Source organism: Tachyglossus aculeatus, chromosome 22 (genome assembly GCF_015852505.1).
Source record: "Tachyglossus aculeatus isolate mTacAcu1 chromosome 22, mTacAcu1.pri, whole genome shotgun sequence".
Lineage (NCBI taxonomy): Eukaryota > Metazoa > Chordata > Mammalia > Monotremata > Tachyglossidae > Tachyglossus > Tachyglossus aculeatus.
In genome coordinates this window covers 31,213,694-31,274,641 of record NC_052087.1, presented here as the reverse complement: position 1 = coordinate 31,274,641, position 60,948 = coordinate 31,213,694, and the positions used below count along the sequence as shown (strand labels likewise).

The 60,948-nt window shown below is 41.8% G+C and overlaps 4 protein-coding genes across 4 annotated transcripts; all 4 read right to left on the bottom strand.

Annotated features, from left to right (window-relative positions):
• Positions 1-8,811: 8,811 nt before the first annotated feature.
• On the bottom strand, positions 8,812-9,741 carry LOC119943765 (olfactory receptor 4P4-like). Its single transcript, XM_038764926.1, has one exon. It carries the CDS (start codon positions 9,739-9,741, stop codon positions 8,812-8,814), a length of 930 nt encoding a protein of 309 aa, XP_038620854.1.
• Positions 9,742-18,010: 8,269 nt separating this feature from the next.
• LOC119944010 (olfactory receptor 4S2-like) lies at positions 18,011-18,937 on the bottom strand. The gene has a single exon (XM_038765238.1). The coding sequence runs from the start codon at positions 18,935-18,937 to the stop codon at positions 18,011-18,013; it is 927 nt and encodes a 308-aa protein (XP_038621166.1).
• A 19,635-nt stretch (positions 18,938-38,572) lies between these two features.
• Positions 38,573-39,499, bottom strand: LOC119943823 (olfactory receptor 4S2-like). The gene has a single exon (XM_038764998.1). It carries the CDS (start codon positions 39,497-39,499, stop codon positions 38,573-38,575), a length of 927 nt encoding a protein of 308 aa, XP_038620926.1.
• Positions 39,500-53,476: 13,977 nt separating this feature from the next.
• Positions 53,477-54,403, bottom strand: LOC119944009 (olfactory receptor 4S2-like). Its single transcript, XM_038765236.1, has one exon. It carries the CDS (start codon positions 54,401-54,403, stop codon positions 53,477-53,479), a length of 927 nt encoding a protein of 308 aa, XP_038621164.1.
• Positions 54,404-60,948: the final 6,545 nt, after the last annotated feature.

The following is a 60,948-nucleotide window of genomic DNA, read 5'->3' as shown; positions in this document are numbered from 1 at the left end:
ATCCCTAGCACTTAGTGCAGTAGTCTGCACTCTGTAAGCACTCAATAAATACCACTGATTGATTGGTACTAGAAGGGGGCCTGGAAATACAACCTGTGGTATGCTAGTGTGGACTAATGTGTGCAGAAAACATGCGCTAATGCTAATTCATTATGCTCTGCTAAAGTGTACAGAAAAAATCATCATCATAATAATAATAACGGCATTTATTAAGCATTTACTATGTGCAAAGCACTATTCTAAGCACTGGGGAGGATACAAGGTGATCAGGTTGTCCCACAGGGAGCTCAAAGTCTTCATCCCCATTTTCCAGATGAGGTAACTGAGGCCCAGAGAAGTGAAGTGACTTGCCCAAAGTCACACAGCTGACAATTGTTGGAGTCAGGATTTGAACCCATGACCTCTGACTCCAAAGCCTGTGTTCTTTCCACTGAGCCACACTGCTTCTCTAAAACATGAGATATGGAAGTCAATTTTATGCATTTATTTTCTTTCTGATTAGACTTTCCTACACCATACCTTTCTCATGGCATTTTTCATCTCGGTGTTTCTCAGTGTGTAGATGACGGGGTTGAACATGGGGGCAATGATGGTGTAAAAGAGCGCAAACAGTTTATCCTCACTAACGGAATTGGCTGCGGGAACATAAGTAAAGATGAGGGGCAAGAAAAACATGAGTACCACAGTGATGTGTGAACCACAGGTAGAGAGAGCTTTGTGCCGACCCTCTGTGGAGTGTTTTCTCAGGGAGATTAAAATGATGACATAAGAAACAATCAAGGCAAAAAAGGTGAGTAGGGACAGAACACCAGTGCTGGCAATGATTAAGATGCTGACAAAATAGGTCTCGGTACAGACGAGCTTCAGCAGGGGAAACACATCACAGAAATAGTGGTCAATCTGATTGGGGCCACAGAAAGGTAGTCGCACCATGATGAAAATCTGCATGATCGAATGCAGAAAAGCCCCTACAAAAGAGGCCAAGATCAATGTGCGGCAAGCCTGATGGTTCATGAGGAGCAGGTAGTGGAGAGGCTTGCAGATGGCGACGTAGCGATCGTAACCCATGGCCACCAGGATGAATATCTCGGCACCACCAAAGAAGTGAGCGCCAAAGAGCTGGACCATGCAGGAGTTGTAAGAGATGGTTTTTCTTTCCACCAATAAGTCCGCGATCATTTTAGGAGCAACTGTGGAGGTGAAGCAGAGGTCCATGACAGATAAGGAACTGAGGAAAACGTACATAGGCTGCTGACTGAGGTGGCTGTTTCTGATGGTGATGAGGATAAGAAGATTGCCCAGCAAGATGGCTAGGTAACAGAGTAAGAACAATACGAAACAAGTTACCTTCCCCTCTTGGTTTAGAAACAGACCCCTGAAGACAAACTCGGTGATGTTGTCTGAATTCTCCATCAGGTCGGCCAAGGTGATGAGTGTACAGCAGATGGATATTTACCTGAATCAACCAAATTGAGAAATATCAAGTATTAGTAATTTTGAAGCACTAGCTCAGAACACTAGCTCTGAAAAGAAATGGAGGGACTTCTGTACTATTAAGAATTCATGATGATTATGAAGGTAGTGAGGAAGGCACTAGGAAGTTTCCAGTGCTATAGTAAACATTAGCGTAGATACGAGGTAATTAAGTCAGACACAGCCCAGATTTGGGCAAGCCCCTTGGGTTCTCGGTGCCTCAATTTCTTCATTGGCACAATGTGGATAGAATACCTGTTCCCCCTTCCTCTTAGACTGTAAACCTCCAGGGGATATAGGCATTTTATCCCCATTGTAGAGATGAAAAAACTGAGGCACTGAGAAGTTAAGGAACTTGCCCAAGGTCCCACAGTAGGCAAATGGCAGAACTAGGACTAAAAGACAGAGTCCTGGGCTCTTTCTACTAATTAATACCTCATTCCTTAATATTTGCTGAGATCATTTCTCTAAGTGTAAACATTCTGGAAAGGTCATTGGAGCCCCCATAATTCATGAAGTTCAAACTCTCATTGCTTAGAACCTTCAAATTTACTGTAAACATTTCAAGATATCAACTGAAGTCTTTAACATTTCTCATCCCCACTATCATTAAGTATTTTCAGCATGCATTTTTTTTCACCAGTTTATTATATTGTGGAGGCAACTTAAACATTACTTGGTAGTTATACAGAGTTTCTTCTAGGATTTTCACATATGAGGAAATCTGAGGTGCTGGTTGGATGCCAGGACCAAAAAGAAAAGGAGTTACAGAGAGATGCATAAGCTGTCATAAAGACAGAAAAATACAGAGACAAAGGAGGCAAGACAGGAGAGAGCTGCGTGATAAACTTAAGTTCATTTCAAAAGAGTCCAATTAGTACGGCTCTTCAAGGAGAGCCTTACATTAATATAAAAAAAAAACCTTCTTTCACAAGTGAAGAGCTGTGGGTAGAACATTCCAAAATGATCTGGGAAACAGAGTGAAGTATGGACTGGAGGAAAGACAGAATGGAGGCTGGGAGATCAGTGAGGAGGCTGGTGCAGTAGTTATGTCAGGAGAAGACAAGTACCTAGACCAGTGTGGTGGCCATTTGGGTGAAGAGGAAGAAGCCGGATCTGGGAATGCTGTAATAGTAAAACCAAAGCATTTGGCAACTGCCTGAATATTGGGGTTGAAAGATAGCGAGGAGTTGAAGATATTGCTTATGTTGCATTATTCTCATATAGAGAATTCATCCAAAAACATAATTTCAGCTACTACCTGGTAGCTCCAATCTATTGCTGTAGGCCTGACCTCCCAGAACACACTAGCCAATCCCCCATCTCCTCCTGCTGCCACGTCATGTCCATTTGTCCAAGTCTAAAATCGAATTTCTCAGCTTCCCTTCTAGTCTTCTTCTCTTCCAAACCACCCATCTACAATGGGCAGGGATTATCCCTCTTTGTTGCTGAGTTGTACTTTCCAATCGCTTAATGCAGTGCTCTGCACACAGTAAGTGCTCAATAAATATGATTGAATGAACGAACAATCAATCAATCAATCAGAAGTATTTACAGAACACTTACTATGGGTGAAAAAACTGTACTAAACGTTTAGGAGAATACAATAGAGTTGGTGAACAGGATCCTTGACCTCAAAGACGTAACAGTACAGTCTGTGAAACAGACATTAAAATAAACTGAGACTGAGCCCAGACTGAGCCCCCTCCTTCCTCTCCCCTTCCGCCTCCCATCCCCCCCACCTTACCTCCTTCCCCTCCCCACAGCACCTATACATATGTATATATGTTTGTACATATTTATTACTCTATTTTACTTGTACACATTTATTCTATTTATTTTATTTTGTTAATATGTTTTGTTTTGTTGTCTGTCTCCCCCTTCTAGACTGTGATCCCACTGTTGGGTAGGGACCGTCTCTATATGTTGCCAACTTGTACTTCCCAAGTGCTTAGTACAGTGCTCTGTACACAGTAAGCGCTCAATAAATACGACTGAATGAACAAATCAATGAATAAACTATGGGTAGGGGATGCAACAGAATATGAGGATATGTGCAGGAAGTGTGGGGGTCGGGATTGGATAAGGATCAAAGTGCTTAAACCTCCACTAACAACATCAACCTCATCCCTGAATCTGAAAGTAACATCCTCGGTGCCTTCTTCAGTTTCAGTCCATACGCCACGTTGTTTCCCAGATTGTCTTCCTCTATACAGTAATCTCACTGTGGACAGGGAATGTGTCTAACAACTCTGTTACATTGCATACTTGCAAACACCTAGTACAGTGCTCTGTACACAGAATGTGGCTAATAAATACCATTGATTGATTCATTGACTGATCGATCTTCCTGAGCACTTATTTATATTTTTTATATTTTATAAGCTGAGCACTTATCCCCTCTCCTCAAAACCCTCCAATGTTTGCCCACTTGTCCTTGCATCAGACAATAAACTCCTACCATTGGTGTTCTCCATTTTACATATTACCCCTTGTAACTTGCTACACTACAGGTTTTTTGTTTCATTTTTGTATTTATGGTATTTGTTAAGTACTTAGCATATGCCATGCACTGTACTAAGCACTGGGGGAGATACAAGTTAATCGGGTTGGACACAGTCCATGCCCCACATAGGGCTCACAGTCTTAATCCCCATTTTACAGAAGAGGTAACTGAGACACAGGGAAGTGAAGTGACTTACCCAAGGTCACAAAGCAGATAAGTGGTGGACCTAGGATTAGAAGCCAGGTTCTCTCACTCCCAGGTCCGCACTCTATCCACAAAGCTACGCTGCTTATCAGTTCGTACTCTTCACTCATTTACAATCCTCGCCCTTCTCCAGTCTATCAATCAATCGCATTTATTGAAAACTCCTGTCTCTCAGCTCCCTGTCCCCACAGCTTGAAACTTCTTTCCTCCACAAATCCATCAGAACTCAACAATCTGCATGTTAATAGCCCACCTAAAATCCCACCTTCTCCAAAACATAACCTCATAGCCAACTCTAACACTTTTGTATTTATTTGTAAACCATCCTCAGCATGATATAAATCTTCTAACCCATCTTCAGCATTTAATGTGATATTCAAATATTTTGCTTCGATTCCCCAGTTTGTAAATATCATTATGCCTGTTTCCATTATAGGGGTGGCAGTTCCTATGGACAAGGAATGTGTCTTCTGCTCCTGTCATACTTAAAATGCATAGCACTGTACATAGTTCTCAGCAGGATCTCAATAAAAACCATTACTATTACAACTACTACTGCCACTACTACTAATTCTAAATGAGACACAGATATTTCAGAAAACTTACAGTTTTTAAATCTGCCAACTCCAAGTCGTTTACTTGGTTTCCCCAACTCTGTCCTGAAGGCAGGTTAAATCTTCTATTTCAGCATGAAAAACAGCACCAGAAAAAATGTCTGGACATTACAGCCATATTCACCACAGACAAACATTCACATTGTTTGATCTGAACAATTGTCCCTTTAATTCAGGCAGTCATTCAATAAGTATTTATTGGGCACTTACTGTGTGCACAGCACTGTACTAATCTCTTGGGATAGTACAACAATTGGCTCTCGGGTTTGATTCCCAGGCATTCCTGCTTGAGAGGTAGATTGTAGAGGAGAACAAAGATTTGAGCCTTTTGAGCTAATGTTTGTCATGCATTTATCTCTTCACTTCCAAAGCTGCAATGACTACTCCGAACAGCGGGCGGTATGCCTCAGAACCCACAGACTTTGGAGTTTCTGAGAAAGCCTGTGCTAAATGGATAGAGAGGAATATTTAAGTATTCCTTTAAGGGATCTTGGGAGTTATGCCCGAGGGTATTTCACACCTGTTTCTTCAGAAACGTGGATAAAGCATTGTACCATGTATCAACTAGATGCTGTATGGAACTAATCTTTGATTAACTGCAGATCTGAACTCAGCTTTTCAGCCTTCCTTACTCATGCTTCCCGTCTACTTCACATGCACAGTAGTGGTAATAGTATTTAAGTTCTTACCATATACTGAACTACTGTACAGCACTGCACTAAGCACTGGGAGAGGTGGGAATTAGACAGGGGTTCCTGTCCCTTTTGGGGTTCATTAAGCATCAATTGTATACATCATGCTGTTTCATTAAAATTTCATAGACATTCCCAACATTAATATAACAATAATAATAATTAACTGTGAGATGTGCTTAAACACTTAGTATGTGCCAAACACTGTGGTAAGCACTTGTGTAGAATCAAGGTAATCATTCTCCTGAAGTATTTTCAGCTTTAATACTAATCTCAGTAAGGATAATTTGGAATGCAATATGATATATTGGTGATTATTAATTTTGAAATTACAAGTAATTTTTAAGGTAAAAGTCTCCTAGAAAGAATCTTTCTAGTCAATATTCCCATTTCAAAGCTGAGAAAATGGAATTACAGAGAAGTTGAATGTCTTACTCAAGGTGTTCAATTTTTAATTAGAATGCAGGTTTCTGGCCCCAAAAGCCATGTTGTCACTATGGTCAGTACGTGTTCTCCAAAAAAAATGGTTTACTAATCTTGAACCTCACTTCATTGGGTTCCCCCTCATTTTTGTATTCAATCACTGGTACTTTGTGAGTGCTCCCTCTGTGAAGAATACTGTCCTAAGCGTTTGGAAGAATACAATAGAAAAGCAGCGTGGCTTAATAGAAAGAGCAGGGGCTTCAGAGACAGAGATCATGGGTTCTAATCCTGCCTCCTCTGCTTGTCAACTGTGTGACTTTGGGAAAATCACTTCACCTCTCTGTGTCTCAGTTACCTCATCTGTAAAATGAGGTATAAGACTGTGAGCCACACATGGGACAACCTGATTACCTTGAATCTACTCTAGTGCTTAGAACAGTGCTTGGCATATAGTAAGCACTTAACAAATGCCATTACTATTATCATTATTATTATTGGGCATGATCCCTGCCCTCAGCTTGCTGACATTCTAGTGGAGGAGACTAAAATAAATCATGGTAGGGGGAAGCAATGTAGTGTGTTGGGATTTTTTTTACTGTTCAAACTTGTCATGATATGTGTGGAGCACCAGGCCTCACCAGTGGTGATTCAATGACACTATTTCAAGCTAACTTTCATGGGGTTGGGCGTGATTAAAAAAAATCTAAAACATCAGCCCTTTACTGATGTTGCTGCTTGCTTGGTCTATAATTACTTTAAACTGAGCAAGCCATATCTGACTACTACATATCAAAATAATTGACTGACAGTTTCTCAGCTGTATCCCTCTGCACAACACTGCACCAAGTGCCTGGGAGAATACAAAAGAACTAGAGTACATGATGAATTATGGGTAGGACAAATCTCCTATAGTAATCCATCACCAAAACCTGCCGGTCTCACCTCCATAACATCGACAAGATCCGCCCTTTACTCTCCATCCAAACCACTTCCTTGTTGGTTCAATCTCCCATCCTATCCCGACTGGATTACTGCATCAGCCTCTTTTCTGATCTCTCATCCTCCTGTCTCTCCCCGCTTCAGGTTATACTTCACTCTGCTGCCCAGATTATCTTTCTACAGAAACGCTCTGAGCATGTCACTGCCCTCCTCAAAAATCTCCAGTGGTTTCCAATGAACCTTCACATTTAGCAAAAATTCCTCACTGTTGGCTTCAAAGCTCTCCATCACCTTGCCCCCTCCTACCTCACCTCCCTTCTCTTCTTCTTCAGCCCAGTCTGTACACTCCGCTCCTCTGCCACTAACCTCATCACTGGGCCTCATTCATGCCTGTCTCAACGTCGACCCCTGGTCCATGTCCTACCCCTGGCCTGGAGTGTCCTCCCTCCACACATCTGCCAATCTAGGTCTCTTCCTCCCTTCAAAGCCCTACTGAGACCTCACGTCTTCCAGGAATCCTTCCCAGACGGAGCCCCCCTTTTACCTCTACTCCTCCTCCCCTCCCCATCACCTTCACTCCCTCCCTCTGCCCTACCCTCTTACCCTCCGCAAAGCACGTGTGTATATTTGTACATATTCATTACTCTATTTTATTAATGTTGTGTATATAGGTATAATTCTATTTATCTATTCTGATGGTATTGACACTTGTCTATTTGTTTAGTTTTGTTTTATGTCTCCCCCTTCTAGACTGTGAGCCCATTGTTGGGTATGGACTGTCTCTATCTGTTGCCAAATTATACTTTCCATGTGCTCGGTACAGTGCTCTGCATACAGTAAGCGCTCAATAAATACGAATGAATGAATGGATGAATGAATTCTGTCAGAATCCTGGGAACCCAGGAATTTCCTGAACTTGTTTGAGGACAAAGTTTATCTATTCTACTTTGCTTCAGAAATAGACACAAGAAGTCTGGACACTTTAATTCATATTCTGAAGCACTCAGCAATAATATCAAATATTGTCAGCAGTTAGAATCAGAAGGAGCAAGTAAGAAGAAGGAAAGACAAAAAAAAGGAAGGCTGCTGATAAGGGACTGGAAAAATAAGGTGAGCTGTGTTTCCTGTTGCTTTAGCTTTCTCCCAACCTTCCAGTCTAATGAATTGGAAACCTCAGAAAGCTTAAAGGACTAAGCTTGCCCCCCCCGAGAGTCCTGCAGACCACTGGGACCAACTGAGGACTAGTTTTCTTGGCATGACCCTGGGTTACCGTTCTGGCAACTCCAGAAATGATTCAGGCTCAAGACAAGAGAGTAGGTGCCCTAGGGGAACCATTGTTTATCTGAGTGGCTATTAACTGGGATGGGAAGATCTCCTTTTGGTACAGTGCCATATTAGTTTAGGGAACCTTGCAATGGCCCTCTCAGGGACAATAGAGCAGCAGTTAAAGCCATTATAATTCCTTCGGAAACAAAAACGTGACCTGCAGATTGTAGAAAGTTGGCAGGGTTGGTTTTTTTTAGTGCTTATCTGTGCCAGGGACTGCATTAAGCACTGGCATATAAACAAGCTAATCTGGTTGGGCACCGTCTTTGTCCCTCATGGGGCTCACAATCTGAATCCCCATTTTACAGAAGAGGTAACTGAGGCCCAGAGAAGTTAAGTGACTTGCCCAAGGTCCCACAGCAGACAAGCGGTGGATTCAGAATTAGAATCCAGGTCCTCCTAATTTAAAAGCTGGTGCTTTAGCCATTAGGCCATGTTGCTTTGGTGTGAACAAAGAGATTAGGGATGCTGAAGGACATTCTAGCCTGTGAGCCCGTTGTAGGCAGGGACTGTCTCTCTTGGTTGCTGAATTGTACTTCCCAAGCCTTTAGTACAGTGCTCAGCAAAGCGCTCAATAAATAGGATTGAATGAATTAACGGGAACGTGTGATGGAAATCAGAAGCAAGAAAACGTTTATTTCCCCCCAGAAATCACCCTCCTGCACCACACCTTCCTGATGGCACTTTTCATCTCTGTATTTCTCAGCGTGTAAATGAGAGGGTTGAACATGGGGACAATTATGGTGTAAAACACAGCAAGTACTTTATCCGCCATGAAGGTGGTGGCTGGACGTACATAGATGAAGATGCAGGGACCAAAGAATAAGACCACCACAGTGATATGGGAACCGCAGGTGGACAGGGCTTTGCGCTGACTGTGAGGGGAGCATGTTCTTAGGGAAACTAATATGACTAGGTACGAAATAAGCAACACCACAAAGGTGAGCGTGGCGATCATTCCTGTGTTGGCCACCATCAAGAGGCCTACCATGTAGGTGTCAGTGCAGGCAAGTTTCAGCAGGGGGTTCACATCACAAAAATAGTGATCAATCTGATTGGGCCCACAGAAGGGCAACTGGAGGGTGAGGAGTAACTGAGCCATCGAATGCACGAATGCCACGACACAGGCGAGAAGCAGCATGCAGTTACACGCCCGCCGGTTCATGATAACTGTATAGTGCAGTGGCTTGCAGATGGCCACAAAACGATCATAAGCCATCCACACCAGAACGAAGATCTCAACACCGCCAAAGAAGTGAGAAGCAAAAAGCTGGGTCATACAGGTGGGGAAGGAAATGGTTCTCCTCTGCACCATCAAATCAGCAATGAGTTTAGGGGAGATGGTAGAGGTGTAGCAGAGATCCACAAGGGACAGGTAACTGAGGAAGAAATACATTGGCTGATTGATTAGGTGGCTGAAACGGATGGTGAGGAGAATGAGTAGATTTCCCATCATGACGCCAATGTAAAGGAGCAGAAACAGCCCAAAACAGATAACCTGCACTGTAGGATTTGGGGAGAGTCCCAAGAGAATAAATTCTGAAATATTGTTCTGGTTTCCCATGAAGTCAGCAAAGGCTCTTCCTGGAAATTGTGATTTTGCCTGTAATGATAAAATATTGAAACGTAATCAATAAGACCAAACATTCATATCTTCACTGTACCTCTCTGGAGTTCTCTCCCATGAGTCAAACCTGATCATACTTTTGACTCTTGAAGTCTGCCCTTTTATTTGTGATTTTTTAATCAGTCTCAAAGACATTGATAGGCATGGTTTTCTTCAGTCAGGCAAGCAACTTAGGAAGGAGTTTGAAGTAGAAATAAAGGAGCAGAACTTCCAAATTAAGCAGGATTGCTTTACCTGTTCACTGAAGACACTGATAAGAAGAAATAACTGATGTCTCTGGGCTCAGGACCCCAGGTTCAAGACCCATACGACTAGTGCTTAATACAATGCCTAGCACTCAGTAAGTGCTCAATAAATGCCATTGAATGAAACAGAAGACTCCAGACAGATATTCAGCCACAGATGGGGAAATGGACTGCTCCAAAATTACATTTTGCCAGGCTACCTAGACTAAATGAAACAGGTTCCTTAAATTCTTCCCTAAATTCTAAGCCAAATGCCCAGTTATTTTGTCAAAAAGAGGAGTTCACAAAATGAAAATCAAGGGGAACAGTTAAACATTCAGGGCTCACTACCTTTTCTTACAGTGTGAACACTAGGCAGATTGAAAAATAATTGTCTTTGGGAAAGTATTTTGTACCCAGTTACCAAATGTGTATTAATGAAACTCAGCCCCCTTTGACAAGGTATTAGACTCTTTGCATACATAGCAATAGGTGGAGTTTCAGGACTGCATTAACGGAGCCTGTAGAATCTAGACTGTAAGCCCTGTATGAAGAGCTTGCGAGAGTACAATACAACAGAAAACATGGAAGGCCTGTACTCGATTTGATTCTCATGGGTTTGGGGTGGAATTTAAAAGTGCTTTAATCAAGATGTCAAAGGGAACAATACCATTTTATAAGACTTATAAGCGTTTAGTACAGTGCTCTGCACACAGTAAGCACTCAGTAAATACGATTGATGATAACACTGTGGCGAGATGCCCCCCAAGTCACCTGGGGTTGCCGGCCAGAGGGCGGCTCCGAGTTCTATAGATTGGGCGACGACAAGCCAATGAGCCGACATTGAGCCAGAGCGATCAGTTCTGCCTCTTTACTGGGTGTACTCACAAAGCGGTAGCGCAGCAAGCAAGTGAAGGAGGGGGCCGAGTCCTAATCAGCAAGACAAGGTCTGCAGGGGTCGGTCTAGTAGCCTACAACTAATAATAGCAGTTATATACGAAGCCCCCTCATACCGGTTAGCCCTCACTGGGTTCCCAGGACGTCTATCTGAAAGGCACAGTTCCCATTCTGCACCTTGTAGTGTAGCACTTCTGTGTCCTTGTTGTGGGTTGCTCAGGCAGTGGGAGAGGGTGAATTCACAGATAGGGCACTCTACCCACAAATACCATTTTATTTATTCATTCAATCATATTTATTAAATACTTACTGGGTGCAGAGCACTGTACTGACTGCCTACTACATGCAGAATATTGTACTAAGCACTTGATAAAGTACAATAGAGTTTATCCACATGACCCTGCCCTGAAGGGGTTTATAATCTAATAAATAATTATGGTACATGTTAAGTGCTTACTCTGTGCCAAGCACTTTTCTAAGCGCTGGGGTACATACATGTTAATCAGGTTGGACACAGCCCCTGTCCCACATTGGGATCATACTCTTAATCCCCAAATTTTACAGATGAGGTAAAGGAGGCACAGATAAATTCAGTGACTTGCCCAAGGTCACACAGCAGACATGTGGCAGAGCTGGGATTAAAACCCAGGTCCTTCTGACTCTCAAGCCTATGCTCTATCCTCTCTGCCACACTGCTTCTTAATCTAGAAGGGTTATACAGATATTAAAATAATTTACAAATAAAGTACAGACAGTAGGAAGAAGGAAAGGAGATTTGTGTATGAGTTCATTGTTAATTAAATGGGGTATGTAACCTATGTATATAAGTGGAGAAGCAGTGTGGCCTTGTAGAAAGAACAGTGGCCTGGGAGTCAGAGGACTTGGGTTCTAATCCCTCCTTGGCCACTTTTCTGCTGTCTGGCCTTGGTCAAGTCATTTTACTTCTCTGTGCCTCAATTCCCACTTCTCAGTTTCCCCTCCTAGCCCCCATGTTGGATCTGATGATCTTCGATCTACCCCAGCATTTAGTCTAGAGCTTGCCTCATAGAAAGTGATTAACAAACACCACAATTATTATTTTATTACTATTATTATTATATGCTTCAGGCAGTTGTGAAAACACCAATGTTTAGGCAATGCAGAATTTTAAATTATTTATTCATATTTAGTATCCGTCTCCGCCTTTATACTGCAAACTTATTATGGCCAAGTAATGTGTCTGTTAATTCTGTTGTGCTGTTCTCTCCCAAGTACTCAGTACAGTGCTCTGCACATAGTAAGTGTTCAATAAATAAATGATTGATTGATTGATTGCAGGAGTGTTGACATGGCAGTAGAGGAGGCTATAATCTGGAGATAGAAATAAATTCACAAAGCCTCTTGTAAGAAGTATGACTTCAAAAGTGCTTTGGGGGTGGGGAGAGCTGCATTCTGTTGAATTTGAAGGAGGAGAGAGTTCCAGGCAAGAGGAAGAGCATGGTCAACATGTCAGAGATGGGATGATAATGAGACACAATGAGTAGTTCAATTTGAGAGGAATGAAGAGTGTGAGCTGGAGTGCAGAGGGAGAAGAGAGTAGGTCAGTTGGTAGGAGACTGCTGACAAAATGCCTTAAAACCAGTGGTCAGGAGTTTCTCCTTGATGCAGGGAGTAATGGGCAACCTTTGGAGGTTTTGAGGAGCGCGATGTGTGCAGTACAACATTGAGAAAAACAATCCGAGTAACAGAGTGAAAAGTGAACTCGAAAGGGGAGACATTGGAGGGTGATCAGCAAGGAGACTGATGCATCAATGTAGGGGATTATGACAAATTCCGGGACTAACATGGAGATCATTATGATGGAAAGAATGGGCTGGATCTTGGAAATATTGTAGATGGAAAAATACAGTAGGATTTGATGACAGACTGACTATCAAGGATGAAAGGGAGGGAGGAGTCAAAGGTGGAATAGTGATCTTCCGTAATTATTTAGTAGAGTAGTAAACTCATAGAATGGTAACAGACAACCACAATTTTAAATGTACATATTTCTGTATATTTTGCGAGATCTAGGAATTAGAGGAATGTTGCAATGATTTCAGAACCACAGAAACATAGACCAAAAAAGATAAAAGAAGCTAAATAATAATTAATTTGAAAAGTAGGATCCAGATCAAGTGACCTACATAGAAAAGCGAATGAAGCGTATGTTTGGGGCTGGAATTACAGCTAGAAGACAAAGACTTCTCTATATGATAAAAATCCAAAATGAAAGTGTTGCTAAAGGAAAAAGATGTCTTAAAACTTCCTTTCAGAAACACTGAACATGTAAAATCCAAGCAAGTTATGGAACTGTTTTGTGAATAAAATGGCATATGGCAGCTTTGACCAAAATAATAGGATGAAAATAAAGGAAAATATAGGTGAAACAGAGAAATTTCCTTACCAAGCTGAAAATCCGTCATGAAGAGGGGTGAGGATGTCATCTCATGACTTATTTCCAAGGAGGTCAAATAATGAAACTGGAGCAATATGATGGGAAGAAATCCTGGCCTACTCATGAGAAAAAAACACTGTGAAGAGCCAGAGTTGAAAAGTCACATCAGTCCAATCTGCTGAAACCAATTTGTGGATCTTGTTTATTGTTCTTCACATCAGCACCCTTCCAAATGGCAAAAATCCATGAAAGCTGAAGGGGCAGTTTCAGGCCAGTAGTCATTTACATATAGGTGCCCAGAATCATACACCTTATCTTGCAGCCAGAGGTCAGATAGACTTTACTCTCACAGATTGTGGATCATTCAGTTTCTTCCTTTTAGAAAGAAGTGAATTTGATAATTGAACATAAATTCAATAGTATTGAAAACACCTGGCTCTGCAATTTCAAGGAATTCCATCCAGTCCACATCTCTTTCAAACACAAGAAACAACAAATGTCATTTCTTAGCTCTGGCTCAAGTTCTACTCCAAGGGATTCTCCTTGTTCACAGTTGACAATATGGCTATGCGCACTAACTGTTAAGTTGCCACAGGACCATTTAAAGACCATTAAAGGAGCCTGGGACTTAACCCCTGGGGGACTTCCAGTTGGCTTCAGAGGATCTCAGAGACAAGGAAGGAAGCGCCAAAACTAGTTGAGATCAATTATTAAAAAAATCAGGAATTTAACCAGTAATAATAATGGTGGTATTTATTAAAGACTTACTACATGCCTAAAACTTGGCCAAATGTTGGGGAGGATACAGGACAATCAGACTGGACAAAATCTCTCTTCCCCCTGAGACTCACGTCTAAAGGAATTGGAGAACAAATATTTAGTCCCCCATTTTAGGGATAAGGAAACTAAAGCATAGAGAAGCTAAGTGACTAGCCCAAGGTCACACAGCACATATATAGCAGATCTGGGATTAGAACCCAGTTCTCTGACTCCCAGGCCAAAGCTCTTTCCATTAGGCTATGCTGCTTCTCTGCATAGTGGATAGAGCACTGGCCTGGGAATCAGAAGGTCATGGGTTCTAATTATGGCTCCACCTCTTTTCATTCAACCGTATTCATTGAGCGCTTACTGTGTGCAGAGCACTGTACTAAGCACTTGGGATGTACAAGTTGGCAACATATAGAGATGGTCCCTACCCAACAGTGGGCTCACACTTGTCTGCAGTGTGACCTTGGACAAGTAATTTCACTGCTCTGTGCCTCAGTTACCTCATCTGTAAAATGGGGATTAGGACTGTGAGTCCCATGTGGAACAGGGACTGTGTCCAATCCAATTTTTTGTATCCACCCCGGCACTTAGTACAGTGCCTGGCACAAATTAAATGTTTAACAGTACCACAAATATTATTTATTAGTATTATCATTATAATTATCATTATTTTCTGCCATTTTTTTCTCATGACTTACAAACTGGTTATGGGATTTAAAACTCAAGAAGAACATTTAAAAAAACATTTAGGCATTCTGCAATGAGAAAAGAATCTCTATTCCTTATTTCATCTTAGTTGGGGTCTGCTGTTCTTGTTGTGACGATCAGCCTGCTCTCCCTGCTCTAGCCAAAGTTAAAATTAAGCCTGCTAGTAGAGCTCAATATCTTCTTATGGAAGCACTGGGAGACAGGAAATGCGATGTGACCATAGAGTCTTGCATGATGCCCTGCTGACACTCATGATCTCCTAGAGGTTACAGTCCCAGTGGGAGGACCACTTCCTGTGAGGACAGTGATCTCCCCCTCACTCCCTGACCACCATCTTCAGCCATTCACTCTCCAATGATTCATTTCCCACCGCTTTCAAACATGTTCATGTCTCTCCTATCCTAAAAAACTCCCCTGACCCCACAGTTCCCTCCAGTTATCACTCCATCTCCCTTCTACCATGCCTTTCCAAACCAAGCTCCTTGGGCAAGTTGTGTAGATCCTCTGCCTCATCTTCCTCTCCTTCAATGACCCCCTCGACTCCATCCAATCTGGCTTCTACCTATATCACTGATACTGACACAGTCTTTGTCCCAATGAGGGTCACAGTTTAAAGGGGAAGGAGAACAGGCATTTAATCCCCATTTTACAGATGAGGAAAATTAGGCCCAGAGAAAAGAAGAGACCTGTCCACAGTCAAACAGACGAGTGGCAGATGATTAGAATCCAGGTGTCCTGACTTTTCACTCTAATTCAGGGGTCAGAATAAATGACTGAACACCTCTCATCTGATCCCTGTACTTGAATTGCCTCCCGGTTACATCACTCATATTTGCCTAGCCCTTACTGTGTGTAGAGCACTGCATTAAGCACTTGAAAATAACTGTGGGTTTTGTTAAGCACTTACTGTGTGCCAGGCAATGTACTAAGCACCAGAGTGGATACAAGGAAATTGGGTTGGACAAAGTCCCTATCCCACATGGGGATCCCAATCTTAATCCCCATTTTTCAGATGAAGTAACCGAGGCACAGAGAAGTGAAGTGATTTGCTCAGGGTTACACAGCAGACAACTGGCAGAGGAGGATAAGAACCCAGGTCCGGCTGACTCTCAGGCCTATGCTCATGCCCATGCTAGGAGGGACAATAGGTAGTGAATCCCCATTTTGTAGGTAAGGTAACTGAGGCACAGAGAAGATGAGCGACTTGACCAAGATCACACAGCAGACAAGTGGTGGAGCTGGGATTAGAATCCAGGCTCTGTGACTATCAGGCCCATGCTCTATCCATCAGGCCACACTGCTTCTTACATGGATTATCACCCCTTTTCTATGTTACAAATATTTGAAAGATTCTCTCTTCCAAAGAAGTTCTCCATAATCTGATCTCATCATCATGTGAAGGTGAAGCCATGTTCATGTGAAGCCATGTGAACTCTCTGTAGATGTTATTCTGCACTGAACAATGGCAGGGTGCTCTATCTGAATGCTTGTAAAAGTGGAAGTGAAATTCCAGCATTGGGTTAGTTTGTCATTTTTATATTCTCCTTGGGAATCTCACAACTCTATGGATGCTTACACAGTCATGCATGTAATTTAAATTGGTATTTATAAACAGTATTATTCTGCATCCATAGTAATAGCAGTTTATAATAGCAAGTTGGAAAGATTATATACATAACCTCAATACTGCATACCATTTAACTCTATATAGAAATGATAGTTTTGTCTTTATCGTAAGAAAATGGCCTAGTGGAAAGAGCATGGGCTTAGGAGTCTCAGAGCCTGGATACTTATCTCAGCTCCACCCTTGTCTGCTGTATGGTCTTGGGCAAGTCCCTTATTTTCTCTGTGCCTTAGTTCTCATTTGCAAAATGGGACACAGCAAGGTCACCCAGCAGAGTCACACACTACTGGTGGGTGGACTATCCAGAATACATATTTTTGCTTTTTCAATTTTTGCAGCTGATTGAATCATGACTGAAACATGTTCACTTGTTCTTTAGAGGAGACAGCATGGGATCACCAAGATCACCTAGTGGAAAGAGCATGGTGTGGAGAATCAGGGGTTCTGGGTCTTTTTCCATTACTGTATCCTTGGGTAAATCACCTAATCTCTCTGTGCCTCAGTTTCCTCATCTATAAATTAACTGCCTTTCAGACTATGAGACCCATCAGGGATAGTCTTTTGACTTTGTAATGAATTAGGTGCTCAACATATAGAATGTGATTAACTAACACCTTATTTAATCAATGCCATAAAGCAGGTCACTTCATTTTCTTTATTTTCCATTTTTCTTTCCACTTGTCATTCTCCCCACATCACTGTTGTCTTGCATAGCACTGTGTGCTCTTGGCTGGATAGAATCTTTTCGCAGTCCTTCTTTGCTCTGATGTCTCAGGGACCACAATATGATGGCATAAGAGAAGAGCAAGATGAGAAAACTCCCCAGAGTGATAGTCCAGCTGTTGGCCATGTCTATAACACCAGCAACATACATAGAGTAACAGATGTTTGAAGCCCAATTAGACCTTCAAAATGCAAACATGTGGGTTAGTACTTCGTTTTTGCAGAACCATTTTCCTAAATGATTTTAACGTAAATAATAAGAACCAAATGGAGAAACTAAAAAGAAATTGAATCCCTATTGTGGTGCCTTTTCATCCCCTTTGAATTTCTTGTTACATGAAGCTGTGGCAGTGGGGCAGTTCTGAGGATGTTTGCTACATGTATTCTGTTTATGCTTTCCCTTTAGGGATATGGGGAGTGCTAGAAGATGGTGAGGATGGAAAGAAGGAAGGAGACAGGTATTGCTAGAGAAGCAGTGTGATGTAGTGGATAGAATACAGATGTTGGAGTCAGAAGAACTTGGGTTCTCATCCCAGTCCCCCTAAATTCTGCTGTGTGCTGTTGGGTAACTCACCTCACTTATTTGTTCCTGAGTTACCTCATCTGTAAATGGGGATTAAGACTGTGAGCACCATGTGGGACAGGGACTGTTTCCAACCCGATCTCCTCATATCCACCCCAGCACTTAGTTCAGTACCTGACACATAGTAAGTGCAGAACAAATATCACAGTTATCACTATTGCTAACTTTGGGCAGGACTTTGTAAGGTGAATTGAACTCTAGGCGCCTAACAGATGTTTGAAGCCCAATTAGACCTTCAAAATGCAAGCATGTGTCTTATTCCTTCATTTTTGCAAAACCATTTTCCTACTCCACAACTTCTTCATGGCATTCTTCACCACTGCATTCCTCAGAGTGTAGATCAGAGGGTTTAACATGGGGGTGATGATGGTATAAAATATGGCAACCATTTTATCTCCCGAAAAGGTGGTGTCCGGTCGCATGTACATAAAAGTACAGGGACCAAAGAAGATGATGACCGCAGCCATGTGAGAACCACAAGTAGAGAGAGCTTTCCGCCGTCCTTCTTTGCTCTGATGTCTCAGGGACCACAATATGACAGCATAAGAGAAGAGCAAGATGAGAAAGGGCCCCAGAGTGATCGTCCCACTATTGGCCGTGTCTACAACACCAGCAACATAAGCGTTGGCACAGGCAAGTTTCAGCACGGGATGGACATCGCAAAAATAGTGATCGATCACATTGGGGCCACAGAAGGGCAGCCGGACAACCAGGGACAACTGAATCATGGAGTGGATGATGCCCGTGACCCATGTGCCCACAAGCATTTTATTGCACACAGACCGGTTCATGATGTTCAGGTAATGGAGGGGTTTGCAGATCGCCACGTAACGGTCGTAGGCCATCACTGTAAGGAGGAAGATCTCGGTGGAACCAAAGTAATGGACAACAAAAAGTTGTATCATACACCCCTCAAAGGAGATGGTTTTCTTCTCAGAGATTAGGTCTCTGATCATCTTGGGGGCCGTGACAGAGGAGTAACAAAGATCTACCAGAGACAGATAGCTGAGGAAGAAGTACATGGGTGACCTGTAGAGTTTTCCGAAATAGATGGTCAGCATGATGAGGATGTTTCCCACAAGGATGAAGGCATAGAAGAGGAAAAATATCACAAAACATGTCTTCTGCACTTCTATGTTCTGAGAAAGTCCCAAGAACTCAAATTCCGTGACATTGTTTATCTTTTGCATGGATTTATTAAATGGCAAAGTGCATAGGAGGCAATTAATTTCCCTAGAATGATACAATAGAAATGACATCAGCGATTGTAATGTAGATGGACTCACCGTTCCTGAGGGAAAAAAACACAGTTGTCAAGGGGACAGAATCCTGAATCTTTTTAGTACGTATTTTTGAGTTTCATTTACTAAAGGGTTACCGTAATTAAAAGTTGCCTCCTGTTCAGAAACGTCATCTTTGTACTTCTTCCATACTGTCAGGGCATCTGAGCCAAAGCCTGGGGTAGGAAAAGTAGGAGAGATAGTCAAAAGGACCTGGCTTCTAATCCTGGCTCTTTCACTTGTCTGCTGCGACCTTGGGGAAATCACGTCACTTCTCTGGGCCTCAATTACCTCGTCTGCAAAATGGGGATTATCTGTTTTCCCCCCTATTTAGACTGTGAACCTCATATGGGATAGGGATTGTGTCTAATCTGATCTTGCCCATCATTTAGTGCAGTGCTTGATCCATAGTAAGTGCTTAACAAATCCCAAATTATTATTAATAATTAGAATCAATTATATACTAAAATATCCGTCAATATTACAACAGTATATATTTTGTATAATACAAATATTAGTACATAAATGCATCAATCTATTAGTAACATGGCATATTATAATGTTATGCTGTAAATTAATAAAAATAATTAGTTAATTTCTATTAATAGTACTATTACTGTTATTTTTCCTAGTGCCATGTCACATAGTTGGCAAGGGGCAGAACCAGGATTCAAACCCAGGCCATTTCTAGTAGTCCAACCTACTCAACTTAACTTTTCTGTGCCTCTGTTTCCTCAACTGTAAAGTAAGGATTCCTCTTTTCCCTCTAAGCCTGAAAGCCCCATGAGGGACAAGAACTGTGTCTGACCTCATCATCTTGTATCTACCTCAGAGCCTCGAATAGTCTTTGGAATATAGTAAGCACTCAATACATGCCACAATTATTATGATTAACATTATTGTTAGAGGGATGAATCTAATTCCTCTGTGCAAGAGCAGCTTTGTATGTGCCTGCCGCTCTCCTGGGTCAGTGGGGTCCACAGTTGTTCAAAGAACCCATCAGGAAGCTCCAATGCTAGAGCACGCCTGTGTGGAGGGAGACCAGGAATGCCTCCCTGAGAGCCTTCTGCCTCATGAACACGAAGGGAGCAGAGCCCAATAGTAAGCAGGGCAGGTTCAGGACTGCAGCCTGATCCTCTGGTGGGATTAAGAGAGAAAAAGTAAGGTTTTTCTTCTTAGTGCATACAGGAGAGAATGAGCTCTTTTAGACACACAGGGCCTAATAGCCCTTCTGCATCATCTGATAGAATTGTTGTTTGGATAGAAAAAAAATTAATGGTCATGTTGATCAAGAAAATGAAGATACTTGAATTTGAATACGAAGATAAATTAATCTTTCTATTATACAATTGTACTCTTTCTATACTGTACTCTCCCAAGTGCTTAGTACAGTGTTTTGCATGTAGTAAGCACTAAATAAATTCGATTGAATGAATACAATGAGATATTATTGTTATTATTATTATTTTGTTAAATGTCAGTTAAAGACCATTCTAAGCACTGGGATAGATATGAGTTAATCAGATTAGATTCAGTGCCTACCCCACCAGGGGCTCACAGTCTAAGTAGGAGGGAGAACAGCTGTTGAAACCCCATTTAACCGATGAGGATACTGAGGCACAGATAATTTAAGTGACTTGCCCATGGTCAAACAACTGGCTATTGATGGAACCAGGATTTGAGCCCTGGTCCCCTGGCTCCCAGGAACATGCCCTTTCCACTAAGCCATGCTGTTTTCCCATCCAATGCTGATGCCACTGAAAATGGGAGAACATCTAATCCCATATAGTTTCATAATCAGGAAACCTGGAGAAAATCACTACTGCTGCACTGTCTCGAAATAATCCTCAGACAAAGGAATGTAAATTATATCTCAAGTGAGTCAGGTACTCATGGCTTGAAGATATTAGCACAAAATGTTCCCTATATAGATTATTAACTTGTACTTCCCAAGCGCTTAGTACAGTGCTCTGCACACAGTAAGTGCTCAATAAATATGATTGATTGATTATTAACAAAAGAATCATAGTTTAGAAAGGCTAAAATCATGGTTCAGATTGTAAATCAATAAACAAATACCATCAAAGCCAATCCCCTTTGATAAATTATCTGTAGGGTATTCATCACTATTAATTTTCCAAGTGGAGGTCACTTCTTTTCCTCTCATTTAAAATCTGCAGTGGCTACTTTAACCCTTTCTTTCTCATTTGATACTGAGGGTAAGTTTCTCTGAAAATAAGCAGAAAAAGAAAGTGGAATTTAACCTCTCTTCAATCTACTTTGACCTCATCAATCTAGAACTTTGACTGAATTAGATTCCTGTTTGTGTTGTTATTTGGTACTTCCCATGACGATTTCTCAAGCGCTTAGTACAGTGCTCTGCACATAGCAAGCACTCAATAAATATGATTGATTGATTGATTGATTGATTGATTGATTGATTCTATACTGGTGAAAAGAAACTCCTTGGGTCTATTGATTCTTCAATGTTGTCTTTCCCCTGGGAGACTCAAACAATGGTGGTGAATCCATAAGAGATAAGACCCTGGGACCTCTCAATAGCCTGTTAGCTAAGGGCAGGGAATATATCAACCAATTCTGTTGCATTGTACCCTCTCAAGCACTTAGTACAGTGTTTTGCACACAATAAACAATAAATACCTTTTACTGACTGAGCATTCACACTTTGTAATACTAATCTTCAGAGATTTATGGTGAAGTGAGTGAGATACCTTACTATACCTCCTCAGAAGCCTGCTGCTCAGCCTGATGACAATGAATCCACTGAAAATGAACCTTTTCCCAAATGTAGCCTCGGATTCTGCCTCATAATCAACCATTCATTCAATCGTATTTATTGAACGCTTACTGTGTGCAGAGCACTGTACTAAGTGCATGGAAAGTACAAATCAGCAACATATAGAGATGGTTCCTACCCAACAACTGGCCCATAGTCTAGAAGGGGGAGACAGATAACAAAACATAACAAGTAGATAGGTGTCAATACCATCAGAATAGATAAAGAGAATTATAGCTATATACACATCATTAATAAAATAAATAGAGTAATAAATATTTACAAATATACACAAATGCTGTGTGGAGGGGAATGGTGTAGGGCAGAGGGAGGGAGTGAGGGTGATGGGGCAGGGAGGAGGAGTAGAGGAAAAGCGAGGGCTCAGTCAGGGAAAAGGGTCCAGTTGCCCTCTCTCCATCCAAATGTTTTAAAAAATCATTTGTGAAGCTGCAAAGAGTCAAGCAGCTGGGTCAGGATAGGCCTTCCCAAGGATAGCTGACCCTGGAAAAGCAGATAAGTCCATAGCATACCCTGAAGGAGAGGTCAGTGTACCAGGAATACCCTCTCTGTTACACTCGGAGACGTGGAGAGATAAAACATCATATTAGAACTCAATGTATTTTTTTCACTGTATTTATAAAGTGCTTATTCTGTGTCAGGCACTTTTCTAAGTGCTGGGGGTAGATACAACATAATCAGGTTGGACATAGTCCATGTACCACAATGGTGCTCACAAAATCCTCATTTACAGATGAGGTAACTGAAGCACAGAGAAGTGAAGTGACTTGCACACCCAGCAGACAAGTGGTGGAACCGGGCCTAGAACCCAGTTCCTCCTGACTCCCGGGGATTACTCCCCATCCTCTAGCCCAAGCTTCTTCTTGACAAAGAGGCCTTCCTGGTTTATCTTCCGAAATGCAATTCCCAACTTTGTGAGCTCTGGCGTTCAGCAAGAGAGACTCCCGGGTTTATTTTAAAGCTTCAGGCAGACCCCTAACTTCAGCTTCTGCTTTTCTTGGAGTTTGTTTCCGCAAGCATGAGTACGCTTTGGTATGTGCGCTTCACTCAATTCACACACTTCAGTGAACAGCAACAGCAGAAATCCAGGTCCACAACAGGGGGGTGTTAATTAACTGTACAGAAGACAGAGCTGAGAGTGCTGGAACCGAGCCTCCTCTGGGAGCAGCACATGGACAAGGCTAATATTTGGGGAAAGCCCACCTCCGTGAACACAACCAATTCCCCCCAGTACAACCCAAGAATAGCCATTTGGCAAAAGACGGAATTAAAATCCTTCTCAGGTTGGAATGGGCCAGATATCATGCTCCATTCTGAGTAAGGTGTGAGGAATCCGGATTTAATTTATTTTCCAGTGCTTGGGTCAAGCTTCACTCAGCTTTCTAGTGGACCATTCTCAGAGAGAATCTTGAAGAGCAGAGGAGGCCCTCTGGAAGATGGTAATCATTACAACAGGAAATTCACCTCCTCTGTGGTCTGGAGCAGATTGATTAAATAGATGACATCAGTGATGCTGGGGCCTGGTTTCTAATTCTCACTTTGTGACGGGGCTGGGTGCAGTATGAGCATTTTGCAATGTCGAAAAATCAGTGATTTGGAAGCAAGTGGGAACTCCCTTCCTAAGACTGTCTAGGCATAAATGAAGGTGCTTTGTAAAGTGTTATGTATTCATGCTATCTGCACAGCAGGGTGTGCTGCCAGGATCATTCTCCACAGGAAGTCAGAGTGGTTCCTGAGTTGCATACTAAATTACACTGGCTATGACTTTGTGAGATTAGATTGAGCTGAGTTCTGACTGCCACGGACCACCACTCTAATCTATCAGGATTCAGGCTAAAGGTAGCAGAGCAAAGCTCACACTTATAAATGACAGACTCCTAGGTTAGGCAAACAACGAAGTCCGATAACTTTAAGCACCAAGTAATTCAGTTCCTGGGACACTGCAGACTAACCTAACTTTGGAAATGTTCCCTAGCCTCCCTCATTATGATAGTTGAGATGTTCATTAAGCCTTACTAAGTGGCAAGCACTGTGCGAACCTATGGGGTAGAGACAAGATCACTGGATCAGACACAGACCCTGTTACCCGCTGGGCTCACAATCTACTCTTCTGGCTACCAAAACTGGGAAAAGACAGCTTTCTGAAGTTGGGAAGATTCATTTGATAATGTCTGTAAAGTGTTTTGAGCTTCTTGGAGAAAACTGCTATATAACTGGTTATTATTGCATCCTGCTGAGGCTCCGGGGTTGCAGTGTAAAGGAAGGAGAACAATATTGCTTGATGGGTTCTTATTAAGAATTTAAATAACCCTTTTAAAGCCATGAAATACCTCACAAGCATTCTAACTAGCAGCTTGTGAGGCACGTCTTATTAGCCTCATAACATACATGAGGAAACTGAGGCAGAGAGGTTGAGGGTAGTGGAGGGCAGAGAACTCAACTCAACTCAAGGAGATGTTCTTTCTCCTGAAAGAAGAGGAGTTCAGGGGATAAAAGCATGGGAGTCCCTCAGCCCCGCAAGGTGTTCTGCAGGGTGCTCTGGTGTAAGGACTCTTCAACTGAGAATTTAGATGCGTGAAAGAGACAGACAATTGGAAAGAAAGGCGCAATCTCAATTCAAGCTGCTGTTTCCTTTTATGACTTTGAAAAATACTGGGCAATTCCCTAGCCCTGCCCCAGATTGAGTGACTTCCAAATCTGGCTAGATCTATCCCTGTGCAATCAGAAAGCGCTGAAAGCCAAGAGGTGTGGGAGAAAGGTGCCAATATAAAATTCTCCAACGAAACCCCAGTCCTTATACTATAGCTAACCTTAATGGGGGTCTGTTCTTGAGTTTCCTATAATGCAGAAAAAAAGAGAGGAAACCGTTTTTTTATCAAGAATGGGCCAAGTAAAAGCAGAGACAGGTTAAAAGTAACAGCAGGATGATAAAGTAAACTCGGCTTCTAATCCAGTTCCAAAGCACTGGTATGCACGAGTCTCGGAAGACAACCCGTGCTTCCATTCCCTCATCTGTAATAATAATAATAGCACATTGGCATGGGATTCAGAGGGTCACAGGTTCTAATTTACCACCGCCACTTCATTCAATCATATTTATTGAGGGCTCACTGTGTTCAGAGCATTGTACTAAGCATCACTTGTCTGCTGTATGACGTTGGGCAGGTCACTTAACTTCTTTGGGCCTTAGTTCCTTCAGCTGTAAAACTGGGGATTGTGACTGTGAGCCTCATGAGGAACAGGGACTGTGTTCAGTCCCGTTTATCTTGTATCTACCTCAGTGCTTGGAACAGTGCCAGGCACATAGTGAGTGCTTAACAAATACCATAGTTATTATTATTTTCCTTCAGAGAAGTGACAAAAAAAGGAAGAAAAAGCCAAGAGGTAGAAGGTGGGTATAGGAGCAACCTGAAGGCCTGGGAAAGACTTACTCCTTGGGCCTGGATCTCTAGTTGTTCCATTAGGTGCCTTTGACCACTCATACTTCGGCTCACTCCAGTAATATTAATAAAAATAACAACAGTGATGAATGATACCAAGTGCTTATTCTGACCCAGGTACTGGAGTTCATACTAGTCAGATTGTCCCTAGTCCCCGACCCTAACTGGGGAATCCCAGTCTAAGAGGGAAGGAGAACAAACATTTAATCCTCATTTAACCGATGAGGAACTTGGAGCCACCAACAAATTAAGTGATTTGCCGAGCTGCGTCTCGAACCAAAGCCTCTTCACTCTCAGGGCCATGCACTGCCTAGCAGCCCATGCTGCTTCTAGGTCACAGTACTGTTTTGAGGGTCACAGTGCAATTCATAGGCAAAAGAAGTGACCCACCTGCGTCGCCCATGATCTCGACTATAGTTCAGAGTCTTCTGAAACCTGTGCACGGTTCAAAGGTTGAATTTCTAAAATGAGAAATCCAGAATGCAGCATGATGCCAATGTGTCAAAGAGCCTGCCCCACTGTATATTTTCAGATGTAATATTCTGGTGCCATGTATGGGATTAATATGGACAATGTGTATTCTCTGGAGATAACAACCAAATAAAGGTCTTTGTTAACTATTGCCATGGTTAGCCCCATGTCCTTCACCACCTTCCCATTCTGCACACCACTTGTTTAATCCAAATGCTTCCCCCAGATTTCCAGCTCTTCAGTCTGCTTCCTTTTCATCTTCATTGATATGGATTACACCATCGATTTGAGTCATTTTAATTCTTGAAATGAATCCTAAACTAGAGCAACTTTCCCACAGCTCCACTGTTCATTATTGTGCAATGATTCTCTGGCAAAGCAATTAGAAGTGCATCTTGGACATCTATATAAATTCAAACAGATCTCCCCTTTTGTATTGCTACTTGTGGCTAGTGAAAATCATGCCTCGTTAAAATGACAATAATAATGATAATAATAGCAACAAAGGTATTTGTTAAGCAGTTACTACGTGACAAGCACTGTTCAAAAACCCTGGAGTAGACTTAATCAGGTTGGACATGGACCCCTTCCTATATGGGGCTTCCACTCTAAGTAGGAGGGAGAACAGGTATTTCATTCCCATTTTACAGTTGAAGAACCTGAGGCACAGACAAATTAAGTGACTTGCCTAAAGTCACGCAGAAGCAAGTGGGCCAAGCAGAATTGGATCCCAGGACCTCTGACTCCCAGGCTCAAGTTCTTTCCCATTGCCCATGCTACTGTGAGTTGAGTCCCATATTACTTTCCTCTCAGTTTGCTGTCTCCTAAACAACCTAAGACAGTGTTGATCCCAGTTAAAAAGTAAATCAATGCACTGAGAGTTAGAAGAGAGCAGAGTGACCTTGTGTAGTACTACAATATAGTCCATCAGCTAAACCCAAAGAAACATGCTACTTCTAGACCCCTGCTTGGTTAGAGAGTAATTCAGTTCACTACACACCACAATAAAGCAGGCCTTATTACAGTGTTCGGTGTATCTCCCATAAAAGTCTCTCTGTTTTTTGAAAATGGTGTAAAAATTAATGGCAGCGTTAAAACATATTCTATTGTACTTAAAATGTCCTAATGACTTTCTAGGTGTGGTGGAAGGGATAGAGGTTGGAGTAGTTACTGGAAACAGTGGCAGAGGCAACCATCAGCTTCTCCAGGACTCGTGATTCCAGTTTCAAAAGATTCTGAGTCAGTGACCCCATGATTTGACACCCAGGTCTACAGCTCTGACCCTGCTCTCTCTCTGTCCCTCCAGGCTCATATCTCCTCCTGCCTTCAGGACATCTCCTTCTGGATGTCTGCCCTCCATCTAAAACTCAATATGTCCAACACTGAACTCCTTATCTTCCCTCCCAAACCCTGCCCTCTCCCTGACTTTCCCATCACTGTAGAAGGCACTACCACCATTCCCGTCTCACAAGCCCTCAACCATGGTGCCATCCTCGACTCTGCTCTCTTATTCACCCTACACATCCAATCCATCACCACAAACTGCCGGTCTCACCTCCACAACATCGCCAAGATCTGCCCTTTCCCGCCCAACCAAACCAATTCCTTGCTGGGTTTATTCTCTCACCCTATCCTGACTGCATTACTGCATCAGCCCCCTCTCTCATCTCCTGTCTTCTTGTCTCTCCCCACTTCAGTCTACACTTCACTCTGCTGCCCAGATTATCTCTGTGCAGAAATGCTCTGGGCATCTTACTCCCCTCCTCAAAAATCTCCAGTGGCTGCCTGTCAACCCACAAATCAAGAAAAAACTCCTCACTCTAGGCTTCAAGGCTATCCATCACCTCGCCCCCTTCTACCTCACCTCCCTTCTCTCCTTCTACAGCACAGCCTGCACCCTCCACTCCTCTGCCACTAACCTCCTCCCTGTACCTTGTTCTCGCCTGTCCCGCCGCTGACCCCTGGCCCACGTCCTTCCCCTGGCCTGGAATGCCCTCTCTCCACACATCTGCCAAGCTAGCTCTCTTCCTCACTTCAAAGCTATACTGAGAGCTTACCTCCTCCAGGAGGCCTTCCCAGACTGAGCTTCCTTTTTTCTCTCCTCCTCCCCACCCCCCTGGCCCTACCTCCTTCCCCTTCCCGCAGCACTTGTATATATTTGTACAGATTTATTACTCTATTCATTTTACTTGTACGTATTTACTATTCTATTTATTTTGTTAATGATGTGCATATGCTTTAATTCTATTTGTTCTGACAATTTTGGCACCTATCTACATGTTTTTCTTGGTGGTCTGTCTCCCCCTTCTAGACTGTGAGCCCACTGTTGGGTAGGGACTGTCTCTATATGTTGATGTCTTGTACTTCTGAAGCACTTACTACAATGCTCTGCACACAGTAAGTGCCCAATAAATATGATTAAATGAATGAATTAATGTATTTAACCTGGCAGAAAATCAAGCCTGGATTTGATTGCTCCAATTCTTCTCCTTGTTATAAACTTTTTGTTTGTAAGTGGAGAATGTATTTCTAGGACCTCAACAGCCATTTTCATTATTTCAAACATACATCAACAGACCTTGTGCTGAACCGCATTTAACTGCAAAGAAATGAGCAGGGAGCATGTCCACTATTCTATTGTACTGTATTCTCCCCAGCATTTAGTACACTGCTCTGCACATAGTAAGTGCTCAGTGAAAACCATCGATTGATTGATTGTGTCTTTAGTTCTTGTATTCTCTGCCTCCCTCTAGGGCCTCATACTAAACTACAAAGAGACCATTTTCAAAACCTATAAATGCATTTTTTAAAGTTCCCATTTTAGCAAAGTTAGTTCTTTGAAAATCTCACCTTCAGACCTTGCTTCGAGGAATGGGTTTTCAGCTTTTCCACTGCTTTTTTCTGAGATAATTTGGGCCTCTTTGGAAAACTGGGAAAGAAACCTCTCAGCAAATGCAAGTGATATTCTGAGATCCTTTTCCCCCGATCTCAGAAAGAAGCAAACACCGTAGTTATATACTTGCCCCTCACTCCTAAAACCTAAGCTATAACAGCATCTTTGGGAAAAACATCCCCTCTGGTATCCACAATCACCACAGACATACTTAAAGTAAATGATGTAAAGTGTTATGAAGCTGGGGAATTTTGTCCCAAAAGAATCCCAATCCCGGAGTTAGAAATGTTTCCCAAACAAGTCGATAACTTGGCTTAGGTAGAAATAAATGTTAAGGCCTGAAATTTTCAGGAAATGAAAAATTAGGCCTATTCCCTGCCAACTTCACGAGTCAAAAATGCATGGTTAAATGGATGCAAAACAATTGTTTTCTTCTTCCCTAATAAATACCCTTCAATTTATATCGATCCCATTTTGTTGTAGTGTTTGGAAACACAGGTGTTTTAAGCAAGCAAAGTAACATTTGTCATATTCTAGAATAAAGACCCCATCCTATCAGACTGTAAGTTCCCAATTCAGACTTCCACCAGGAATCAATGCTTGCATAGTAATATCATACAAGTCTACAGGCAGAAGTGCTACCGAAAATGATTTCACATCCATCTCAACCCACATCCAATCTTACAGAAGCCCAAACCCTCATTAAAACGGCAATAATAATAATAGCAACAATGGTTTTTGTTAAGCACTTACTAGGTGGCAAGCACTGTTCTAAACACTGGAGTAGACAGAAGTTAATCAGGTTGGACATGGTCCACGTCCTACACGGGGCTTCCAGTCTAAGTAGAAGGGAGAACAGGTATTTCATTCCCATTATACAGTTGAGGAACCTAAGGCACAGACAAATTAAGGGACATGCCTAAAGTCACACAGAAGCAAGTTGCCCAAGTAGAATTGGAACCCAGGACCTCTGACTCCCAGGCCCAAGCTCTTTCCCCTAGGCCATGCTACTGTGAGTTTAGTCCCATATTACTTTCTGCTCAGTTTACAGTCTCCAAAACAGTCTAAGACAGTGTTGATCCCAGTTTAATAGTAAATCAATGCACTGAGAGTTAGAAGAGAGCAAAGTGGCTTTGTGTAGTACTACATTATAGTCCGTCAGCTAAACCCAAAGAAACATATTGCTTACAGACCCCTGCTTGGTAAGAGAGTAATTCAGTTCACTACACACCACAACAATGCAGGCCTTATTTCAATCTTTGGTGTATCTCTCATAAAAGTATCTCTGTTTTACAAAAATGGTGCAAAAATGAATTTTAGAGTTAAAACATATTCTATAGTATCTAAAATGTTCTAATGACTTTCTAGGTGTGGTGGAAGGGATGGAGGTTGGAGTAGTTACTGTAAACAGTGTCAGAGGCAACCATCAGCTACTCCAGGACTCATGATTCCAGTTTCAAAAGATTCTGAGTCAGTGACCTTATGTAACCAAGCAGAAAATCAAGCCTGGATTTGATTGCTCCAATTCTTCCCCTTGTTATAAACTTTTGGGTTGTAAATTGAGAATATATTTCTAGGACCTCGACAGCCATTTTCATTATTTCAAACATACATCAACAGACCTTTTGCTGTACCACATTCAACTGCAAAGAAATGAGCAGGAAGCGTGTCCACTATTCTGTTGTACTGTACTCTCCCCAGCATTTAGAACAGTGCTCTTAACATAGTAAGTGCTCAGTAAAAATTATTGATTGATTGATTGACTGTGTCTTTGGTTCTTGTAATCTTTGCCTCCCTCTACGGCTTCATACTAAACTAGAAAGAGGCCATTTTCAAAACCTATAAATGTATTTTTTAAAGTCCCCATTTTAGCAAAGTTAGTTCCTTGAAAATCTCACCTGCAAACCTTGTTTAAAGGAATGGGATTTCAGCTTTTCCACTGCTCCTTTCTGAGATCATTCGGGGCTCTTTGGAAGGCTGGAAAAGAAACTTCTCTCAGCAAATGCAAGTGATATTCTGAGATCCTTTTACCCCTGATCTTAGAAAGAAGCAAACACTATAGTTATATACTTTCCCCTCACTGCTAAAGGTTAAGCTATGACATCATCTTTGGGGAAAACATCCCCTATGTTATCCCCAATCACCACAGACATATTTCAAGTGAATGATGTAAAGTGTTATGAACCTGGGGAATTTTGTCCCAAAAGAATCACAATCCCCCAGTTGGAAATGGTTTCCAAACAAGCCAATAATCTTGGCTTAGGTAGAAATAAATGTTAAAGACTGAAATTTTCAGGAAATGAAAAATTAGGCCCATTCCCTGCCAACTTCACAAGCCTAAAATGCATGATTCAATGGATGCAAAATAATTGTTTTCTTCTTCCCAAATAAATACCCTTCAGTTTAAATCACTCCCATTTTGTTGTGGGTTCGGGAGCACAGACGTTTTAAGTGAGTAAAGATACTCTGCAGTTTCCTACATAGTTTTCAAAATGAAGAAGAGATTCAGGCTGCAAACTATCACAAAGCAAAAAAAAAAAAAAACTAATGACTGAGCATCAACATGCCTGAACACCCATCATAGAGTCACCAGCTAGCCAAGCAGTAACAAAACTAATTCAACAACAGGACAGGGCAAGAATCAATGTGATGCATAGTTGGTCATCAATGATCATTACCTCCTATTTAGTGGAGCTTAGGGAATCCCAAAGACTCCAAGGAGATTTCCATTGGATCGGGAATTTCTCCTCTTGCATAGAAGAGAGAAAAAGAAGGTTCACCTTCTGATAATTTCATGTTTCTTGTTTAGGACCATACTCCAGGAGCTTGACACTCAGAAGGATTCATCTAGGGGTTGAGGTGAGATACCCAATACCCAATTTTGCATACTTAGGCCTTGTGATACAAGAAAGACAGTTTGAAAAAGTGAATTCAAGATCAATAAACTCATTGTGGGTAGGGAATATGACTGTTTATTGTTATATTGTTCTCTCCCAAGCATCGAGTACAGTGCTATACATACATTAAGCTCTCAGTAAATAGGATTGAAGGAAAGACTGAGGGAGGTAGGGAAGGAAGGAGGAATGGAGGAAAGGAGAAAAGGAGGGAAGGAGGGAGGAAGGAAGAGAAGGAAGGAGGAAGGAAGGGAAGGAAGGAGGGAGTGAGTGAAGGAAGGAATTAATTTTCAACACTCTTGAAAATAGCCACTCAAATACTCACCCTGAGAGAGTAGAAAAAATTCTGACCTTCCCCAACAAATCCCTCATTTCCACTACTCTCTCTCCCTTCTGGGTCACCTTCACACTTTGATTTGTACCCTTTATTCACCTACCTTCTAGTTCTACCAGCACATAGGTACAGATTCATAATTTACCTTTATGTCTACTTCTCCATCTAGAGTGTAAATTCCAGGTGGGCATGGGTTCTCAGGGCCTCGGTTCCCTCTCAGTTCCCCCTCCTACCTTGACTGTGACACCCATGGTGGACCTGATAATCTTGTATCTACCCCAGCAATTAGACCAGTGATTGGCTCATAGTAAGTGCTTAACAAATACCACAGTTATTATTTTATTACTATTGTTATCATATGCTTCAAGCAGTTGTGAAAACTCCAATGTTTAGGCAATATAGAATTTTAAATTACTTATTCATATAAGTATTGGTCTCCCCCTTTATACTGTTAGCTTGTTATGGGCAGGGAATGTGTCTGTTAATTCTGTTGCAGTGTTCTCTCCCAAGCACTTAATACAGTGCTCTGCACATAGTAAGTGCTCAATAAATAAGTGATTGATTGATTGCAGAAGTGTTGACATGGCAATAGAGGAGGTTATAATCTGGAGATATTAGAAATAAATTGACAAAGCCTCTTGTAAGAAGTGCGAATTCAAGAGTGATTTGCAGGTAGGGAAAGCTGCATTCTGCTGAATTTGAAGAAGGAGAGAATTTCAGGCAAGGGGAAGAGCATGATCAACAGGTCAGAGGTGTAATGATAATGAGATACAATGAGTAGTTCAATTTGAGAGGAATGAAGAGTGTGAGCTGGAGTGTAGAAGGAGAAGAGAGTGGATTAGTTGGTAGGAGACTGCTGACAGAATGCCTTAAAACCAGTGGTCAGGAGTTTCTCCTTGATGCGGGGAGTAATGGGCAGCCTTTGGAGGTTTTTGAGGAGCAAGATGTGTGCAGTGCAACATTTGAGAAAAGCGATCCGAGCAGCAGAGTGAAAAGTGAACACGAGAGGGGAGACATTGGAGGGTGATCAGCAAGGAGGATGATGCATCAATGCAGGGGGATATGACATGTGCCAGGAGTAACATGGAGATCATTTTGATGGAGAGAATGGGTGGATCTTTGAAATATTGTAGATGGAAAAACTACAGTAGGATTTGATGACAGACTGAATATCAAGGTTGAAAGGGAGGGGTCAAAGGCAGAAGAGTGATCTTCCACAAATATTTAGTGGAGTAGTTTACTAATAGAATGGTAATAGACAACCACAATTTTAAATTCACATATTTCTGTATAGTTTACGAGATCTAGGAATTAGAGGAATGTTGCGATGATTCCAGAACCTCAGAAACAGAGAGCAGAAAAGATAAAAGAAGCTAAATAATGATTCATTTAAGAAGCAGGATTCAGGTCAAGTGACCTACATAGGAAAAGTGAATGGAGAGTGTGTTTGGGTCTGGATTCATAGCTAGAAGCAAAGACTTCTTTATGTGATAAAAATCCAAAATAAAAGTGTTATTAAAGGAAAAAGATGTCTTTTAAGACTCTTCAGTGACACTGAGCATGTAAAGTCCAAGCAAGTTATGGAACTGTTTTGTGAATGAAATGGCATACGGTAGCTTCAACCAAGATCATAGGATGAAAATAATTAAAGGAAAGTGTAGGTGAAACAGAGGAGAAATTTCCTTACCAAGATGAAAATCCTTCATGAAGAGGGGTGTGGATGTCATCTCTTGGCTTATTTCCAAGCAGGTCAAATAATGAAACTGGAACAATATGATGGGAAGAAATCCTGGCCGACTCTTGAGAAAAAAACACTGTGAAGAACCAGGGTTGAAAAGTCACATCTGTCCAATCTGCTGAAACCAATTTGTGGATCTTGTATATTGTTCTTCACATCAGCACCCTTCTGAATGGCAAAAATCGATGAAAGCTGAAGGGACAGTTTCAGGCCAGTATTCATTTACATATAGGTGCCCAGAATCACACACCTTACCTTACAGCCAGAGGTCAGATAGACTTTACTCTCACAGACTGTGGATCATTTACTTTTTTTCTTTTAGAAAGAAGTGAATTTGATAATTGAACACAAATTTAATAGTATTGAAAACACCTGGCCCTCCAATTTCAAAGAATTCTAGCCAGTCGAAATCTCTTTCAAACCCAAGAAACAACAAAAGTCATTTCTAAACTCTGGCTCAAGGTCTACTCCAAGCGATTCTCCTTGTTCACAGTTGACTATATTACTATGCAAACTATTAAGTTGCCACAGGACCATTTGAAGACCATTAAAGAAGCCAGTGACGTATTCCCTAGACGGACTTCCAGTCGGCTTCAGATGATCTCAGAGACAAGGAAGGAAGCCCCAAAATTAGTTGAGATCAATTATAAAAAAAAAAAAATCAGGAACGCGACTAGTAATAATAATGGTGGTATTTATTAAAGACTTACTACATGCCTAAAACTTTGCCAAATGTTGGGGAGGATACAGGATTATCAGACTAGACAAAATCTCTCTTCCCCTTGAGACACAGGTCTAAAGGAATTGGAGAACAAATATTTAGTCCCCATTTTACAGATGAGGAAACTAAAGTATAGAGAAGCTAAGTGACTAGCCCAAGGTCACATAGCACGTACATGGCAGATCTGGGATTAGACCCCACTTCTCTGACTCCCAGGCCAAAGCTCTTTCCATTAGGCTATGCTGTTTTTCTGCATAGTGGATAGAGCACTGGCCTGGGAATCAGAAGGTCATGGGTTCTAATTCTGGCTACACCATTTGTCTGCTGTGTGACCTTGGACAAGTAATTTCACTGCTCTGTACCTCAGTTACCTCATCTATAAAATGGTGATTATGACTGTGAGCCCCATGTGGAACAGGGACTGTGTCCAATCCAATTTTGTTGTATCCACCCCGGCACTTAGTACAATGCCTGGCACAAAGAAAATGTTAATTTTACCAACCCAATTTCATTGTACTTAGCACGGCACATATTAAAGTGCCTGGCACAAAGTGTTTAACAAATACCACAAATATCATTTATTAGTATTATTATAATAATTATGATTATTTTCTGCCATTGATTTCTCATGACATACAAACTGGTGATGGGATTTAAAAATTGAGAAGAACATTTGAAGAAACATTTAGGTTCTCTGCGATGAGAAAAGAATCTCTATTTCATATATGATTTTAGATGGGGTCTGCTGTTCCTTGCTCTGATGGTCAGCCTGCTCTCCCTGCTCTAGCCAAAGGTAAAAATGATGCCTGGTAGAAGAGCTCAATACCTTCTCATGGAAGCACTGGGAGACAGGAAATGTGATGTGACCATAGAGTCTTGCATGATGCCCTGCATCAAGACACTCATGATCTCCCAGAGGTTACAGTCCCAGTGGGAGGACCACTTCCTGAGAGCGCAATGATCTCCCCCGCACTCCCTGACCACCATCTTCAACCATTCACTCTCCAGTGACTCCTTCCCCACTGCTTTCAAACATTTTCATGTCTCTCCTATCCTAAAAAAAACTCCATTGACCACATGGTTCTCTCCAGTTATCACCACATCTCCCTTCTACCATTCCTCTCCAAACCAAACTCCTTGGGTGAGTTGTGTAGATCCTCTGCTGCCACTTCCTCTCCTCCAATTACCCCCTTGACTCCATCCAATCTGGCTTCTACCTATGTCGCTGATACTGACACAGTCTTTGTCCCAATGAGGCTCACAGTTTAGAGGGGAAGTAGAACAGCTATTTAATCCCCATTTTACAGATGAGGAAACTTAGGCCCAGAGAAAAGAATAGACTTGCCCACAGTCAAGCCGACGAGTGGCAGAGGATTAGAATCCAAGTGGCCTGACTTTTCACTCTAATTCAGGGGTCAGAATAAATGACTGAACCTCTCTTAGCTGACCCCTTTGTTTGAACTGCCTCCCAGTTACATCACTCATATTTGCTGAGCCCTTACTGTGTGTAGAGCACTGCATTAAGCACTTGAAAATAATTGTGGGTTTTTTAAGCACTTACTGTGTACCAGGCACTGTACTAAGCATTAGGGTGGATACAAGGAAATTGTTTTGGACACAGCCCCTGTCCCACGTGGGGCTCCCAATCTTAACCCCCATTTCGTAGATGAGGTAACCGAGGCACAGAGAAGTGAAGTGATTTCCTCAAGGTTACACAGCAGACAAGTGGCAGAGGAGGATTAGAACCCAGGTCTGGCTGACTCTCAGGCCTATGCTCATGCCCATGCTAGGAGGGACAACAGGTAGTGAATCTCCATTTTGTAGGTAAGGTAACTGAGGCACAGAGAAGATGAGCGACTTGACCAAGATCACACAGCAGACAAATGGTGGAGCTGGGATTAGAATCCAGGCTCTGTGACTATCAGGCCCATGCTCTATCCATCAGGCCACACTGCTTCTTAAATGGATTATCACCCCTTTTCTACGTTACGAATATTTTAAAGATGCTCTCTTCCAAAGAAGTTCTCCTTCATATTGTAATGTCATCATTGAAGGTTCATGTGAAGGCATGTGAACTCTCTCTAGATGCTTTTCTGTACTGAACAATGGCAGGGTGCTCTATCTGAAGGCTTGTAAAAGTGGAAGTGAAATTCCAGCATTGGGTTAGTTTGTCATTTTTATATTCTCCTTAGGAATAATAATAATAATAATAATGGCATTTGTTAAGCACTTACTATGTGCAAAGTATTGTTCTGAACGCTGGGGGGTTACAAGATAAGCAGGTTGTCCCATGGGGGGCTCACAATCTTCATCCCCATTTTACAGATGAGGTAACTGAGACATAGAGAAGTGTAGTGAATTGCCCAAAGTCACACAGCTGACAAGTGGTGGAGCCACGATTAGAACCCATAACCCTGAGTCCCTAACCCAGGATCTTTCCACTGAGCCACACTGCTTCTCCAACTCTCACAACTCTATGGATGCTTACATAGTCATGCATGTAACTCAAGTGGGTATTTGTAAACAGTATTATTCTGCATACATAGTAATAGCTGTTTACAAAAGCCAGTTGGAAAGATTATATACACAACCTAAATACTGCATACAATTTAACTCTATATAGGAATGATGGTGTTTGTCTTTGTTTGTCGTAAGAAAATGGCCTAGTGGAAAGAGCCTGGGCTTAGGAGTCTCAGAGCCTGGATACTTATCTCAGCTCCACCCTTGTCTGCTGTATGGTCTTGGGTACATCACTTATCTTCTCTGTGCCTTAGTTCTTTTATTTGCAAAATGGGGACACAGCAAGGTCACCCAGCAGAGTCACACACTACTGGTGAGTGGGCTATCCAGAATGCTTATTTTTGCTCACTGAGTTTCTGCAGCTGATTGAATCATGACTGAGACATGTTCACTTGTTCTTTAGAGGAGACAGCATGGGATCACCAAGATCACCTAGTGGAAAGGGCATGGGGTGGAGAATCAGGAGTTCTGGGTTCTAGTTCTCTTACTGTTCTGCTGTGTGTCCTTTGGTAAATCACCTAATCTCTCTGTGCCTCAGTTTCCTCATTTATAAATTAACTGCCTTTCAGACTGTGAGACCCATCAGGGACAGTCTGTTCACTTTGTAATGAATTAGGTGCTCAACACATAGAATGTGATTAATTAATACCTTATTTAATCAATACCATAAAGCCGATCACTTCATTTTCTTTATTTTCCATTTTACCTTCCACTTGTCATTCTCCCCATATCACTGTTGTCTTGCACAGCACTGTGCGCTCTTGGTTGGATAGAACACAAGAGGTCCCATGGCCTTAAACAATTTTAAGACCAAATAATGAGAACCAAATAGAGAAACTAAAAAGAAATGTAATACCTATTGTGGTCCCTTTGCATCCCCTTTGAATTTGCTGTTACATGAAGCTGTGGTAGTGGGACAGTTCTGAGGATGTTTGCGGCATTTGTTCACCTTGTGCTTTTACTTTAGGGGTATGGGAAGTGCTAGAAAATAGTGAGGATGGAAAGAAGGAAGAAGAGGGGTATTGATAGAGAAGCAGTGTTATGTAGTGGCTAGAGTACAGACAGGGTCAGAAGAACTTGGGTTCTCATCCCAGTCCTTCTAAATTCTGCTGTGGGAAATTGGGTAACTCAACTCACTTCTTTGTGCCTCAGTATCCTTATCTGTAAATGGGGATTAAGGCTGTGAGCACCATGTGGGATAGGGACTGTGTCCAACCCAATCTCCTCTTATACACCCCAGCACTTAGTACAGTACCTGGCACATAGTAAGTGCAGAAAAAATCTCCCCCTCTCCCACTCCTCCCCCTCTCCAACCCCCCTGCCTTACCTCCCCCCCACCACCACAGCACCTGGATATATGTATATTTGTTTGTATGTATTTATTATTCTATTTATTTTATTTGTACATATTTATTCTATTTATTTTATTGTGTTAATATTTTTTTTGTTCTCTGTCTCCCCATTCTATACTGTGAGCCCACTGTTGGGTAGGGACCGTCTCTATATGTTGCCAACTTGTACTTCCCAAGCACTTAGTACAGTGCTCTGCACACAGTAAGCGCTTAATAAATACGATCGAATGAATGAATGAACAAATGTCACAGTTATCACTATTGCTAAGTATGGGCAGGACTTTGTAAGGTGAATTGAACTCTAGGCACCTAACAGATGTTTGAAGCACAATTAGACCTTCAAAATGCAAACATGTGGCTTAGTACTTCATTTTTGCAAAACCACTTTCCTACTCCACAACTTCTTCATGGCATTCTTCACCACTGCATTCCTCAGAGTGTAGATCAGAGGGTTTAACATCGGGGTGATGATGGTATAAAATACGGCAACCATTTTATCTACTGAAAAGGTGACATCCGGTCGTATGTATATAAAAGTACAGGGACCAAAGAAGATGATGACCACAATGATGTGAGAAACACAGGTAGAGAGAGCTTTTCGCCGTCCTTCTTTGCTCTGATGTCTCAAGGACCACAATATGATGGAATAAGAGTAGAGCAAGATGAGAAATGGCCCCAGAGTGATTGTCCCAGTATTGGCCATGTCTACAACACTGGCGACATAGGCGTTGGCACAGGCAAGTTTCAGTAGGGGATGGACGTCGCAAAAATAGTGATCGATCACATTGGGGCCACAGAAGGGCAGCTGGACAACCAGGGACAACTGAATCATGGAGTGGATGAAGCCCCCAGCCCATGTGCCCAGAACCATTTTATTGCATACAGACCAGTTCATGATCTTCACATAATGGAGGGGTTTGCAGATGGCCACGTAACGGTCATAGGCCATCACTGTAAGGAGGAAGATCTCGATGGAACCAAAGAAATGAACACCAAAAAGTTGCATCATACACCCCTCAAAGGAGATGGTTTTCCTCTCCGAGATCAGGTCTCTAATCATCTTGGGGGCCGTGAAGGAGGAGTAGCAAAGATCTATCAGAGACAGAAATGTGAGGAAGAAGTACATGGGTGACCGGTAGAGTTTTCCGAAACAGATGGTCAGCATGATGAGGCTGTTTCCCACAAGGTTGGTGGCATAGAAGAGGAAAAATATCACAAAACATGCCATCTGCACTTGTACGTTCTGAGAAAATCCCAAGAGCTCAAATTCCGTGACATTGTTTATCATTTCCATGGATTTATTAAATGGCAAAGTGCATAGGAGGTGATTAAGTTCCCTAGAATGGTACAACAGAAATGACATCAGTGATTGTAATGTAGATGGACTCACTGTTCCTGAGGGAAAAAACCCCACAGTTGTCAAGGGGATGGAATCCTGAATCTTTTTAGTATGTACTTTTGAGTTTCATTTACTACAGGGTTACCATAATTAAAAGTTGCCTCCTGTTTAGAAAGGTCATCTTTGTACCTCTTCCATACTGTCAGGGCATCTGAGCCAAAGCCTCGGGCAGGAAAAGTAGAAGAGATAGTCAGAAGGACCTGGCTTCTAATCCTGGCTCTTTCACTTCTCTGCTGTGACTTTGGGGAAATCACTTCACTTCTGTGGGCCTTAATTACCTGGTCTGTAAAATGGGGATTAAGTATCTGTTTTACCCCCTATTTAGACTGTGAACCCCTTATGAGTTAGGGATTGTGTCTAATCTGATCTTGTCAATCATTTAGTGCAGTGCTTGGTACATAGTAAGTGCTTAACAAATATCAAATTATTATTAATGATTAGAATCAATTATATACTAAAATAACAATCAATATTAAAACAGTATATATTTTGTATAATTAAAAGATTGGTAGCACATAAATGCATAAATCTTTTAGTAACATGACATATTATAATGTTATGTTGTTAATAAACAATTATTTGTTAATTGCTATTAATAATTATTATTACTGTTATTATTCCTAGTGCCAGGTCACATAGTTGGCAAGGGGTAGAACCTGGATTCAAACAAAGGCTATTTCTAGTAGGTCAACCTACTCCACATATCTTTTCTGTGCCTCTGTTTCCTCAACTGCAAATTCGGGATTCCTCTTCTCCCTCTAAGCCTGAAAACCCCATGAGGGACAAGAACTGTGTCTGACCTGATCATCTTGTATCTACATCAGAGCCTCGAATAGTCTTTGGCACATAGTAAGCACTTAACATATCCCAGAATTATTATTATTAATATCATTATTAGAGGGGTGAACCTAATTCCTCCGTGCAAGAGCAGCTTTGTATGTGCCTGCTGCTCTCTTGGGTCAGTGGGGCCCACAGTTGTTCAGAGGATGCATCAGGAAGCTCCATTGCTAGAGCACGCCGGTGTGGAGGGAGACCAGGAATGCCACCCTTAGAGCCTTCTGCCTCACGAACACGAAGGGAGCAGAGCCCAGTAGTAAGCAGGGCAGGTTCAAGACTGCAGCCTGATCCTCTGGTGGGATTAAGAGAGAAAAAGGAAGGTTTTTCTTTTTAGTGCATACAGGAGAGAATGAGCTCTTTTAGACACACAGGGCCAAATAGCCCTTCTGCATCATCTGGTAGAATTGTTGTTTTGATAGAAAAAAAAATTAACAGTCATGTGATCAAGAAAATGAAGATAGTTGAATTTGAATACCAAGAGAAATTAATCTTTCTATTGGACAATTGTACTCTTTCTATACTGTACTCTCCCAAGTGCTTAGTACAGTGTTTTGCATGTAGTAAGCACTAAATAAATTCGATTGAATGAATACAATGGGATATTATTATTTTTATTATCATGTTGTTAAGTGTCAGTTAAAGATCATTCTAAGCACTGAGATAGATATGAATTAGATTAGATTCAGTCCCTGCCCCAACTGGGGCTCACAGTCTAAGTAGGAGGGAGAACAGCAGTTCAATCCCCATTTAACAGATGAGGATACTGAGGCACAGAGAATTTAAATGACTTGCCCATGGTCAAACAACAGGCTATTGATGGAACCGGGATTAAATCAGAGAACATTTAATCCCATATAGTCTCATAATCACGAAACCTGGAGAAAATCACTACTGCTGCACTGTCTCGAAATAATTCTAAGATAATGGAATGTAAATTATATCTCAAGTGAGTCAGGTACTCATGGCTTGAAGATATTAGCACAGAATTTTCCCTATGTAGAATATTAACAAAAGAATCATAGTTTAGAAGGGTTAAAATCATGATTCAGATTGTAAATCCCTAAACAAATACCATCAAAACCAATTCCCTTTGATAAATTATCTGTAAGATATTCATCACTATTCATTTTCCAAATGGAGGTCACTTCTTTTCCTCTCATTTAAAATCTGCAGTGGCTATTTTAACCCTTTCTTTCTCATTCGATAGTGAGGGTTTCTCTGAAAATAATAGGAAAAGGAAGTGGAATTTAACCTCTCTTCAATCTACCTCGACCTCATCAATCTAGACTTTTCACTGAATTAGATTCCTGTTTGTGTTGTTATTTGGTGCTTCTCATGATGATTTCTAGTCTGGTGAATAGAAACTCCTGGATTTATTGATTCTTCAATGTTGTCTTTCCCCTGTGAGACTCAAACATTGGAGGTGAATCCACAAGAGATAAGACCCTGGGACCTCTCAATAGCCTGTAAACTAAGGGCAGGGAATATATCAACCAATTCTGTTGCATTATACCCTCTCAAGCACTTAATACAGTGTTCTTCACACAATAAACAATAAATACCAATAAATACCTTTGACTGACTGAGCATTCACACTTTGTGATACCAGTCTTCAAAGATTTATGGTGAAGAGAGATACCTATTATACCTCCTCAGATGCCTGCTGCTCAGCCTGATGACAGTGAATCCATTGAAAATGAACCTTCTCCCAAATGTAGCCTCAGATTCTGCCTCATAATCAATCCATTTGCGCAATTTCAGACTTGCTTCGACTAGTTTTCTGGCCAGAAATTATTCATTCATTCATTCAATCGTATTTATTGAACGCTTACTGTGTGCAAAGCACTGTACCAAGCGCTTGGAAAGTACAAATCAGCAACATATAGAGACATTCCCTACCCAGCAACGGGCTCACAGTCTAGAAGGGGGAGACAGACAACAAAGCAAAACAAGTAGACAGGTGTCAATACCATCAGAATAAACAGAATTATAGCTACATGCACATCATTAATAAAATATATAGAGTAATAGATATGTACAAACATACACAAGTGCTGTGTGGAGGGGAATGGTGTAGGGCAGAAGGAGGGAGTGTGGGCGACGTGGAGGGAAGGAGGAGCAGGGAAAAAGGGAGGGCTCAGTCTGGAAAAAGGGTCCAGTTGCCCTCTCTCCAATCCAAATGTTTTAAAAAATCATTTGTGAAGCTGAAAAGAGACAAGTAGCTGGGTCAGGATAGGTCTTCCCAAGGTTAGGTGACCCTGGAAAAGCAGAAGAGCCCCTAAAATAGCCGCTAGAATGTTAAAGAGCAGAGGATGCCCTCTGGAAGATGGGAACCATTACAACAGGAAATTCACTTCCTCTGTGGTCTGGAGGACAGAGTAGAGCGGTTGGGAAACTGCAGATTGATTAAATGGATGACATCAGTGATGCTGAGACCTGGTTTCTAATTCTCATTTTGTGACCGGGCTGGGTGCAGTACCAGCATTTCGCAATGGCGAAAAATCAGTGATTTGGAAGCAAGTGGGAACTCCCTTCCTAAGACTGTCTAGGCATAAAGGAAAGTGCTTTGTAAAGTGTTATGTGTTCATGCTATCTGCACAGCAGGGTGTGCTGCCAGGATCATTATCCACAGGAAGTCAGAGTAGTTCATGAGTTGCATACTAAATTACACTGGCTATGACTTTGTGAGATTAGATTAAGCTGAGTTCTAACTGCCACAGAACACCACTCTAATCTATCCGGATTCAGGCTGAAGGTAGTCGAGCAAAGCTCACACTTATAAATGACAGTCTCCTAGGTTAGGCAGACAACAAAGTCTGATAACTTTAAGCAGCAAGTAATTCAGTTCCTGGCACACTGCAGACTAACCTAACTTTGGTCATGTATCCTAGCCTCCTTCATTATGATAGTTGAGATGTTCATTAAGCCTTACTAAGTGGCAAGCACTGTGCTAAACTCTGGGGTAGAGACAAGATCACTGGATCAGATACAGACCCTGTCCCCTGCTGGGCTCTCAATCTAATCTTCTGGCTACTAAAACTGGGAAAAGACAGCTTTCCGATGTTGGGAGGATTCATTTGATAATGTCTGTAAAGTGCTTTGAGCTCCTTGGAGAAAACTGCTATATAATTGGTTATTATGGCATCCTGCTGAGGCTCCTGGGTTGCAGTGTAAAGGAAGGAGAACAATATTGCTTGATGAGTTTTTTTTAAGAATTTAAATAACCCTTTTAAAGCCATGAAATACCTTACAACCATTCTAACTAGCAGCTTGTGAGGCAGGTCTTATGAGTCTCTTAACATAGATGAGGAAACTGAGGCAGAGAAGTTGAGGGTAATGGAGGGTAGAGAACTCAACTCAACTCAAGGAGAAGTTCTTTCTCCTGAAAGAAGAGGAGTTCAGGGGACAAAACCTGAGAATCCCTCAGCCCCCCAAGGTGTACTGCAGGATGCTCTGGTGTGGGGAATCTTTGACTGAGAATTTAGATGCATGAAAAAGACAGACAATTGGACAGAAAGACACAATCCCAATTCAAGCTGCTGTTTCCCTTTCTGGTTTTGAAAAATATTGGGCAATACCCTAGCTCTGCTCCAGATTGAGTAACTTCCAAATCTGGCTAGATCTATCCCTGTGCCATCAGTAAGCACTGAAAGCCAAGAGGTGTGGGACAAAGGTGCCAATATAAAATTCTGCAACGAAACCCCAGTCCTTATACTATAGCTAACCTGAATGGGGTTCTGTTCTTGAGTTTCCTATAATGCTGAAGAAAAGAGAGGAAACTGGTTTTTATCAAGAATGGGCCAAGTAAAAGCAGAGACAGTTTAAAAGTAACAGCAGGATGATAAAGTAAACTCGGCTTCTAATCCGGTTCCGAAGCACTGGTAATCTTCTGAGTCTGGGAAGACAACGCGTGCTTCCATTCCCTCATCTGTAATAATAATAATAGCACATTGGCATGGGAGTCAGAGGGTCATTGGTTCTAATTCAGGCTCTGCCACTTCATTCAATCATATTTATTGAGCGCTCACTGTGTTCAGAGCACTGTACTAAGTACCACTTGTCTGCTGTGTGACCTTGGGCAGGTCATCTAACTTCTCTGGGCCTTGGTTCCTTCATCTGTAAAAGTGGGGATTATGACTGTCAACCCCATGTATGACAGGGTCTGTGTCTATTCCCGTTTATCTTGTATCTACCCCAGTGCTTGGAGCAGTGCTAGGCACATAGTGAGGGCTTAAGAAATACCACAGTTATTATTATTTTCCTTCAGAGAAATGGCAAAAGAAGGAAGAAAAAGCCAAGAGGTAGAAGGTGGGTATGGGAGCAGCCTGAAGGCCTGGGAAAGACTTACTCCTTTGGCCTGACTGTCTAGTTCATTCACTCATTCAATCGTATTTATTGAGCGCTTACTGTGTGCAGTCCACTGTAGGTGCCTTTGACCACTCTTACTGTGGCTCACTCCATGCTTTGCACCCTCCATCATTTGTTAAGGCCTGTAGGTTAGTATGCTTGTATGACACTTCCTATTTTTTATAAAATGAAAATCATATTTGTTCAGATTCACAAGAGTTTTGGTGCAAAGAATTATGACCTATGTCTCTACACCAAGTCAAAACCAGAACTAGGAGTTAGTATTTGTAGACCCAACATTTTAAGCATTTTCTTACTCCATTCAGAGCCTTATGGTCTCTTTTTAAATGGTCTGAAAGGAAACAGAACAGAATAAAATGTGGCCTGTAACTCTTTAGAGACATTGGGTGCCCAGCTCTACCCATCCACCAAGGAATCTACGTGGGGAAGCAGAACTGCTTTTCTTTAATGTAGAAATATGAGGGAAGCATTTTTGCTAGTGACTTTTAGCTTAAGATGGCAAATTTTAGTAATGTGAATAAAAATAACAGGATGAATGATACCAAGTGCTTGTTCTGAGCCAGGTGCTGGGGTTCGTACTAGATAATCAGATTGGCCCTAGTCCCCGGCCCTAACTGGGGAATCCCAGTCTAAGAGAGAAGAACAAAAATTTAATCCTCATTTAACTGATGAGGAACTTGGAGCCATCAACAAATGAAGTGACTTGCCGAGCTGCGTCTTGAACCAAAGCCTCTTGAGTCCCAGGCCCGTGCAATGCCGAGCAGCCCATGCTGCTTCTAGGTCACAGTGTTGTTTTGAGAGTCACAGTGCAATTCATAGGCAAGAGATGTGACCCCCCTGTGTCTCCCATGATCTTGACTATAGTTCAGGGTCTTCTGAAACATGTGCACGGTTCAAAGTTTGGATTTCTAAAATGAGAAATCCAGAATGCAGCATGATGGCAATGTGTCAAAGAACCTGCCCCACAGGATATTTTCAGATGTAGTATTTTGGTGCCACGTATGGGATTAATATGGACAATGTGCATTCTCTGGAGATAACAACCAAATAAAGGCCTTGGTTAACCACTGCCATCGTTACCTCAATGTTCATCGCAACCTTCTCATTCGGCACTTCGCTTGTTTATTCCAAATGCTTCCCCCAGACTCCCCGCCCCTCTGTCTGCTTCCTTTTCATCTTCATTGATATGGATTATACCTTCCATCTGAGTCATTTTCATTCCTGGTATGAATCCTAAATCATAGCAATTTTCCCACAGCTCCACTGTTCATTATCGTGCCATGATTCTCTGGCAAAGCAACTTGAAGTGCCTCTTAGACATCAATATAGAGTCAAACAGATCTCCCTCTTTGTATTGCTACTTGTGGCCGATGCAAATCATGGCTCATTAAAACGGCAGTAATAATGATAATAATAACAACAATGGTATTTGTTAAGCAGTTACTATGGGACAAGCACTGTTCTAAACACTGGAGTAGACAGAAGTTAATCAGGTTGGACATAGTCCCCATCCTATAAGGGGCTTCCAGGCTAAATAGGAGGGAGAACAGGTTATTCCATTCCCATTTTACAGTTGAGGAACCTGAGGCACAGACAAATTAATTGACTTGACTAAAGTCACACAGAAGCAAGTGGCCCAACCAGAATTAGAACTCAGGACCTCTGACTCCCAGGCCCAAGCTCTTTCCCCTAACCCATGCTAATGTGAGTTTAGTCCATATTACTTTCCACTCCGGTTGCCATCTCCTAAACAATCTAAGACAGTGTTGATCTCAGTTAAAAAGTAAACCAATGCACTGAAAGTTAGAAGAGAGCACAGTGACTTTGTGTACTACTACAATATATACAATATAGTATAGTTTCTGTGCTAAACCCAAAGAAACATATTGCTTATAGACCCATGCTTGGTAAGAGAGTAATTCAGTTCACGACACACCACAACAAAGCAGGCCTTATTACAGTGTTTGGTGTATCTCCCATAAAATTGTCTCTGTTTTACGAAAATGGTGTAAAAATAAATAGTAGAGTTAAAACATATTCTATTGTACCTAAAATGTCCTAATGACATTCTAGGTATTGTGGAAGGGAGGTTGGAGTAGTTACTGTAAACAGTGGCAGAGGCAACCATCAGCTTCTCCAGAACTCGTGATTCCAGTTTCAAAAGATTCTGAGTCAGTGACCCCATGATTTGACACCCAAATCTACAGCTCTGCCCCTGCTCTATCTCCCTCCCTCCAGGCTCGTATCTCCTCCTGCCTTCAGGACATCTCCTTCTGGATGTCTGCCCTCCATCTAAAACTCAATATGTCTAACACTGAACTCCTATCTTCCCTCCCAAACCCTGCCCTCTCCCTGACATTCCCATCACTGTAGATGGCACTACCATCATTCCTGTCTCACAAGCCCTCAACCTTGGTGTCATCCTCGACTCCGCTCTCTTGTTCACCCCATACATCCAATGCATCACCACAAACTCCAGGTCTCACCTCCAAAACATCGCCAAGATCCACCCTTTCCCGTCCATCCAAAGTGCTTCCTTTCTGGTTCAGTCTCTCACCCTATCCGGACTGGATTACTGCATCAGCCTCCTCTCTCATCTCCTGCCTTCTTGTCTCTCCCCACTTCAGTCCAAACTTCACTCTGCTGCCCAGATTATCTCTGTGCAGAAATGCTCTGGGCATCTTACTCCCCTCCTCAAAAATCTCCAGTGGCTGCCTGTCAACCTACAAATCAAGCAAAAACTCCTCACGTCAAGGCTCTCTACCACCTCGTCCCCTGCTACCTCACCTCCCTTCTCTCCTTCTACAGCACAGCCCGCACCTTCTGCACCTCTGCCACTAACCTCCTCACTGTACCTCATTTTCTCCTTTCCTGCCATTGACCCCCGGCCAAGACCTTCCCCTGGCCTGCAATGCCCTCCCTCCACACATCCGCCAAACTAGTTCTCTTCCTCACTTCAAAGCCATATTGAGAGCTCACCTCCTCCAGCAGGCCTTCCCAGACTGAGCTCCCTTTTTTCTCTCCTCCTCCCCATCCCCCCAGCCCTACCTCCTTCCCCTCCCCACAGCACTTGTATATATTTGTACAGATTTATTACTCTATTTATTTTACTTGTACGTATTTACTATTCTATTTATTTTGTTAATGATGTGCATATGCTTTAATTATATTTGTTCTGATGATTTTGGCACCTAGCTACATGGTTTGTTTGGTGGTCTGTCTCCCCCTTCTAGACTGTGAGCCCATTGTTGGGTAGGGACTGTCTCTATATGTTGCTGTCTTGTACTTCCCAAGTGCTTACTACAGTGCTCTACACACAGTAAGCGCTCAATAAATACGATTAAATGAATGAATGAATGTAACCCAGCAGAAAATCAAGCCTGGATTTGATTGCTCCAATTCTTCCCCTTGTTATAAACTTTTGGGTTGTAAGCGGAGAATGTATTTCTAGTACCTCAGCAGCCATTTTTGTTATTTGAAACACACATCAACAGACCTTGTGCTGAACCGCGTTCAAATGCAAAGAAATGAGCAGAGAGCGTGTCCACTATTCTGTTTTACTGTACTCTCCCCAACATTAAGTACAGGGCTCTGCACATAGTAAGTGCTCAATAAGAACCATCGATTGATTGATTGATTTTGTCTTTGGTTCTTGTATTCTCTGCCTACATCTAGGGCCTCATACTAAACTACAAAGAGACCATTTTCAAAACCTATAAATGCATTTTTTAAGTCCCCATTTTAGCAAAGTTAGTTCTTTGAAAATCTCACCTGCAAACCTTGCTTCAAGGAATGGGTTTTCAGCTTTTCCACTGCTCCTTTCTGAGATAATTTGGGGCTCTTTGGAAAGCTGGAAAAGAAAGTTGTCTCAGCAAATGCAAGTGATATTCTGAGATCCTTTTCCCGCTCATCTCAGAAAGAAGCAAACACTGTAGTTATATACTTGCCCCTCACTCCTAAAATCGAAGCTATAACAGGATCTTTGGGGAAAACATTCCCTCTATTATCCTCAACCACCACAGACATATTTCAAGTGAATGATGTAAAAGTGTTGTGAAGCTGGGGAATTTTGTCCCAAAAGAATCCCAATCCCGGAGTTAGAAATGTTTCCCAAACAAGTCAATAATCTTGGTTTATGTTGAAATAAATGTTAAAGCCTGAAATTTTCAGGAAATAAAAAATTAGGCTTATTCCCTGCCAAATTCACCAGTCAAAAATGCATGATTAAATGGATGGAAAATAATTGTTTTCTTCTTCCCTAATAAATGCCCTTCAGTTTATATCAATCGCGTTTTGTTGTAGTGTTTGGGAACACAGGAGTTTTAAGCAAGCAAAGTTGCATTTGTCATATTCGAGAATAAAGACCCCATCCTATCAGATTGTAACTTCCCAATTCCGACTTCCACCAGGAATCAATGCTTCCATTGTAAAAATCATATAAGTCTACAGGCAGAAGTGCTACCGAAAACGATTTCACATCCATCTCAACCCATATCCAATCTTACAGATGCCCAAAGCCTCATTTGGCAAAATGGCAATAATAATAATGATAACAAAAATGGTATTTCTTAAGCACTTACTATGTGCCTTCCACTGTTCTAAACACTGGGGTAGACAGAATTTAATCAGGCTGGACATGGTCTACATCGTACATGGGGCTTCCAGTCTAAGTAGGAGGGAGAACAGGTATTTCATTCCCATTTTACAGTTAAGGAACCTGAGGCACAGACAAATTAAGTGACTTGCCTAAAGTCACACAGAAGCAAGAGGCCCAAGCAGAATTTGAACCAAGGACCTCTGACTCCCAGGCCCAAGCTCTTTCCCCTAGGCCATGCTACTGTGAGTTTAGTCCCGTATTACTTTCTGTTCAGTTTACAGTCTCCTAAACAACCTAAGACAGTGTTGATCCCAGTTAAAAAGTAAATCAATGCACTGAGAGTTGGGAGAGAGCAAAGTGGCTTTGTGTAGTACTACATTATAATCCATCAGCTAAACCCAAAGAAACAGATTGCTTATAGACCCCTGCTTGGTAAGACAGTAATTCAGTACACTGCACACCACAACAAAGAAGGCCTTATTTCAATGTTTGGTGTATCTCTCATAAAATTATCTCTGTTTCATGAAAATGGTGTAAAAATTAATAGTAGAGTTAAAACATATTCTATTGTACCCAAAATGTTCTAATGACTTTCTCGGTGTGGTGGAAGGGATGGAGGTTGGAGTAGTTACTGGAAACAGTGTCAGAGGCAACCATCAGCTACTCCAGGACTCATGATTCCAGTTTCAAAAGATTCTGAGTCAGTGACCTTATGTAACCAAGCAGAAAATCAAGTCTGGATTTGATTGCTCCACTTTTTCCCCTTGCTATAAACTTTTGGCTTGTAAGTGGAGAATGTATTTCTAGGACCTCAACAACCATTTTCGTTATTTCAAACATACATCAACAGACCTGTGCTGAACCACATTCAACTGCAATGAAATGAGCAGGGAGCATGTCCACTATTCTGTTGGACTGTACTCTTCCCAGCATTTAGTACAGTGCTCTGAACATAGTAAGTGCTAAGTAAAAATTATTGATTGATTGATTGGTTGACTGTGTCTTTGGTTCTTGTAATCTTTGCCTCCCTCTAGGGCCTCATACTAACCTACAAAGAGACCATTTTCAAAACCTATAAATTATTTTTTTTAAAGTCCCCATTTTAGCAAAGTTAGTTCTTTGAAAAGCTCACCTGCAACCCTTGTTCCAAGGAATGGGTTTTCAGCTTTTCCACTGCTCCTTTCTGAGATCATTCGGGGCTCTTTGGAAAGCTGGAAAAGAAACTTCTCTCAGCAAATGCAAGTGATATTCTGAGATCCTTTTCCCCCTGATCTTAGAAAGAAGCAAACACTATAGTTATATACTTTCCCCTCACTGCTAAAGGTTAAGCTATGACTTCATCTTTGGGGAAAACATCCCCTTTGTTATCCCCAATCACCACAGACATATTTCAAGTGAATGATGTAAAGTGTTACGAACCTGGGGAATTTTATCCCAAAAGAATCACAATCCCCCAGTTAGAAATGCTTCTCAAACAAGCCAATAATCTTGGCTTCAGTTGAAATAAATGTTAAAGACTGAAATTTTTAGGAAATGAAAAATTAGGCCCATTCCCTGGCAACTTCACAAGCCTAAAGTGCATGATTAAATGGATGGAAAATAATTGTTTTCTTCTTCCCTAATAAAGGCCCTTCAACTTATATCACTCCCATCTTGTTGTAGTGTTCGGGAACACAGGAGTTTTAAATGAGGAAAGATACTCTGCAGTTTCCTACATAGTTTTCAAAATGAAGAAGAGATTCAGTCTGCAAACTGTCACAAAGCAAAAAAAACTGACTGAGTATCAACATGCCTGATCGCCCGACATAGAGTCACCAGCTAGCCAAGCAGTAACAAAACTAATTCATCAACAGGACAGGGCAAGAATCAACCTGACGTATAGTCGGTCATCAATGATCATTACCTCCTATTCAGTGGAGCTTAGGGAACCCCAAAGATTCCAAGGAGATTTCCTTTTGATAGGGAATTTCTCCTCTTGCATAGAACAGAGAAAAAGATGGTCCACCTTCCTAGAATTTCATGTTTCTTATTTAGAACCTTCCTCCAGGAGCTTGACACTTAGAAGGATTAGTCCAGGGGTTGAGGTGAGGTACCCAATACCCGATTTCGCATACTTGTGGTACAAGAAAGACAGTTTGAAAAAGTGAATTCAAGATCAATAAACATTGTGAGTAGGGAATATGACTGTTTATTGTTATATTGTTCTCTCCCAAGCATCGAGTACAGTGCTATACATACATTCAGCTCTCAATAAGTAGGATTGAAGGAAGGAATGAGGGAGGGAGGGAAGGAATGGAGGAAAGGAGAAAAGTAGGGAAGGAGGAAGGGAGGAAGAGAAGGAAGGAGGAAGGAAGGGAAGGAAGGAGGGAGGGAGTGAAGGAAGGAAGGAATTTTCAACACTCTTGAAAATAGCCACTCAAATACTCACCCTGGGGGAGTAGAAAAAAATTCTGACCTTCCCCAACCAATCCCTCATTTCCACTACTCTCTCTCCCTTCTGTGTCCCCCTCACACTTGGATTTGTACCCTTTATTTACCTACCTTCTAGGTAAGCTGTGCTGAGCTCAGTACTTATCCCAGGGAAAGTGCTTTATAAATACCATAAACACAGTAGTAAATTGGAGTCCTTTTAAAGATCATATTTTTGATACTGAGGGACTCTAGACTACATCCCACTTTTGCATTGGATACATCTTTCTCCATCAAATGGGGCTTAGTCTTGCAAAATCCCAGGTTTAGAGGTGGAAACCGATTTGGGAAGAGATCTGTTGCTTCAGATCAAGGCACTTTTTTTTTTTCCTTCTGTTTATTTTATGGTATTTGTTAACTCGTATGTCAGGCACTGATCTAAGCGCTGGGGTAGATACAAGATAGTCAGGTGAATGCAGTCCCTGTACCATACAGGGCTCACAGACTTACTCTCCATTTTACAGATGAGGTAACTGAGGCACAGAGAAGTAAAGTGACTTGTCCAAGGTCATCTGGGAATAGAACCCAGGTCCCCTGATTCATAGGCTCTTGCTCTTTCCAGGTTGTTGTTCTACTTAGAGATTACTGATCCAGACAGAGCCACAGATATCTGAACTCAACAAAATCAGAACTTCTATCAGCACAGATGGACAGAGCATATGCCTGGTGCAGAAAAAGGATTGTTGTTCAGGATGATCTAGTGATCTCTCAAAAAACATGTTTTTGTAGGAATTTGCATTAATTGAGTTTACCAGAGACTGAATTTCAGGTTTTGAGATTGCTGATGAATTTGACAATGGGCCATTAGTTAATTCCCATCAACAATGCATCATTCTACAAACAGTAGAGTTTAATCAATGACATAAAGCCGGTCACTTCATTTACTTTATTTTCCATTTTTCCTTTCACTTGTCATTCTCCCCATATCACTGTTATCTTGCACAGCACTGTGTGCTCTTGGTTGGATAGAACACTAGAGGTCCCATGGCCTAAAATGATTTTAAGACCAAATAATAAGAACCAAATGAAGAAACTAAAAAGAAATTGAATACCTATTGTGGTGCCTTTGCACCCCCTTTGAGTTTCCTGTTATGTGCAGCTGTGATAGTGGGACAGTTCTGAGGATGTATGCTGCATTTATTCTCTTTATCCTTTTACTTTAGGGGTATGGGGAGTGCTAGAAAATAGTGAGGATGGAAAGAAGGAAGAAGAGGGGTATTGCTAAAGAAGCACTGTGATGTAGTGGATAGAGTACAGACCTTAGAGTCAGAAGGACTTGGGTTCTCATCCCAGTCCCCCTAAATTCTTCTGTGTGACCTTAGGTAACTCACCTCACTTTTTTGTGTCTCAGTTTTCTCATCTGTAAATGGGGATTAAGACTGAGCACCATGTGGGATAGGGACTGTGTCCAACCCAATCTCCTCATATCCACCCCAGCACTTAGTACAGTACCTGGCACATAGTAAGTGCAGAACAAATATCACAGTTATCTCTATTGCTAAGTATGGGCAGGACTTTGTAAGGTGAATTGAACTCTAGGCACCTAAAAGATGTTTGAAGCCCAATTAGACCTACAAAATGCAAACATGTGATTTAGTACTTCATTTTTGCAAAACCACTTTCCTACTCCACAACTTCTTCATGGCATTCTTCACCACTGCATTCCTCAGAGTATAGATCAGAGGGTTTAACATGGGGGTGATGATGGTATAAAATATGGCAAACATTTTATCTACTGAATAGGTGATGTCTGGTCGCATGTACATAAAAATGCAGGGACCAAAGAAGATGATGACCACAACGATGTGAGAAACACAGGTAGAGAGAGCTTTTCGCCGCCCTTCTTTGCTCTGATGTCTCAGAGACCACAATATGATGGTATAAGAGAAGATCAAGATGAGAAAGGGCCCCAGAGTGATCGTCCCAGTATTGGCCGTATCTACAACACCGGCGACATAGGCGTTGGCACAGGCGAGTTTCAGCATGGGATGGACATCGCAAAAATAGTGATCGATCACATTGGGGCCACAGAAGGGCAGCCGGACAACCAGGGACAACTGAATCATGGAGTGGATGATGCCCCCAACCCATGTGCCCAGAAGCATTTTATTGCATACAGACCAGTTCATGATCTTCACATAATGGAGGGGTTTGCAGATGGCCACATAACGGTCATAGGCCATCACTGTAAGGAGGAAGATCTCGGTGGAACCAAAGAAATGAACACCAAAAAGTTGCATCATACACCCCTCAAAGGAGATGGTTTTCCTTTCCGAGATCAGGTCTTTGATCATCTTGGGGGCTGTGAAGGAGGAGTAGCAAAGATCTATCAGAGACAGATAGATGAGGAAGAAGTACATGGGTGACCTGTAGAGTTTCCCGAAACAGATGGTCAGCATGATGAGGCTGTTTCCCACAAGGATGATGGCATAGAAGAGGAAAAATATCACAAAACATGTCTTCTGCACTTGTACATTCTGAGAAAATCCCAAGAGCTCAAATTCCGTGACATTGTTTATCTTTTCCATGGATTTCTTAAATGGCAAAGTGCATAGGAGGTGATTAATTTTCCTAGAATGGTACAACAGAAATGACATCATTGATTGTAATGTGGATGGACTCACTGTTCCTGAGGGAAAAAAAAACCATAGTTGTCAAGGGGAAAGAATCCTGAATCTTTTTAGTATGTATTTTTGAGTTTCATTTACTACAGGGTTACCATAATTAAAAGTTGCCTCCTGTTTAGAAAGGTCATCTTTGTACCTCTTCCATACTGTCAGGGCATCTGAGCCAAAGCCTCGGGCAGGAAAAGTAGGAGAGATAGTCAGAAGGATCTGGCTTCTAATCCTGGCTCTTTCACATGTCTGCTGTGACCTTGGGGAAATCACATCACGTCTCTGGGCCTCAATTACCTCACCTGCAAAATGGGGATTAAGTATCTGTTTTCCCCCCTATTTATACTGTGAACCCCATATGGGATAGGGATTGTTTCTAATCTGATTTTACCAATTATTTAGTGCAGTGCTTGGTACATAGTAAGTGCTTAACAAATATGAAATTATTATTAATAATTAGAATCGATTATATACTAAAATATCAATCAACATTACAACAGTATAGTTTTTATAATTAAAATATTAGTCGTATATAAATGCATCAATCTATTAGTAACATGATATATTATAATGATATGCTGTTAAGTAATAAAAAATAATTTAATTGCTATTAATAATTATCATTACTGTTATTATTCCTAGCACCAGGTCACATAGTTGGCAAGGGGTAGAACCTGGATTGAAACCCAGGCCATTTCTAGTAGGTCAACCTACTCAACTTAACTTTTCTGTGCCTCTGTTTCCTCAACTGCAAATTAGGGATTCCTCTTCTCCCTCTAAGCCTGAAAACCCCATGAGGGTTCAAGAACTGTGTCTGACCTGATCATCTTGTATCTACCTCAGAGCCTCGAATAGTCTTTGGCACATAGTAAGCACTTAACCTATCCCAGAATTATTATTATTAATATTATTATTAGAGGGACGAACCAAATTCCTCTGTGCAAGAGCAGCTTTGTATGTGCCTGCTGCTCTCCTGGGTCAGTGGGGCCCACAGCTGTTCGGAGGACGCATCAGTAAGCTCCATCGCTACAGCACACCTGTGTGGAGGGAGACCAGGAATGCCACCCTTAGAGCCTTCTGCCTCAGGAACACGAAGGGAGCAGAACCCAGTAGTAAGCAGGACAGGTTCAGGACTGCAGCCTGATTATGCGGTGTGATTAAGAGAGAAAAAGGAATGTTTTTCTTCTTAGTGCATACAGGAGAGAATGAGCTCTTTTAGACACACAGGGCCAAATAGCCCTTCTGCATCATCTGATAGAATTGTCGTTTTGATAGAAAAAAAAATTAACGGTCATGTTGATCAAGAAAATGAAGATACTTGAATTTGAATACCAAGATTAATTAATCTTTCTATTGTACAAATGTACTCTTTCTATACTGTACTCTCCCAAGAGCTTAGTACAGTTTTTTGCATGTAGTAAGCACTAAATGAATTCGATTGAATGAATACAATGGGATATTATTATTATTATTATCTTGTTAAGTGTTAGTTAAAGACCATTCTAAGCACTGGGATAGATATGTGTTAATCAGATTAGATTCAGTCCCTGCCCCACATGGGGCTCACAGTCTAAGTAGGAGGGAGAACAACTGTGGAATCCCCATTTAACAGATGAGGATACTGAGGCACAGATAATTTAAGTGACTTGCCCATGGTCAAACAACAGGCTATTGATGCAACCGGGATTAGAGCCCAGATCCCCTGGCTCCCAGGAACATGCCCTTTCAGCTAAGCTGTGCCGCTTTCCCATCCAACGCCAATGCCACTGAAACAGGGAGAACATTTAATCCCATATAGTCTCATAATCAGGAAACTGGAGAAAATCACTACTGCTGCACTGTCTTGAAATAATTCTAAGATAAAGGAATGTAAATTATATCTCAAGTGAGTCAAGTACTCATGGCTTGAAGATATAACACAAAATGTTCCCTATATAGAATATTAACAAAAGAATCATAGCATAGAGAGGTTAAAGTCATGGTTCAGATTGTAAATCCCTAAACAAATACCATCAAAGCCAAACCCCTTTGATAAATTATCTGTAGAATATTCATCACTATTAATTTTCCAAATGAAGGTCACTTCTTTTCCTCTCTTTTAAAATCTGCAGTGGCTACTTTAACCCTTTCTTTCTCATTTGAGACTGGGGATAAGTTTCTCTGAAAATAACCAGAAAAGAAAATGAAATTTAACCTCTCTTCAATCTACGTCAACCTCATCAATCTAGACTTTTGACAGAATTAGATTCCTGTTTGCATTGTTATTTGGTGCTTCCCACCACGAATTCTATACTGGTAAAAAGCAACTCCTGGGTCTATTGATTCTTCAGTGCTGTCTTTCCCCTGTGAGACTCAAACAGTGATGGTGAATCCATAGGAGATAAGACCCTGGGACCTCTCAATAGCCTGTTAGCTAAGGGCAGGGAATATATCAACCAATTCTGTTGCATTGTACCATCTCAAGCACTTAGTACAGTGTTCTGCACACAATAAACAATAAATACCAATAAATATCTTTGACTGAGCATTCACACTTTGTGATACTAATCTTCAGAGATTTATGGTGAAGAGAGATACCTATTATACCTCTTCAGAAGCCTTCCGCTCAGCCTGTTGACAATGAATCCATTGAAAATGAACCTTCTCCCAAATGTAACCTCGGATTCTGCCTCATAATCAACCCATTGGACGATTTCAGACTTGCTTTGACTGGTTTTCTGGCCAGAAATTATTCTTTCATTCATTCAATCGTATTTACTGAGTGCTTATAGTGTGCAGAACACTGTACTAAGCACTGGGAAAGTACAAATCAGCAACATATAGAGACGGTCCCTACCCAACAACAGGCTCACAGTCTAGAAGGGGGAGACAGATAACAAAACAAAACAAGACAGGTGTCAATACCATTGGAATAGATAAAGAGAATTATAGCTATATACACATCATAAATAAAATGAATAGAGCAATGAATATGTACAAATATACACAAATGCTGAGTGGAGGGGAACTGTGTAGGGCAGAGGGAGGGAGTTGAGGCGATGGGGAAGGGAGGAGGAGTAGAGGAAAAGGGAGGTCTCAGTCTGGGAAAAGGGTCCAGTCACCCTTTCTCTAATCCAAATGTTTTAAAAAATCATTTGTGAAGCTGCAAAGAGTCAGGCAGCTGGGTCAGGATAGGCCTTCCCAAGGTTAGGTGACCCTGGAAAAGAAGAAGAGCCCCTAGCATATCCCTGAGGGAGAGGCCAGTGTACCAGGAATACCCTCTCTGTTAATCTCCAAGGCATAGAGAGATAAAACATCATATTAGAATGCAATACATTTTTTTCATGGTATTGATAAAGCGCTTATTCTGTGTCAGGCACTGTTGTAAGTGCTGAGGGTAGATACAAGGTAATCAGTTTGGACAGAGTCCATGTCCCACAGTGGTGCTCACAGTCTTAATCCCCATTTACAGACAAGGTAACTGAGGCACAGAAAGTGAAGTGACTTGCCCACCCAGCAGACAAGTGGCAGAGCCGGGTCTAGAACCCAGCTCATCCTGATTCCCGGGGCCCATTCCCCATCCTCTAGCCCAAGCTGCTTCTCGACAAAGAGGCCTTCCCGGTTTATCTTCAGAAATGCACTTCCCAACTTTGTGAGTTCTGGTGTTCAGCAAGAGAGACTCCCGGGCTTATTTTAGCTTCTGCTTTTCTAAGGGTTTGTTTCCACAATCGTGCGTGTGCTTGGGTATGTGAGCTTCACTCAATTTACACACTTCAGTGAATGGCAACAGCGGAAATCCAGGTCCACAGCTGGAGGGGTGGGGGGTGGGGGGGGGTTAATTAACTGTACAGAGGATGGAACTGAGGGTGTTGTAACTGAGCCTCCTCTGGAAAAAGCACATGGATGAAGCTAATATTCAGGAAAACCCAACCCCATGAATACAACCAATTCCCCCAGGACGACCCAAAAAAATCCATATGGCAAAAGACGGAATTAAAACCCTTGTCAGGTGGGAATGGCCTGGATATCAGGCTCCGTTTTGAGCAAGGTGTGAAGAACCCAGATTTAATTTATTTTCCAGTGCTTGGGTCCAGCTTCACTCAGCTGTCTAGTGGACCATTCTCAGAGAGAATCTTAAAGAGCAGAGGTGGCCCTCTGGAAGACGGTAATCATTACAACAGGAATGGAGGACAGAGTAGAGTGGTTGGGAAACTGCAGATCGATTAAATGGGTGACATCAGTGATGCTGAGACCTGGGTTCTAATTCTCACTTTGTGACTGGGCTGAGTGCAGTACGAGCATTTCGCAATGGCGAAAAATCAGTGATTTGGAAGCAAGTGGGAATTCCCTTCCTAAGACTGTCTAGGCATAAATGAAAGTGCTTTGTAAAGTGTTATTTGTTCACGCTATCTGCACAGCAGGGTGTGCTGCCAGGATCATTCTCCACAGGAAGTCAGAGTAGTTCGCAAGTCACATCCCAAGTTACCCCAGCTATGACTTTGTCAGATCAGATCGAGCTGAGTTCTGACCGCCACAGAAGACCATGCTAATCTATCAGATTCAGGCTGAAGGTAGTCAAGCGAAGCTCACACTTAAAAATGACAGACTCCTAGGTTAGGCAGACAACAAAGTCTGATAACTTTAAGCAGCACGTAACTCAGTTCCTGGCACACTGTAGACTAACCTAACTTTGGACATGTTCCCTAGCCTCCTTCATTATGATAGTTGAGGTGTTCATTAAGCTTTATTAAGTGGCAAGCACTGTGCTAAGCTCTGGGGTAGAGACAAGATCACTGGATCAGACACAGACCATGTCCCCCGCTGGGCTCACAATCCAATCTTCTGGCTATGAAAATTGGGAAAAGACAGCTTTCTGATGCTGGGAGGATTCATTTGATAATGTCTGTAAAGTGGTTTGACCTTCTTGGGGAAAACTGCTTTACTATTGGTTATTATTGCATCCTGCTGTGGCTTCAGGGATGCACAGTAAAGGAAGGAGAACAATATTGCTTGATGGGTTCTTATTAAGAATTTAAATAACCCTTTTAAAGCCATGGAATACCTCACAAGCATTCTAACTAACGGCTTGTGAGGCAGGTCTTATTAGCCTCATAACGTAGGTGAGGAAACTGAGGCAGAGAAGTTGAGGGTAGTGGAGGGCAGAGAACTCAAATCAACTCAAGGAGAAGTTCTTTCTCCTGAAAGAAGCGGAGTTCAGGGGATAAAAGCCTGAGAATCCCTCAGCCCCCCCAAGGTGTTCTGCAGGGTGCTCTGGTGTGCGCACTCTTCAGCAGAGAATTTAGATGCGTGAAAGAGACCGACAATTGGAAAAAAAGGCAAAATCTCAATTCAAGCTGCTGTTCCCTTTTATGCCTTTGAAAAATATTGGGCAATTCCCTAGCCCTGCCCCTGATTGAGTAACTTCCAAATCTGGCTAGATCTATCCCTGTGCCATCAGTAAGCACTGAAAGCCAAGAGGTGTGGGAGAACCCCTCCCCACAGCACCTGTATATATGTATATATGGTTGTACATATTTATTACTCTGTTTATTTATTTATTTATTTATTTTACTTGTACATTTCTATCCTACTTATTTTATTTTGTTGGTATGTTTGGTTCTGTTCTCTGTCTCCCCCTTTTAGACTGTGAGCCCACTATCGGGTAGGGACTGTCTCTATGTGATGCCAATTTGTACTTCCCAAGCGCTTAGTACAGTGCTCTGCACATAGTAAGCGCTCAATAAATACGATTGATTGATTGATTGATTGATTGAAAGGTGCCAATATAAAATTCTCCAACGAAACCCCAGTCCTTATAGCTAACCTGAATGGGGTTCTGTTCTTGAGTTTCCTATAATGCAGAAGAAAAGAGAGGAAACTGGTTTTTATCAAGAATGGGCCAAGTAAAAGCAGAGACAGGTTAAAAGTAACAGCAGGATGATAAAGTAAACTCGGCTTCCAATCTGCTTCCAAAGCATTGGTGATCTTCTTAGTCTCGGAAGACAACCCGTGCTTCCATTCCCTCATCTGTAATAATAATAATAGCATATTGGCATGGGAGTCAGAGGGTCAGGGGTTCTAATTCAGGCTCTGCCACTTCATTCAATCCTATTTATTGAGCACTCACTGTGTTCAGAGCACTGTACTAAGTACCACTTGTCTGCTATGTGACTTCGGGCAGGTCACTTAACTTCTCTGGGCCTTGGTTCCTTCAGCTGTAAAAGTGGGGATTATGACTGTGAGCCCTATGTGGGACAGGGACTGTGTCCAATCCCGTTTATCTTGTATCTACCCCAGTGCTTGGGACAGTGCCGGGCACATAGTGAGTGCTTAACAAATACCGTACTTATTATTATTTTCCTTCAGAGAAGTGGCAAAAGAAGGAAGAAAAAGCCAAGAGGTAGAAGATGGGTATAGGAGCAGCCTGAAGGCCTGGGAAAGACTTACTCCTTGGGCCTGGATCTCTAGTTGATCCATTA

Excerpts from the sequence above, each read along its gene's own strand:
- LOC119943765 (XM_038764926.1), bottom strand. The coding sequence starts at position 9,741 with ATGGGAAACCAGAACAATATTTCAGAATTTATTCTCTTGGGACTCTCC.
- LOC119944010 (XM_038765238.1), bottom strand. The coding sequence starts at position 18,937 with ATGCAAAAGATAAACAATGTCACGGAATTTGAGTTCTTGGGACTTTCT.
- LOC119943823 (XM_038764998.1), bottom strand. The coding sequence starts at position 39,499 with ATGGAAATGATAAACAATGTCACGGAATTTGAGCTCTTGGGATTTTCT.
- LOC119944009 (XM_038765236.1), bottom strand. The coding sequence starts at position 54,403 with ATGGAAAAGATAAACAATGTCACGGAATTTGAGCTCTTGGGATTTTCT.